Source organism: Pholcus phalangioides, unplaced genomic scaffold (assembly GCF_987345545.1).
Source record: "Pholcus phalangioides strain wild (caught in Gottingen) unplaced genomic scaffold, Ppha-v1.0 ptg000009l_1, whole genome shotgun sequence".
In the NCBI taxonomy this organism is placed as follows: domain Eukaryota; kingdom Metazoa; phylum Arthropoda; class Arachnida; order Araneae; family Pholcidae; genus Pholcus; species Pholcus phalangioides.
The window spans coordinates 21,827,328-21,891,823 of record NW_028301602.1 but is presented as its reverse complement, the minus strand read 5'-3'; the positions used below and the strand labels follow the sequence as shown (position 1 = coordinate 21,891,823).

General features: G+C 34.3%; 3 protein-coding genes across 3 annotated transcripts; 1 reads left to right on the top strand and 2 right to left on the bottom strand.

Moving 5' to 3' along the window:
• Window positions 1–15,409: 15,409 nt before the first annotated feature.
• Rab1 (RAS oncogene family member Rab1) lies at window positions 15,410–42,721 on the bottom strand. Its single transcript, XM_089235777.1, has 7 exons — window positions 42,504–42,721; window positions 35,445–35,517; window positions 34,004–34,051; window positions 28,851–28,898; window positions 28,564–28,659; window positions 22,473–22,604; window positions 15,410–16,671 (listed from the first exon to the last, which is right to left on the bottom strand). The coding sequence occupies exons 1-7, from the start codon at window positions 42,524–42,526 to the stop codon at window positions 16,474–16,476; spliced, it is 618 nt and encodes a 205-aa protein (XP_089091903.1). The 5' UTR covers window positions 42,527–42,721; the 3' UTR covers window positions 15,410–16,473.
• Window positions 42,722–42,980: 259 nt separating this feature from the next.
• On the top strand, window positions 42,981–52,627 carry mRpS10 (mitochondrial ribosomal protein S10). Its single transcript, XM_089235776.1, has 5 exons — window positions 42,981–43,160; window positions 46,588–46,727; window positions 50,919–51,027; window positions 51,237–51,326; window positions 52,477–52,627. The coding sequence occupies exons 1-5, from the start codon at window positions 43,074–43,076 to the stop codon at window positions 52,558–52,560; spliced, it is 510 nt and encodes a 169-aa protein (XP_089091902.1). The 5' UTR covers window positions 42,981–43,073; the 3' UTR covers window positions 52,561–52,627.
• A 1,837-nt stretch (window positions 52,628–54,464) lies between these two features.
• Window positions 54,465–63,481, bottom strand: LOC149082526 (uridine diphosphate glucose pyrophosphatase NUDT22-like). Its single transcript, XM_089235775.1, has 3 exons — window positions 62,726–63,481; window positions 58,103–58,293; window positions 54,465–54,813 (listed from the first exon to the last, which is right to left on the bottom strand). Exons 1-3 carry the CDS (start codon window positions 63,239–63,241, stop codon window positions 54,615–54,617), a joined length of 906 nt encoding a protein of 301 aa, XP_089091901.1. The 5' UTR covers window positions 63,242–63,481; the 3' UTR covers window positions 54,465–54,614.
• Window positions 63,482–64,496: the final 1,015 nt, after the last annotated feature.

Genomic DNA, 64,496 nt, shown 5'->3' with positions numbered 1-64,496 from the left:
ATTGATGAAAACGCAGTAATCTCGGATATAACGACGCCTTTTTTTTATAGCTTCTGCTTCCGTTTTTACAATGTTTTCCAAAGAACTTCCCAGAATTTGAGCTGATATTCAGGGAATGTTCGTCTGTTACTCTATCGATGCTTGGCAATGCAAAAGAAATTTATGATATGATTGACGCCTCAACACTCACTGATATATACCATATACGGGACATGCCCGTAATTCTGCCCTTTCCGACTTTTTGTTTCTTATAAAAATGTCCCGTTTTATGTTTTTTCATTGAAACTTATCTTAGAAATTATATTATTGTGCATATGACTTTGTATAATATATATATATATTATATCAATTCATCCTTTTATATATATATATATCCATACATAATATATACAGTCGAATCCCGTTATAACGAACGCCAAGAGACCGGAGGAATCACTTCGTTAAAACGAAATTTCGTTATAAAGGAATTTCAGGTTACCCAGCGTTGTTCCTATGTAAACTTATATGGGGGATTAGAAAAGCGTTCGTTAAAACGAGATTTTCGCTATAACGGTACTCGTTAACACGGGATTCGACTGTATATATAAGGATGAATTATAATATAATGGTCATATAATATATATATATATATTGTTAGTTTCACTGTTATGAAAAACTGAAAACAAATTAATTATGCGAATAGGAAATTGAAAATTTTAAAACTTTAAATTTAAAAAAACGAAAAAAAAGTCGTAGCCAAATTTCTAACGCTATCATCAGGGGGGGACCAGCTTTGGTTTAATTAAGATTTGGCTTAATTATATTTTTTATTATTTATAAATTATTAATTATTTATATTATATATTTTTATATTTAATAATTATAAATTATTAAATAATAAAAAAATTAATAATAATAAATATATTAATTAATAATTAATAAAAAAAATTAATAAATTAAGACATTGGCTTAACACAGAACCTGATGAGAACCCTAGACATTGGCTACGACTTTTTTTCATTTTTGAATTCTTTGATTTGAAAAAATTCTAAAAAAAGTTTTAAAATTTTCAATTTCCAATTCACATAATTAATTTGTTTCTGTTCTTCATAACCATGAAACTTTAACAAACTTTTTCAACTACACTGCATATTACAGTTGCCTATAGCGCTGGTATTGGTGAGTTTCGACAAAAATAAATTTTTCGTAATGTACATATATACATATACTTTTCCATTGATATCATATAAAAAATTCACCACATAAATATTGCAAAAAAAAAAGTCGTCAAAAGCAATTAAAAACCATCTTTTTGATGTGATCTGCCTGATAAAAAAAATTCCCACTTTGAATATTTCATTTTTATATATATAAAAAGACATATTATGACGAGAATTCCTATTCCAGATCAAAAAGAAGACCATGACTTTCATCGCAAAAAAAATCTAATAAAGAATTTTCTCACCAAAATTTCAATTATAACTCTGTTTGTAAAGAAAGAAAGAATAGAGGGGTGAAAAAATAAATAAATATATAAAAGGAAAAAAAAAATCAAGCCAAAAAACGCACTTATGAAGTCAGTATGGGTGGAACCCAGATTAATAACACGATACTTAATTTCCGCGCATACCTTGACAAGTGACTGTCAAATGAAAGATGCATGAATGTTACAAAAAAAAGTGCTAAATTAAAAGAAAAAAATAAAGAATTCATAAAAGAATGAGAAAATAAGAACAAAATAAAGAGAAAGAATGTTTTTCATAACCTTTCCAAAACTTTCCTCTTTTCCTTATCGACATCGCACTCGTTTTCGTGATGAGCAAAATGTAATTAAAAAACTTTCACACACACAAAAAAAATCTCACCTCATGAAATTTTAATCAAGTCTTTTCTGCTCCCATTCTTGTGTGCTTAGTGTTTTACTACGTGACTCAGAAAATGATAACCTAACGTGAAAGTTTAAAAATCAAAAAAATTTCCTTTTTTACGTATCTATCTACATTTATAGGACATGGGCACTGATTATATTTTGAGCTCGTTCATAATAAAGTCTCGAAAATTTTGTGGTGTGTATATGTGTACCTTTATTTCTTTTTTGAGAGAAACATTTATGTAAGTTAATTACAGATATATCTTTTGTGTGAATTTCTATGTTTACATTTGTTTTACCGAGACCTAAATTGTTGAAATATTTTTTTCATAAAATATAATGAAACTTATTATTTGATGGAGCATGCCGTACATCAGGAGTCTTCAACGCAAGGCCATCGGACACATTTGGTCTTTGGAGTTTTTTGTCGTGAACCGCCGATCATTTTCAGAAAATATTTGAAAACATTGAAAAACGATTGATTTTAGAATTAATGAAAAAGAACTATTCCGGAATTGATGAAAAAAGAAATATTTCGGAATTGATGAAAGAAATAATTCCGGAATTGGTAAGGAAATAATTCTAGAATAAATGAAAGAAATAGTTCCGCAACAAATGGATGAAATTCAGAATAAATAAAATAAATAATTCCAGAATCGATGAAAACACAGAATTAATGGAAGAACTGATTCCAGAATCGATGAAAACACAGAATTAATGGAAGAACTGATTCCAGAATTGATGAAAGAAATAATTTCGAAATTGATGAAAGAAATAATTTCGAAATTGATGAAAGAAATAATTTCGAAATTGATGAAAGAAATAATTTCGAAATTTTAAAATAATACAGAATCAGTGAAAGAAATTATTACAGAACCAATAAAAATGTATAATTAATAAACTCCGGAATAAATAAAAGACTTCAATTATTTTTCGGCCTGATTGCCCCCCTTCCCCTTCTATTAAAATGTCACTAAGTTACATGAGCTGGGGGGCCCGCAAGCTTCGTGGGAAGTTTCGATTTGGCCAGCCGCGTCTGAAAGGTTGAAGACCCCAGCCGTAGAACATGGATGCACTCACAACCTTTCTATTCCGAGGGCCCAATATACGATATTTCTGACGCTCGCTAGCCAGAAATTTGTATATAAAGGATATGGGTTTCCAACGGGTTCCGTAACAGCTTTTTGGAGATTCCTCGTGATCAAATACCACGAACCTAAAAAAATCCCGAAACCCGCAGAGCTTTCAAAAAAGAATAGAACTTTCTAGTTACTAATACTCGCAAAGCTGTCCTTTATCTTGACTTCTAATGAGATAATGTCCTTTCATAAGTAATTAGACCACTTGGATGCTTTAACAACTTAGAAACGGTAACTGCATTTTTTCCACTTCGAATTTTCGAACCAGAAGTTCATGAATGCCATTTTCAGTTTCATCAGGAGATTGTATAAGCAAGCATTTTTTTTTGGTAATTTTTCCTCCATTAAACTGATATTCTTGAGAGTGAGAATTCTCGAATTGCAGAATTTACGTGTACTTTACGAGACACCCAGAACTATCTTAACGCTTGAGTCCCACCCAGGAAAGGCATGGGGGGAACCTCATTTGTATAGGGGCTTCTACGATAAGATCAGGTACAATGATTTATGACAATAAATATGTAAATTTAGAGTGGTGTGCTCTTTTATTTATCCCTGTAGCTATGAGACGGCAGTAGAGACGCATTTTTTTTCTTTCTTTGGATAAATATTCAAAAATTTCTTTGAATTCCGTGGGAACTGCCCCATTATCATCATTGTTTCCGCGAGAACTTTTCAGTTGGAAACACCTTTCCTAGAGGGTGTACAAGCATGTAAGTGACCGAAATATTATGCTAGTATGTGACTAATCAAAAGAATGAGTTGATGAGCGAGGGACGAAAAAAGTGACCTAGAGGACGTGAAAGCATGTGAATGACCAAAAGAACATATCGGTTGCATTTGATCGAATGTATCCAATAGGATTATTGGTCATTGTTTTTTTTTCTTCAAGTTTTTAAAAGATCTTTGATCAGTTTTATAGTGCAATCCCGGCTAGACACAGAGGCATATTTTAGGGTGTGGGGGGGGGGGCTAAGCGATCTATAGTTCAGGGCAACTAATTTGGAGGAATGAGTGGGATCAAGAGAACTAGAATGGGTGAAGGGTGAAAAAATTTGCATAGCTCACAGGCTTCAAAACCATAAATCTGCCTTCAGTAAAACCCAAACCGGGAGGGGAAAGGGGGGGCTAAAATTATGTGGCCCTTGCCAACTGCTCTAATTTACACGTGGAAAAATGAAGCATTTGCCCAAGAAATTTTCAAGTTTACTTCCAAATTTTAACAGTTGATATTTGTGTATGGTAAATTAAGATTCGCAAGATATAATCCTTGTCTTTTTGTAACTGAAATCGAATGGGTATTTCGAAAAGCCAAGGAGCATAGGTGGCGATAGACTTGAAAGTCTGGGGGGGGGGCACGATAATGATGATGTCAATTCATGTATACATATATACATTAGGTCAGTCAACTCCACCTTTGACTCTGGGGGGGGGGAGGGAGGGCAATGCCCCCACGGCCCCCCCCCCGTATCTCCACCCATGCTAAGGAGAATGTCCTGGACTATGTGTCTCGCGCATCTTACTAACCTTAATTTACAGTACGCAAACAACTGTTAAAATATTGAAGCAAACTTGACAATTTAACTTTTTTTGTTGATCATAAAATATTCACTAATATTCATTTTATACTGTTTTTTTTAATGTGATATATAAGTCAAAAACTGGTCATCAATTTCGATCGAAGAATCACACTAGTTGTATTTGTCATTTGATAGGTGACAGCAGTAGTTCCAGTTTCAATGATGTTTCTTACATATATTATACGTAGTGCATAGATAAGAGCTTGCACCACAATTTACTGGCGAACTGTTAATCCTAAAGGTATACTTCTAATTAAAAACTACCCAAGTAGCGTGTGAACCTCAGATTCATTCATATTGCAGGAGGTTTTATAGTTACCAAAATTTAAAAAAAAAATTTTATACAAACACCCTGTGCTCGAAAAATCAATTAGGAAGTTGTTTTGGTATTTCTCTCCTGATGTCAACAAAAAAAATACCACGTTTCTAAGCGCAATATTCACTGTGAGATATTGGAATTCAAAAACCGGAAAAAAGTTGGGAAAAAAACAGCATAAATGAGAGTAACAATGACATTCAGTTAGTTTTTGCTGTTTTTTTTTTTCTCAGTTTCACTCCATTCATTTGAATTTAAATATCTAAATGAATATTCCACTTAGAAACGTGGAATCTACTACTGAGAAATTTTTTCAAAAAATAATTTATTTTTATTTCTTTTAGAATGAAGACTTAATTTCAAACTTGAAGTAAACACGTGTGCTTCAAGCGAATGATCAAATATCAAAACAAGATCCATTCCCCGAATTGTTCTCGTGAAAAGGGCAGTCGAATTGACTCAAAAGCGATTCGTCTTTCCTACGAATTTAACTACGCACCTGAATTACAATATTTTCCCAATTTCATATTAGGAAAAACTAACGTATAAATTTCGATTTATATGCGGAAAAAATTGTAATATAAATTTTTCTTCCTGTTATACGTAAAAAAACTTTCTAAAGAAAGAGTAGTATATCCACTATATGATGAAAGGTCAAATACAGTATGTTGAAGAACGTTAAACACAAGCTATTCCTTGAGATCTTGAGAAATATTCCTTTTACTGTAATGAGATGTAAATCAAGAACTCTTTCGTAATGTTCAAATTTTTTATGCAATTTATAAAATATTTTTCCAAGGTAGGTGGAACTTCTGAACGGCTCTTTAATTCGATCGTATTGCTTAAATAACCATCTAGATTCCAGGAAATTTTCATACCGGGAGCGAAACTGCATATTCGGAATTGGTTTCAGACAAATATACACAAAATGTAAACAATTGCCAAGTCATCTTCTCTCTCGTGAGGGACAGACATTCTAAGAATGTCCCGTTATTATTCAAACGGGAAAAACCAATTCAATCCTTCATCAGCTCCGTTATCACGATAGCACAAAACCCAATCCGTCTTTGGCCGTTTCACAATATTTCACTCGCTTGAAATATATTGAATTGGATGTTGTTATAATGTTGAGAAATCACGAGCAAAGCGGGAGCTGAAATAGAAGACAAGGGTCTTATCTTCTCTATGGGTGTATAAATTCATTTTTTTTTTCTCTCTCGAAAGAGAGGAACCAACCGTTACAGACCAATAAAGGTAAACTCATACTTGGATAAAGGTGGGAATTCTTATCGTTTTGGCAGCTTCAACCGGCCTCATTTTTTAAGTTTATCGCGTCTTATATATATAAAGTGAACTTCAACGCGTCAAAGTATAATAATGTAAAAAAAAAAAAGTAATAATAATATAAATAAAAAAAGTGAAATACTGCTTTCGGCAGTTTTCGATATTGAGCACATCCTTGATACAAACAATAACCCCCTTAAAGCCATTTTACGTTTTTGTTTTACTTTTGCTGTCATTTACTTCGTCTTTTTTTTACACGTCAAGTCTTATAATATATATTTTTTTCCTACAGAGCGTGGAAAAGTGCAGCTCAACGTTTGCTGAAATTGTCACTGAAAAGAAAAAAAAGCGACATATTTGAGATCGGTCATCTACGCACATATAAATATTATTGTTTTCGTAGTATGATTGACTACTTCTCGAGCCGAGATATGTTGAAAATGGCTTCAGGAACTCTGTTGTTGCCTAACGACAAGTCATTTTATGAATGGATGTTTCATGAAATGAGATTCGAAAAGCAAATGAATTGATACTTCCGAATTTTTCGGATGATTTCACTTCATATAATGCGTATAGTGAGTTAAACAAATAAAATGCCTGTCATATTTATCATACATTGCAATATGTGCCATGAAGTTTCATATTTTGTGCATACACGTAAAAAATTTTCAGTTTGTGTTTTTGCACTATCATTACATCAACGCACTGTTATTCGAATTTCTTTAGCTATTAGTGAAGGAAATATATAAAATTCACGTTGGAATTTCGTGTTTCAGATGCAATACCGTTCATGAAGCAAATTTTCGCTGAATAATTTGACTCCTACAGTCAAGACCATAGAAAAAGAATTCCGAAAGTTTTTTAACATTAGTTTTCGATAACACAGAAGTTGAAAATATGTATTTGCTAAATTTTTTCAACTCTTATGTCATCACTAATTGAAGAGTAAAAGGGGTAAACAATATAAGTCCCCAAAAAATTTCAAACGCATTTTTTCACATTAAGTGTCAAATAAGCAATGTTTTACGTCAGTAGATTTTTAGCCATTTTTGACCTCCTCCCCCCCTCCTTTTCAGCAAAAGTCAGCAAACCCTGAGCCCCGTCCACCCCCTTGCCACCAAAATTTCGTCAGCTCGCCCCCAACGCATATTGGTATCAGAGACGTACGCGGATGGAAGTGGTGCTATGCCACCCCTAGACGATGGAGAAAAATTTTTAATACAAAAAATGTTTTTGAAAAAATTAAAATTTTGGAAGAAAATACTTTTATATGTTATTATAATCAATTTCTGTTAATTTCAATGCTATTTGAAAGCTAAGAACTCAAAATTTATCTTTGAGAAATTCATTATGACCCACTTTTTAAGCCATATATGCTCTACTCATGGCACAAATGTAGCCCTCGGGGTTGTCCACCTCAAGCCTGATTTTGTAAAAATGAACTAAGCGGCAAATTTACAGATCACTTTAAGTGGCCCGTGGCACAATTCCAGAGCATTTAACCAGCCCGCTGCACATTTTCAAATCATTCAAGTGATCCGCGGCACAGTTCCAGAACACTTAAGCGGTCCGTGGTGCATTTAGAGATTCCTTAAGTGACATGTGGCATAGTTTTAGAGCACTTTAGTGGCCCGCAGGGCAGTTCTACAACACTCAAGTAAACCGCGGCACATTCCCAGATTACTTAAGTGATCCGCAGCATAATTATGGATCACTTGAGCAACGCATGACATACTTCCAGAGCATTAAAGTAGGTAGAAAGCCGGTAAAAAGAGTGGTGATAAATTTATCAAACTTTTACGAAGATGATTGGTAAGTGTGTATAATAACAGATTTATTTCATTTACAGTAACATATATAAAAAAATTATTTTCTCTTTTATTTTTATAATTTGCATTGCTTTTAGACTTGTTGTGTGTTCATGAATTCTATTGTCTAAGTAAAATCAATTATTGTGCAAACAATATACGCTATTGTCTATATAAATCCGGTCCGTACTCACATTCCTTTCGGAATTATATACCAGGAACAGATATTTCTGTTGGTGGCACAATCAACATGGAGGCAGTGCGTTTTATTTTTCTGGCAGCATGCACTTATTTCCTTAAATATGAAAAAGTGTTGAAGTAGATGATTCAGTAATCTCAATGGTTTGACACAAATACAAATACAACGCCGCAACAGGCAAAATGCCCAACGAGGTGGCTGAGAAAAAGATGCCCATAAAAATTTCAAAACCCTGTAGTAACTTCTTACCTTGATCCATCAAGCGCCCCAGAAGAATTCATCTTGGCGTGGACGTCCTACACGAGGAGCGGCAAGGATACCATAACCTCATGTCATCCGCCAGTTCCACCTCCCAATGACGCTGGGTTACACGAATCAGCCACGACTCGCAGCCAATTCAGGTAATAACTCTAGAAAACCCCGTTATTCCCACGCACGTTCGCAACCTTTATGAAAAACACCATAAGCGGGATACACTGAGTATTACGCTGGCTGTCGTGTCAAAAAATAGTCAATTCAACCCTCAAGAATAAGATCACCAACCAGCGTTCGAAACCAACGTGCGTTTGAAACTATTACGGTTCCTGTGCAGTGCTAAAGTAAAATTAACCAGGGCCGACGGTAGGGGAGCCTGGAGAGAGCGCTATCCAAAGCTGTGACACTTATAGTCGTCGAATTTCTTATGGATGAAATTACACGAACTCGAACTTGGAGAGTTCTAGTGTTCGTGCATTCAGTGCAGAATGAACAATTTGGTAAAATTCTCACATTTTCAGGAAATGAGAGGTTTTTCCAGAGAAGGGATTCCAGAAGAAAACTAGTCGAAAAATGGAGAAAAATGAAGTCAGAATAACATGTTTTAAGACGTATGCTGTATTACTATTACTTGTTACTATTACACTGCAAGGTGTCCTGTAAGTGTTAACGCGGCCTTTATCTCATCAGCCGTTCGTCGTAGAGGTATTTTTCAATTTAAAACGGGCTCAAAATGTCGTTTGAGTGAATTTTGAGCCCGTTTTAAAGTATTCTGCTGCATCAGTTTTGAGAGTGCAAATACACCGCGTGACAAAATAAAATATCTAAATTTTTATACCGTGCCCTCTCTTCCAACTTCCATTGAGAAAGTTGCTGCCCCGTCTCTTCCGAGTCCACAACAACAAAAATATTTTAACATATAGTATTTCAGTTTTCTAAAATAATTTGAAGATCAGTGTTTTTAGATTTAGCTTGTAGACTTGGTAATCACTAGAGCCTGGAAGTTCAGGCAAAATGTCATCTCAATGCCTTTTTTTGTCTATTTTCAAACTTTTTGGTAAAAATGACTTTTTTTGAAATTTTTGTAACATAAATACCTATTTTAACATAGTTTTAAGTTAATTAGTAAATTTAAGAGGTCGCTGTGGTGGTCGAGTGGTCATAGTGACGGGCGAGGATCCGGGTTCAAACCCCATCGTCGCCGCAGTGGTGGTCGGCTGAAGTTGGTTTTCTGCGGTTCCCAACTTCGAGGCGCGAATGCGAGCCGATTTCCCGCAGAGGGCCTATAACAATATAATTATTCATTACGCTATGAGTTGAGAAAAACGCATAGTTTAAAAAATTGATGGCAGCAGTACACATAACAAGCATTACACAGAAACAAACTTCACGGAGCGATTCACCATACGTACACACACATTCCAACATGCACCAATTCGTTAGAAGTTCCGCAAATATATTTTTTTTTCCACCATAATTTCACTGCAAAAAAAAACCATCCATGGCTATTTGTTTTACATACATATTTTTTGGGTCGCCCTCAGGGTGTGTGCGTGTGACAGATGGGGCCACGCGCTTGGAGTCCCTCATACGTGGTAATATATTAAAAAAAGTTTTTTCCACAAGTATAGAATAAGATAGCCATATCTATAGAAACGATTATTCCAAATAGTACAACAAATAAACGAGAATTGTTCGCAACTCCAAGTAGCCCCACACATCATTTCCTCTACCTGCTTTGCGTCTGATAATGGTGGCTCTCGAATTGGCCTGATCCTGAGGGTCTAATAACATTTTATTTCGGTCTTGAAATCAATTCAACGTAGATAAAAACGAAGTTATTATAAACTGTAATTAAAACAAGTCGGATTAAGTGCAGCCAATTTTTCAGCTAATTATGGGACCCTTAATACCTTAGACGTTGGTTATTTCTTCCTGCCAAAAATTATAAATGCCGTTTTTAGTGCTTTTCTGCTTGCCTATTTCGACCATTAGTGCCTAAACTTCCGGGCTCTAGTAATCACTTATTAAAAAAAAAACCCACTCATTAGAGAATTATTTTTATTGTTTTTGCCAGTGATGCAAGTCTAGGTTGTGTTTTCGTACTCTTCAGTTTCAAGCATTTTCGAACGTTTGATCTTGCTTCTTTTATCAGAATTTACCCATTTCATATTTAAAATGACGCTTCTTTTTGAGTTCGCTCGTGATCATTATCTCAGTTTGATTCAACATACTTTGAGATAACTTCTTTTGCTGTTTCACATTCTTAGAATATTTATTAGAAATTCTGATAAATTTAATATAGGGCGATTAAGAACTAGACTTTAATTCTATAAAGTCTAGTTCTTCTATAAATTTAAAAGTCTTCTATAAATTTAAGTTAAAAATAATTTAATTATTTTTAATTTAAACTATAGAAATAAAACAAGAATAACGATTAAACTATTAGAAATTTAATAGAACGATTCTATTTTGACAAAAAATTCAATCCGAGTACACATCTGTTACCTCCCCACGCTCTATTTTTCACTTCATTACTTTTCCGGAATTTTGTCACTTTTGCATGATTATACACAAACTGAATTTACCGACGGCTTTTGCATCGCAAATCCTGATGGTAAACACGGAATCATCATTGCTGTTTTTACCCCAGTGCGATAATACCTTCTTTCGAGAACTTTTCCATTCTGTTAAAGGATACACGAATGTCTCGTCAATTACAGCCTGTCAGGGAAAATCGACGTAATTTCAAAAACAATTATCGTAAGGAATGCTAAATCAAAGGAGTCAACTTTTTTTCTTAGAAAAATAGCTAGAAACAGCGATTGTTTTCATTGTTCTGCGGATGAACGGCAATTCGCAAGGTTTGACCACAGTTTTATACGTTGTCGGAAGCCTGGGAGCCGAATCCTGGGGAAGGGGGCCTCAAGCAATAAACTTGCAGGGAGGAGAAATGTTGTCGAAAAGTCAACTTCTATTATGACGCAACTTGAAAGTTTCTTAAGGGAAAATTTTGTTTTTGGCACACAATGGCGCAAAATTGAAGAATTTTGGCGTTTTTGTAGCAAAATATAGCAGACATCGGAAATTGTAGATTTTCTACCCCTGTATTAAAGCATGAATGAATGAACGCCAGGGTCTCTGCCACCGGACTTATCCCGTTGCCGAGATCTCTTCCAGCCCAGCTTCGTTGCAGAGTCTGGAACAAAGTGAGTGTGCACACCTAACAGTCTGAGTGTGTAGCTAGTGTTGTGTATGAAATTTCAGTGCTGCCATCTTCAAATTGTGAGTGAAGTGTAATGATTGAATATTTGTAACGTTGTAGGCCTGTTGCTCTCTGTGGCGAGACTGTATTAAAGCAACCAGATTAGTCTTATTTCAGTCTTGCACAGTCCAATCTGCCGGGGCTCGGTCGATTGCACCGAGTCTGGAAATTGGGTTGTTTGGAAATCGGGGTGAGCGCAATCGACCTATAAACGGTTATCTTCGGCGCAATCGACCTACACCCAATCTGCCAACTCTTCGACGATGCACAGTAAATTATGAAGACACGTAAGTTTCTTAAGAATAGACATTCTTTGGAGACCGCTTTCAAAAGCAGTGAAAAATGTGTAAATTAAAAGGTCCTATGTAAGTCAAGTGAACTGAATGGTTTTTCCATCCAACAAAGGGATTTGTTTACATTTTACTGTTCAATATGCGAGTCGGGGTTTAAGCAACGGTCACAAGGAAAGTGAAAAGAAAATCTTAGAATGCGCCAAAGTACTCTAGCCTACTTTCGCAAACAGTTTTATTTTCACTTTTTTGCTCATGGAATTTTATCTAGCTTAAACCCTGATGCCAGTGTAATCATTTTTAACAAATGAAGCACTCATTCTAGCTCATTGCAGAGCTTTGTATACATTAATTAACCAAATGGTCTACATACAAGCCCCAAATTACCTTAAAAATTGAACAATTTGTTAGACAGGAATTGCATTATAAAAGTTATTTTATAAAACTTTAAAAACACAACCCATAAGATCAGTTGAGTTTTCTCGGATGTAACCGATATGCTTATTGTGGTTCAATTTTTCAAGTTTTACAGAATTTTTGTAAAACTTTTATACTGTAATTCTGGCCTTATGGCAGAATCATTAATTACAATCTAGGCCTACTACATTTGTATTGACATATCAAATGATTCCCTCCTAGAAATCAAGGACAAGTGAGAGCCCTGCTTCTAGAATCAACAAGTGGTGAAAAAATGTCAAATTTTTCGAAATTTAACTAGTTCCAATTTTAATTTTAAAAAACATATTTCCATTTTCTTTCAAAACAGAACTGAGAACATACCCAAAATTTAAATGCAGGTAACTCCCTTGAATATTGATCAAGAAACTATATTTAGGCGGACTTACTACACTCCCAACAAGTAGCATATATGGGCTCACTACCTATTTTCTACTTTGAATGCCTCGTATAGAAATTTCTCATAAATCCGAGGGAAAAAAAATTGATACATATAAGTTATACATAACCACCCCCCCCCCTAACATTTTAATTCGATTTGGATGCACGAGCCTCTTGTAAAAAATCACACCGAGATCCAAATTTTCATGCCAATCAAAATGAGTCATGAGTAACTCAGATTAATTTATTTCTACCTGAGAATCATTTTCCAGATATACCAGTTTCAGGAAGATCGCCATTCTATATGAAATGAATTAAGCTACGACAAATGCATTTAAAAAAAAATTGTTTCCGGGGCATATGATCAGATTTTTAACACCAAACTAAAGTATGCACATTCTTTGAATTTATTTTTTCAATCTGAGTGAAACAGCTGACTACCACATAGCACACCACTTCACATACTTAACTCCCTGCTATAGCTCAAAAACAGAACTGCATAGCATTACATAGAAAAATTAAAGATCTTCAATTTTTCACCTTCCTTTATATTCTCAATCCAACTGTGAAGTTATCCCAGTTTGCAGTCAGTTCCCCAAGTTTTGGGCAGTTCCTAGAACAAAACCCATTTCCATAGAAACATGTGACAAATCACTTTCGGCTAATTCTAGAACTAACTGTCTTTGTTGGCGAGGTTATCACTTTATATAAAGATAATATGCTAATACCTGGCGCTGCCTTCAATTACTGGGATGACTAAAAAGTAACAAACCATTATAAAGGAATAAACTGTTATACATGGGCCTATACTGGCAGCATTGAAGGGACAAACCATTATAAAGACATACACGTATGAAATTTACTGGTTGGGAACAACGGTAACTAAAGTAAACATTCCAAAATTCATTGTTAAGGCCCAAAAACCATTGTTGCCTGACAGTTTTTGCCTGTTTTGGGTACATACTTTCCCTGCTCTAACAAACTTTTAATGCAGCCTATCATTTGAGTCTGTTTCTGCTTCGTACATATACAAAATTTGGCGACGATCGATCTAAGCTTGTAGATTTGTATGGAGAACATATACACAAAGAAAATCAATTTTATATATAAATAGATTTTCCTATGTTCTCAATTCAATTTATAAATTGTGTATACATAGTGAATCCAAATTAAAATTACAGCATTTTTCAAAAAACCACCAGGGAAAAAAAAAGCAAAAATGCTTTAAAAAGGAAATCTTGAAAATTAGAGTTCAGACCTTGAAATAAGTTGTATTAAGTGGGAAAACATAAGAGTGAATGTTGTAAGCGGGATTGACTGTATGCGAATGGCAAATAATTGATAAGGTCAAAAATCTATCTGGCAACAATGACTTTTAGAAAATTTACTGTGGTTTCAGTGGCTCTCAAAAATGTATTTTAAAAGTTTGTCCCTTTACAATAGTTTGTCACTTTAAGGGGTCTCACCATTCAACGTGGTGAAAAACTGTTCTAATAGAAAAAAAATGTATCAGAAATATTATTTAGTCATTGCTTTATTTCAAATTTTTTACACGTTCTTGACTATACGGGCATAGATAGAGAGAAACATGTGTAAACAGTTTTACACATCTGATAATTTTTTTTAAATTGAAAAAAAAATTAAAAACAGTTTGTGTGCATGATGAAATACCATATAATCAATGTAGTTGAATAAAAATTGATTTAATGATTTGAAATAAAGGAAACTTCAGTTCATGACATAAAGCAAAAGTTTAAGAATTCTCATGGACTAAATCTTTTAAAATTAAAAATTTTCTAAATTTAAATACAATTGAGTCAATGAAATCACAACCTTTTGCTTCATTTCATGAAACGAAGTTACTTGATATTTATTCAATTACATTGATGTCATGGCGTGCAAGCTATTCTTAATGGATTTTTTTGAAAATTTTATACTGGCATAGGTAAAGCACACACTGCATGCAGATATGCCATAGATAGCACATACAATCAAGAACATGTGTAAGAATTTTGGAATAAACCAATGCTTAAATAGTACTTTTAATGATGTTTCTATTAGAGTATAATTTGCGTAAAAAAGATGAGACCCCCCCCCCAATGCTTCTAGTATATGGAGGAAACACGGGCAACAGTAGGTAGCATGTACTGTTTAATTAATAATTGGATTAAACAGTTCAAGACAAATACCAAACTTATATTAGGTGTTATTCATTTTACCATTTCAGAGAAACTTTGAAGCTGAACACAGACAAGTATGGAATGTTTCCAAATTGCTTGCTATTTTTGAGCAATGGGGTAGGACATTGTCTCAATACAAAACAGCATCATTATTCAGAAAATAAGGTCCTGGTAAATGAGATAAGCCTAAACGATCAGCTACGATGCAGACATACCTTGAGCCATTTTAGATCATTCTCATTTGTTCCAAATATTTTTTATCATTCTGACACTCTCGTTACAACACGTGCAGAGAACAAAGTTGACAAAACATTCTAATGTAATTACTGCGACCAATTTCAATCCTGGAACAATTTGAAAACATCAATCCAAAAGCTGATTAGAAAAATAAACCATCATAGATGAAGCAAATTTTAGCTACAGATTTATTTTGCATTTAACGTGGTCTTACAGAACACTTAAAAAACATACTGAATTAAAAAAAAAATATGAAGAGCCAGCTTGCTTGTAAAATTTGGGAGCCTGATATATATACTTTTTAAATACATACTGCTACATATTTACAAGAACAGGGGGGAATACAAATAAGAATTTTTTTCGCACCATAATTTAAAAAATCACCCGAATCTTCAAGTCACCAGTTACACAAGGGGAGAAAAGTCCAACCCAACTTTCCACACATTTTTGAATTCTTTTGAAAGGAAAAGAGAGCTCTGTTCTAGTTCGCACTGCTGCACATACATGACAAAGTAGGCAAACATTTGCACACAACACACCTGCAGACAATACATTGGCTAAGATTGGAATGATGTATTGCCTAATAAAGGGAGAAAAAATTGACGGAAAATGTGCAATATGGGATTTTTTTTCCATGCAAACACTCGACTCCCCTCTAAATCAACAAATTTTTCATTAAAATTTTTTTAGTGCTATACAATTCAAACATAAAAGGGAAAAAAATGCCTGCCAACTCCAACAGAATACTGACTGCAGTGCCGTAATGAAAACTGGACATTTGCGAAGCTACTCGATTATTACCAATAATTTTTTTTTTCAATTAACACAAACTGCTTTTCTAAAACTACAAAAATAATGTGACTTGTCAACTCACAATGATTTTCCATAATTTTTTTTTCTTCACAGTCAAAAGGATAGTTACAATTAAATATGCTTTCATAATGTATATATTACTCATCTTTTTTTAGAAACTAATATTAGGCAAAAAAAAAAAAAGCCAGAAAAAAAAATAAAACTACAAAAAATCCAGCTGAAAGGTCCTCTATTCGTGTATATCAAATGGCCATTCATGTTTCTCTGTACACTTTTTTCTCTTAGCAATCAAAGAGCACAAGAGATCGAATCATTGCTGAATATTCTTCCATTATTTTGTGTTTTTTTTACTTGAAAATAAACCAGACTTGGACTTTGAAAACGAAGACTCGTCACTGTCCCAACTGTCACTATATTCTTCTTAGCAGCAGCCTGAACTACTTGTTTTGACTGGTGAACTAGGATTGATTCTCTCTCCTTTGGATGTATCAGTGGCAGAAGTCAGAGGACCCATACGCTTCTTAATTTCTGCAGCCATGGTCATGAATGCTTGCTCAACATTCGTGGAATTCTTTGCACTGGTCTCCAGGAAGGGTATGCCGAGCTGGTCAGCGAATTCCTGTGAACATTGAAATTCATAAGCAATCAATTCTTTAAAAAAATATAATGAACTGAAACTTAAGTTTGTTTCTCCCCTAACATCGCATACACATACAGTGAATCCTAGATTTAGGTCCATTAAATCAGCGGTTCTCAACTTTTTTGACTCGCGGAGCCCTATCCAGTATATAATTTTTATGGCAGAGCTCTGTTTGACTCAAGGAGCCCTCTTTTGTACTTAATATTCACAGCAGAACCTGTAGGCCTATTTTATGTATTTATCAAATCTACTGATTTATATTATTTTTCTCGAGTCGCAGCGGAGCCCCTGGGAGGTGCACACGGAACACTTGGGACTCTGCGGAGCACTAGTTGAGAACCCCTGCATTAAATCAATTTATTTGTACCCAGCTCAAGTTTATTATTATAGTTCATTGTACATCACATAGGTGGCGATTCCTAGATTTGAAGAAAAAAAAACTATATCAAGAAATATTTGATATATTAATGAAATATTCGGCATAGAAAAAAAAAGACCATGCAAGTAAAAGGAAAAACTGGAGATTTTCTGGGATTGCATAAGATGACTAGGGTCAAGTGGGGTAAAGTGGTCAGGTGGGGTAAAATGGTCATACTGAACATAAAATGGCATAACTTAAGAATTTCAACTGATATTACTACCAAATTTCTGTTTTAACTTTCATTTGCTAGTAGCAAAGTTTTTCACCTATAATATAATGCCAAGCAACATTTTAATGGAAATAAATTTTTTTGTTGTTGAAGCTCGGATTCCATTTTTTGAGTGCCTGAATAACTTCTCTCTACCATTTTAGTTGCTAAAACTTTTTATAGATTGGCTGTACAGGACACTCCAGAAGTATCTCAAGAACACTATTCCATGCACTGGTAAGTTGTAATCATATTTCATATTTTATAGTAATTTAAACAATGTGGGGTAAAGTGGTCATAGCATTAGGCTTAACTAACACTTAGTTGCTAGGAGCTATTTTGCCTAACATATAATTGAACTTGTAAGAGTTTTTTTACTTAATTTACTTTTTACTTAATGTAGTTCAATTTTTTTTCTTTTCCAGAGCAAACATGCACTTGGAAAGTAAGTGTTTGAACCTATATGTGAAAAGAATATACAAGAGTACTCTGACATTCTTCCATTAGTATTGTTAGCTGTTGGAAAGAGCATTAGAGTATCATGTGAGCTGCAAGAACATGAGTTAAAGATTCCATACGACTTAAGGAAGATGGATCATTAACAAGTCAAGACAAAAGGATTCTAGAAGAAAATCACTGTTACCATGCAAAGGAAACTAGTATTGAAGGCTTGAAATCTCTTGCTCAATGTGAACAACCCTCCCCCCCCCCCACCCCTTTTGTAGATGTTGAACTTTCACAATTCACAACCAAGGAAAGTAAAGATACAGAATCAACTTCATGAGTGGCTGACTTGAACTTAGAAAGTGTCAAAATTAGCTAATATCAGTGTTGTGTCTGATGAGAGACTTGAAACGAGAAATATACTGACTACCTTGCCCTCGTTAATCTCAGCTGCAAACGAAAGGGCAATACAGAACTCAAGGGCAAAATGAAAACATGTTCAGGATAGAATAGGAGAAACCTTAATTAAGGAAATAGTTGAACTTTGACTGCCACAAAATAAATATGCAAAAATTACATTAAACTCTCATAGCCAAAGAAAAAATTTCTTGAAGATCTGAGGCAAATCTATAACTATTCAAACTTTATGAAAGATGTCAGAAGGCTGTGTGCGTGGGGTGCTGGTTTATTATGAAGAGAACAAAAACCTGATAAATAATGCAAATTATCACACAAGTGATTAATAAGGATTTATTATCTGTTGAATATCTTGAAAGAGCCTAACTAATGAATTTTTCTGCCTTTCCAGAAAATAAGGCCATAGATGAAATAAGAGATCAGTTGTATTTGAAGATCCTAATGAAGCCAAGATTTATAACCATAGAGTACATTAAAAGTTATAAATTTAAAAGTAGAAAATGATTGTTTGATAAATGTGTTGAATAAAATTTCAATGCCCACTGATTATTTTCTTAAAATTTCATTATTATTTGGTATGACCATTTTACCCCATGCACTACTCACTTTACCCCACCCCATGGGGTAAAGTGGTCATAAAAGTGAGGTCTAAAAAGTTGCAGAAAAAAAACTGTTACACTCAAAAAATATTTTTGAAAAATGTGCTAATATACTCTCTAAGAATGTAATGTAAAATATCAGCCAAAATATAGCCTATTTTTGAAAAAGTCATATGGTTATACCTCTTCAAAGATGAAAACACCTCTTTTTATGACCATTTTACCCCACCTGACCCTATATAACCAGTTTTCCTGTGATGCTCATTTTGTTTTCCTTTTTCTGCATTTTCAATATGAAAGCTACTTGAATTTTTTTATATCCTTCATTGACATTGATTATTAAAATCATTGTCATCTTATAAGTTAAAATAAGAATATAAATGTGAATATTGTATCCGACATATTTATACCAATGAAGGGTCTTCCCTTAGAAAAAAGCTCATTTCAATCCACTGTGATTTGCAGTACTGCTTAATTTCCAGCCATTGGCCATTTCTCTGCAATTTTAACAATAACTAGGAAACTTTGCATGCTTATTTTAACATCATATTTGGCAACAATTGGGTCCTTGATTGGGGGCCCTGGAATTTATTTGTTGGTAAATTGAAAATAAAAGTGAAAATTTTTCATGGCCCTCACAGAGAGGATGTCAGACAAGCTTATAAGTCAGTGGCCCCATGCGGTAGTTAATAGGTTTCATTTTGGCGGCCCTGGATAAATCACGTTTTTTTGTTTTTTTTTACACTAAAATTTGCAACAGTGGAACCCTAAGATAAATCCAGTCTGGGCTCCACTAAAATTCTGTGAATTGGGGGCCCTGGGATTTATTTGTTGGTGAAAATAATACAAGTGAACATTTTCCGTGGTTTAATGGGGCTCCAGTCTTCCCCTCCCCCCCAATGGAGAAGTTTTCTGGGGATACTTGATGAATCAAATTTGCTTCCCCCCCCTTATTATTGTAAAATTCGACAGTAAGTTGGTGCTTTGACATGTCACTTTTCATAGCACTCTGATTAAGTGGGACAAAATAAGCAAGATATGTTGTGAAAAGAAAAGGAGGGAATCGGCCGCCACAGGCGGCAGGGAAGCAGAGCCTTCCATAGAATATAAAATCAAAAGAAAACTTAAGCTGCCTAAACCATAAATTTGATTTATTGAGTTCACAACACAATTGAAAATAAAATAATTCAAAATGACATGCGGCACCATGACTGAGAATCTTATTCAAATGTAATTTTATTCCCTCCTCCCAAACCTTTGACCTATATCACACAAATTGTGCCCAATGAATAATACAGTATTCAGCACTTCACCATCTCTTCTATCTCCATGACCACACAGAAATCAGATAGCGAAACTTCTACAATTCAAGTTATCAAGTTAAAGAATTCCTTTTCATATACTGTTCTGACTTTTTTTTGTCTATTGCTAAACCAATTACTTGCATGCTGCTGAAAAATTTGAGATGGTAATTTTAATGCTGTATCCATGCAAATTCCACCCCAAAGTAAAATGTTTGGCATTGTTCTGCAGCAAGCCTTCAGCTGACTGGAAATGTGTTCAATAATAAAGAATTTTGCATAATATTTTGTTTTCTACACTTTTGTTAAAATCCTTCCAGATTGTTCTGCAGCAGCAATTGTTGCTGCTGTGGTGGTAGAGTGGTCATAGTGACAGACTCATACCTGGGAGGACCCAGGTTCGAACCCCACTGCCATCACAATGGTGGTGAGCTAAAGTTGGTTTTCTGGGGTTTTGAACTTTGAGGCATAAATTCGCGAGAGCCAATCTCCCCATTAGAAAGTCTCACCACAGAGCAACAGCCTAAAACGATACAATTACACTTTGCTCATGGTTGGAAAAATTAATGGCAGATGTCGGCACTGCACATAAATACACATTCCAACATGTACCAATTAGTTGAAAGTTCCACAGAGGAATGTGGACAAGGTGCATATATGGTTCATTAGTAACAGTTATTGTTCTGTGATGTAAGTCATAGTTTTTGGCACATTTTTCTTCAAGGGAATTCCAGAACACCCAATCTCCAGAATTATTCTAGTGTTAATTATTCAATCTTTATTTACTCTTCAAAACTTCAAAAATTATTCCACCATAAAACTGAACTAATTATATTATGAATTAGATTGCAGTCATGTAAGTGCAATAATAAACCTAAAGAAATGCATTTCTGATTTCATTTGAAAGAACAATATTTTCTTTGGTCCTGGTGCAATTCCTATTCAATAGGAAATAGTGTAAATACTCAAACTGCCAGCAATGATAATCTAAAACATTTTTCTAGGTTCTTACAGTATTGCTATAGACAGGTTTCACTGTATAAGGAAATTTCAAACAAGCAAATTGTAAAATTCTTAATTCTTTAGCAATGCAAAAGAAATAACTATTGTTTATGAGGGAAAGATATCTAAGATCTGATGGTGCTATACTAAAGAGAAGTGGTCAACCATTCTTCCATACTGCACAACTAGTGCTATTTGATTTTACTTTTTGCAACCCCCCTCCCCCGGGATGATTTCTTGTCTATATAATTGAAAATAAATAATTGAAAAAATTTAGTTTTCTGTAATTTATTTTGTTAATTGCCCAATAATTGTTATAAAAATTCTAAATTGTTATTAAAAAAAAATCTTATACCTTGGGACCGGTGGTCAGTAAAATTATGAAAAATTTTTAGAAATTATTTTTCAAATTTAAAATTGTGTAGTGGCTACATAGATTGAGCACAATATGAGAGAATTCCCACGGACGAGCAGTTGAAGAACACTGCTGCTCAAAGTCTCTTCTATCTTCTAACTGGGAAAATGTAAAAATTCCACATGATACACTTCTGCGAGTGAAGCTAAAAAAACACACATTTTTTAGCTTTGTGTGTAAATGTGGAATTAATTTTTTTCTCATCTCACAAACACCCCCCCCCCAAAAAAAAATGTTTTCCAGCACCCTATTAAGAACCAGTTCTTATATAAGAAAAACATGCTTCTATTGGGAATAAAATTTAATTTTTTCAAAGTATAGGACTGAATACAAGGGTTTTTGTGTGATAGCCAAAACTTTCTATCCTAATTGCTCTGTACAGGCTCAGGCCTCTTGACAACAAATATTGAGATTTGACTGTTTCATGTATTATTTAACTTTGGAAACAAATAAATATTTGGAAATAAAAAAAAATAAAAAAAAATAATAATGTTACCAAAAAGAAATTTGGGGGTGGGGATACAGAAATGATTATTTTTTATATTAGTTATTAAGCGCCCGTATAACAACCCTGAGTGCCCGAGTAGAGCAGTGGTAAGATGCTCGTCATCCACCATGAAAGTTACCGTCAAGGTCCAAGGGTTCAAATATGGAGAACATCAAAACCAAGTTTTTTACCCAATGAGCCTAGGGTGACCACTGATAGAAGGTGCCTTCATTTCTTCCCCCCCCCCCCCCCCACTGGTTGGAAATTGTCAAATGGTGATATGACCACAGTTGGTGTGTGGTAGACCAACTGTGGAATTTATATACCTTTTGAATGCACTTTCTGAAACAACCGATACATAATCATCCACTCATTGCAATTCACTTTCTCAGAAGTTGAAAATAAAAATATTTAATGCTATTGATGAAAACCAAATCCAATAATTCATTTTACATCAATGTCAAATAAATTTAGAAAAATACCTACTTTTGCCGTGACGTAATCTACAACCTTCTTCGGTGTTAGATCACATTTGTTCCCAACTAGCAACTTATTGACATTTTCTGTGGCATACCGATCAATTTCCAGAAGCCACTGTTTCACATTGTTGAAGGATTCCTATGAATGATGCGAATAGTTTAGCTGCACACAGGTAAGATTAACACAAAACTTTCAAGGTAACAGAAGTTCTTGATTCGTACAAATTTGATGCTACCATGTTACGCCTGGATTAAAAGATCTAAAAAAAATTCTACTATAGACAAATAGAACTGTGCTGTGCTTAATTTCATTTCCCATGTAATTAAATCTTTATCTTTACTATCACAACCAGAAAAACACAACAAAGAATGAGATAAAGTTGTCAAAAAACCGTATTATATAAACTATTTTTATGTATACTATTTATTTTTATTTGTTATGTATAGGGAGGGCAAAAAGTCCATAAAAACTTTAAGAATTCATAAAAACTGGAAAAATCAAAATAAATAGTTTGCAGGGTTAACACTGCTAAATCACCGGAATTTTTTTACGACAAAAAAAAATGTGCCGCTCACGTAGACAAGTCAAAGAAAAGATACGCAAATAACAAACAGAATGTATACAAATAATTTATTACAGCAGTACGTGTTCCACATGACCACCACCACACTGCTGCTGCACCCTGCCATTGCTGGATTTGTGACTCGCCTGAATGTTATCTCCTGTGGTGGTGGAACACATACTGCTGTAATAAATGATTTGGAGGCATTCTGTTCATCATTTGCGTATCTTTTCTTTGACTTGTGTACTTTAGGCTGTTTGAGTTATTTTTGCCCCTTCGTAAAAAAAAGTTCTGTGACAAGCATAAAATAACGTGCAAGATAATCAAAATTAAATACCTGAAGATAACAATGGATTTTTGTCCATATATTTCTTTTTTTCCAAAGAGTTATTAAAAAATATTTCAAGTTTCACTCCTCCAACTGCCATGTTATTAAGGTACAATTACAAAATTCCTAATGTATGATTAATTTTTTTATCTGTAATCCTTCACGGTTGAGTAAGAGAAGCGAAGTAAGAGTAAGAGAAGTAAGAGTATTTAGTTCAGAAAAAACTAATTCAATCCTTTGTTGGGCCAGTCACTTTATGCACACAATAGACTAGGATGTGCAATTCTAACACTGGTCCAAAAAAAAAGGCTGTACTTCCATGACTTTCCACAAAATTAAACAGATGTTGTTGGGCTTACTGCTTCTCTTCAGGCAGCACAGCTAAAGTAGTTAAAATTGATTTTGATGCTCAAGTAAAGTCAAACCTTATCAGTATGTAAAACTGATTTACGTAGAAAATATAATTGGTAAACCAGCAAAATTTTTTCCCCTCATTTCATCATATAAACTTGGTAAATATATGGCTCTCAATGATCTTTTATGAATCAAATACGGTAGAACCAGTATTTCTCGAATGTTCATCATTCACGGCTGCTTTGCCTGGGTCATAGTTTATCCCCAGTTCCCTAAATACAGTACTTTCTCGTCAATCCAGCACATATTAAACCAGCATGTACAGGATTACCAAAATTACTGGATTACTGAAAGGGAATTAAAAAAGAACATTTAAATATAAATGTTGTGCAGCAACATTTTCCTTTCCTATGCTAAAAGAATGCCTAAAAACACTGGATTACTGGATGGGCCGAACTAGCACATGGTAGAATTATTGAGTCTACTGTAGCCTATTATAGCTATTTCAATGCACTGAGTAAGAGCACATCAATATCAGCAGCTCAGCACGACGCCCCTGATAGTTTGGCAACACTCCTAGGAGCTAGGAAGCAAGCTTTGGGAACCACTGGTCTAAGATACAGCAACACCCTGAAATTTCGTAAGTGGGGCCGCTTAACAGCATAAATCATATTCGTATAATGTGGGTATTATTTTGCACACAAGTAAATAGAAACACTTGTCAATTAGGACCAAAAAATTTAATTTTAAAAAACTTTCTTTTCTTGCAATAGGTTTACCACTATGGTACTTTCCTCAGACTTCACAAAACAACCTTTTTTTAAATTTAATGGCAATTTGGTTTCTAAAAAAAAAAAATCTGTATTTGTCCCATGTTAAATGTTTTGAATGTGTTGATAACACAATTTGGTCAATCGAAAGAAATGTTTGTTTGGAGGCACGAAAACAAGTTTCACTCTGGGTTGAATCAATTGAGGGTTGCAGACCAGATGCATTGTCAGAACACAGAAAACAAGTTCTTTACCTACAGAGCCTGAGGTGACCATCTATAGATGGTGCCTTTATTTCCCTCAAACTCTATCGGTTGTAAATTACGGTATGGCAAGAGTTTGTGTGCAGTAAAGTAGTAGGTACATTGCCAAAACTGAACATCACATTTGTAGGGTAGACACCCTACCCTTAGTTGGATGTGGGCAGCCTGTGAGTTGGTAGTGAATTCTCCCTGTAAGAAGTTGACCTAGACGGGACCAGACGTGGTCGACGACTCTTGTGTCATAGACAGTCATGTATTTATCTTTTGTTTTTGTCTCTTATATTTACCCTAGCTTATCAGATTGAATATTATTATCATTGATGGTTTTGCTCCTACTCCCATACATTGAATGAATTCCTTTGACTATAATGATTTCATGAATGCAAAATTATCAATAATATTAGATTCTCAGCAACAATGCCATATATGCACAAGCCTTAGGATTCTATTTGTGTAATCATGGCAAAGTTATATTGTAGCCTGCCCAAAATCAGTTTAACTTCATCTCATATGGTGTTATCAAATTCTTACTTGTGATTATCAATAGATAATCTATTCTAAGCTATAATTTAATGATTGTACTTGAATTTTCAGAAACACATACATTTTTCACATAAAATCAATTATGTAGAAACATGCATGGAATTCTAAGTTGTATAACATTTTCTTGCTGGGGTGCATTGGTTGTTTACGTAAAATTTTAAATTACAGCATGCATTCTAAAGAAAGCAAGCCAATGCTGTCAATATATTGAACTCATGAACGAGTTACAAAAAAATTATTTTATGATCCAATTTTTTTTTTTTTTTAACTTGTCACCAATATCAATTTTCAACAGTTTCCTTAACATTTTCCAACAATAATCAAATTAGCCCTGACAATTTCAGGTTCTCTTTCACCTATATCAGGAGTCTTCAATCTTTCTTGAGTATCTATACCCATCATCAAACTAAGAGCACCCATTACGACACCTATGAAATACTCATGCATGAAATGTGCATAATTGTACTCTGTGAATGAAATTTTAAAGGGCGTTCAATTGAAGTGCCGATCAAGTACTCGATAGCACTTGATCGGACACAAGCATTAAGCACCCTTGATGCTTCAAGGAGCACCATGGTGCTTGCAAGCAACAGGTTGAAGATGGCTGACCTATATGAATACAGACTTACAGGGTCGAATTTCATACAATCAAAATGCAGTGAACATTTTTACTGTATTTCTCTCTATTGCTAGGAGAAAAGAAATGAAAATACTACAGGGTGATCCAAAAGTCACGTAACCCATTATGGAAAAACATTAATTTCTCAAATTCTGATTTTAAATTAAAAGTTTTTTTTCATAGACAGCAGCACTACATTGTTTAACATGTAAAGCTTTATTTTTTTATATTTCCATGTTCACTGATACTCTCAGTAACTCTTTGTTTGTCATATGATCAAGATATTTTTTTGGCAGAAACAACAAATTTTTATGATTAAACAATATTTTGCAACTCATTCGTTTGAAGCCATTATTGAGGCAATCAAAAAGGAATTCCCAAATGTTTCTGTACCCAACAAAACAATCTTCCTATTGGTGTACCATTTGAGAAACTGGAAATGTTGAAGACTTCGGGCAAAGTGGAAGTCTATCTGTACTGAGCCAACATGGAATATGTGAACTAAAGGACAAAAAGTTGAAATTTCGCACTGTTCACAGAGCCCTAAAAAAAATAGTTTTTGGGTTGTTTCAGAGTTGAAAGCTCCAGATTAGATCAAATGTCAATTTCAGGATGGGAAACAACTGTACAAGGATATATTATCTTGTAATTCATTGCACTGTTGGATGAAAGGAATGTTTTTGCTTTTTGCAACAGAATGGAGCACCCTGCCATATGTCTAGATGAGACAATGGATTACTCCACACACTTATGGATGACCAGCTTATTACAAAAGAATTGCGGCCACCAAGATCACTGCACCAGTCATCCTCTGATTTTTTCTTGTGGGGACACCTGAAGACAAATGCACAAGATCAGTTTAACTTCAACTCAAATACACACCCATTTCATTGATTAACTAAGAAAAAAATTCAGTCAAAGATTGAAAAGACGAGTGTGCTGAGAAAATCGGCCAGAAACCTGGCAAAAAGAATCTGTGCCTGCATTCAGGCAAAAGTCTCACAATTTAAATACATGTTGAAACAAACTGTTTTTGTATCCACAAATGATTGACTTATTTGAACTATAGTTTTTTTTTTCTTTTTTTTAATTTCTTGATAGCATTTTAAATAAAATATTTCTAGAACAGGTTGCATGACTTTTGGATCACCTTGTACAACCAATTTTACAAAGACTTGTATTGAAAATCTTTCCTTGCTTATTATTGAATGCAGGCCATATCATTGGTTATGACATGTCAAGTTTCCAGGTGGCAGTGTACCTGGTGATGAATAAAAATCAGCCAGAATATTAAAGACAACCTTCCCTGAACTATTATACAGAAAATGCACTCATTAATACATAGTTCTTATATGCTCTAGACATGTTTTTCAATAACCAAGATCACTGCACCAGTCATCCTCTGATTTTTTCTTGTGGGGACACCTGAAGACAAATGCACAAGATCAGTTTAACTTCAACTCAAATACACACCCATTTCATTGATTAACTAAGAAAAAAATTCAGTCAAAGATTGAAAAGACGAGTGTGCTGAGAAAATCGGCCAGAAACCTGGCAAAAAGAATCTGTGCCTGCATTCAGGCAAAAGTCTCACAATTTAAATACATGTTGAAACAAACTGTTTTTGTATCCACAAATGATTGACTTATTTGAACTATAGTTTTTTTTTTCTTTTTTTTAATTTCTTGATAGCATTTTAAATAAAATATTTCTAGAACAGGTTGCATGACTTTTGGATTTCAATAGCACTTGCCCAAGAACAGAGGGTCAATCACAGATACAATGCGCTATGTGCACTCACTTCATTGCCATTCTAATTTTTTGTTATGAATGCATCCCACAAAAGCCCTTGGCACCTCACAGACCACCTTATGAAAGCCACTGCTGTCTATTTTTGGTAACAAAACAAACTGAATATGATTGTCAGGCATAATTTTTTCAAAATAGAGTTGGAAGTATGATCAAGTTTTCTGATAGCCAATAATTGTAGTTATTGGCAACTTGTAGGTAGTATAGCCAATAATTACAATTATTGGCTATACTACTTACAAGTTGCATCAATACAGGTGAGAATTCAAAATATTTGAAATACATTAAAACCTCTTTTGTGGATACCTGCAGGACATAAAAATTTGTTCATAAAAGAAGGGTGACAGTTAATCAGGTTTGAAAAATGTGTAGTTTTGTTATAAAAGGGGAAATTATTTGGCAGTAAAAGAGAGGTGATCGAACCTGAGGGGTGTCCGTTAAGATGGGATTCACTGTATATTATTGTTGCATTAAATTTCCTTTATCTATAAATTAATATGTACAGCAGAACCTTGATTATCTGAACACACCAGGACCGGAGGGTGTTCAGAAAAGTGACCCGAATCCACACACCCCTGCTTACACCTATAGCTCGCAGGTATAGTATGTACTGTTGTTTGGAAATGGATTATTGCGCAATAGAAGGAAGCTATCGAGTTCGGGGATAAGAGGATTCAAGTTCCCAGAAAATACCAACTGTTGAGCATTATTAACTACAGAAAACTGAAAGAGTTAGATTGACAAAGTTTTTCGGAAAATTGATGTTTGGATAAATGTGTTTTTGTTCTAAATACAGTAGAACCTCAAAACAAAGTCTTTATTTTACAACTCATGTGCACATGAACTCACCTGATCAGTCACATCATAGACAACTATAATGCCATGAGCACCCCTGTAATAACTAGAAGTAATGGTGCGGAACCTTTCTTGTCCAGCAGTATCCCACTGAAAAAAAATAAAAATTTTCACAATGATCCCTAAGAATGACAATTGATTTGTAAATATTGTAATTAATGATCAGAAATCATGAATGAATTTGGTTTATACACATTGAGCAACAAATAAAAGTATTGAAGCAACTCAGAAAACTATACACAAAATATGAAGAACTTCAAGAAAAATTTCAAACTACTCACAATCTGAAGCTTGATGGTTTTGCCTTCCAGTTCTATTGTTCGAATTTTCTTTAAAAAGAAATATATATTACTGTCATTCCAAATAAATATCTCTAAAATAATTAAATCAATTGGCAAAGTATATTAAATCACACTATGTAACATGATTTTTGCTCTTGGTTAACTAGCCTCATTTCCCAATGTCTTACAACTAAAAAGGACAGAAAATACCAATTTTATGTTTTAAACTGTGCTATTGAACTTGAGAAAATTTGTTAATTCAGAGGTCAAAATATCTAAAAACCCAAATTTAATAGTTTTAAGGAAGTGTCAAAGATATACTGGATGTCATTTTTTTCTGGAGTTGCTAGTTATTAATCCCACAAATCAGATATCTAAAGAGTGACCATATTTCATTGAAACTAAAACAGGACATACAGCCAATCAAATAGATCAAACTGCATCCCATTACCTAAACTAAATTCACACAGCACAAACAAAAAGAAGCCAATTTGAAATCAAAAACTGCAGATATACAAAAACAGCATGCACTGTGTTTTACTGGCAAACCGTTGTTTCTAGAGGAATACTTTCAATTAGCAAAAATTATCAAATAACATATAGGACTCAGATACTGTTACAAGGGGTTATATGAATTGACATCATCACCATTATATAGTTATTAAAACAAAAAAGTAAATTTTTATATGGACACCCTATGTTTAAAACCAAATTAGAAGGTTGTTGGCCCATCTTTCCTGGTGCTTAAAAAAATACACGTTTCTTAGTGCAATACTCACTGAAATGTTCAAATTCGAAAATCGGGAAAAACTTGGGGGAAACATTCAATGCTGTTACAGCTATTCAGTTTTTGATTATTATCATCATTAAATGATTATCTTTCTCTGTGTGAAACTTTTTTCAATTTAGATATTCCAATCAGCCAATGGTAAATGACCAATTCACAAACATCCTCTTGCCACAAAAGCAAAGATGAGGAGGAATAATTTTCATAATTATTCAGACTAAATGAACAAAGAAATTGTGTCGGAAGTAAGATGAAGTGATGCATATAATTGGATTGGGGTGTAAGGCCAAGGAGCCCAGTAAAGATAGGTTGTTGACTGTTCAAGGAGAGAGCATTTCGAAAGCTCTGGTTTAGGCATCTATGTAAATAAATACTATAAATTATTCCCACTGGCCCTAATACACGAGTCATTTCCAAAAAACGTACAAACTGTTTCTAAGATTATCATTTTTTCTTTTTCACAAAATTTCAGAGCACTCTGGTGGTAATTTTTTTTTTTTTTTCAGGTACTTCATTGAATTCTCTACCGATGGCATTTCTTAATGTTTCAGGTAGTATCTAATTTTTTTTAAATCATTTGTTTGTAGCAAAACCTCAAAATCTGGCTGTCCAGCTTCAGAAAAGCGTTAAACAAAGAGACGGTGTAAATCTGAATTTTTTTTTTCTCAAAAAACTTCAAATCACATTTCATATATGTGCCATAGATGAATAAAACTGACACAAAATTTTGAAAAAAAAAAATTTTATGAAAAATGTTGTGTCCTGAACTTTTCCCATTTTAAAATGTCTACTCTGTTGTGGTCATTAGGGAAATATATTTTTATTCCAGATAAAATCTAATAACACTTTTGAGCTCATTGAAAGGTTTACTTTTAATGCTTAGCCACCTATTTTGGATTTGACTTCTGCAAAATGAAAATATTCACATTATATCTTTAGTACCAGATTTTTCTGTCAGATATCAACTTTGTTTCATCATTTATCATAAATAATCAAGACCTTTCCCCCCCCCCCCCCATGTAGGCCTATATTAACATCAAGTGATAGTACATGGAGATATGCTTCGAAATATAAAGTTTTCATCAATCATTTAAATTTATAATGAAAAAATAATTTAAGCTAATTTGTCCACTCTGTAATGTCTTTCAAAAACTCAAGCAATGCAACAGAATGGAAACGGATTTAAAGTAAATGTTTCTTAGCTAAAGTTTTGAAGGTTTAAATTCAATTTAATTAAAAGTTTATTCAATTTAAACCCTGTACCACATTCTACAGTGTTATTTTTTCAGTAAAATACGAAAGTAAAGAAAAGTAGTACAGATCATTAAAATCAATGCCAGGCACAGTTCCAGGGAGATATGTCATAAGGGGCATTTCAGTACGAGTAAAGGTCGTTATGTAACGATACATTTTGTATTTTATGGCACAGAACCATTATGTTTCTATATTTTTGTTTCCAGGCCCAACTCCACTCTGGATCACTAATGTGAGACACAAACGTTGGATTTATACAAACATCTAATTACTATTCAATTTCAAAAAAAAAACCCTTTGAAATAAAAGAAAAATCTATATATACAGCTGAGCAAGTCCAGATACAGAACTGTTTTCTTTGACCAGATTTTAATAATTTTAACTGACCAAAATTCCAACTACGAGGGATGGGATGCATGTTTCTAGAATTTGGTCATGGGGTAGATGCAAGATGAGAATATTCATTTTTCTTTAAAGTAATTAAATTTTTTTACTAATTTTGTTTACATTATGAAATATTAATCAGTTTTTATTGTCTGAAACATTTAAAACAAAGAAATTTTTGGCATAATCACCCCCCAATGACAACTTTTAGTTCGAGATTATTCTCTGGGTCATGATGAGAGGTTTTAAAAGTTTGGTTATGAAGGTTTCAGAAACCTTAAGATTGAAACCTTAAAAAATATATTTTAAAATTAGATAAATTTTCAGAAATAAGTTCAAACAAAAAATTAAACCAAAGTTGATTGATAAAGGAAGCTATTCTTATATAATCACCTTCATTCTAAGAAGATACAGAACTGTTTTTTTTCAATGTACATACTATTCTGTATCACTCATACTTCTTAAAAAGTTATGCAATTCAGCCATGATGGTTAAATTTTTCTTGCTTTCAAACTTCAGTATTCCCATCTCCTTGACAGGAAGAGAGACGAGGAAGGAGAATATTCTCTTGAACTATCTTAATTTACTACAGAATATTTTTATTGAAAATAATAAGTATTCTTTTCTAAAATATTAGTTATTTATAGAGATAATTTATTACATGCTATCACATATTCTTGAGAATACCCTTTGGAAGGACTTCTATAACTGGAAAATATTTGAGAATAATCTGAAGGACTTAACTTAAGAATAATTCTTACTATTTTCGATAATATTCTCCAGTAATGTATAGTCCTATTAGAGCAGTGATTCCCAACCTGTGTGTTATGCCCCCCCAAGGACGATGGAATGTTCCGGGAGGGGGGGGGGGGGGGTAGAGCGGTAAAAGCTATAGGTATAACATATAGGATCCTATTAGATTGCATTGGGGAGAAAATTTCTGAAGGGGCAATGGGACAAACAATGTACTAGAGAATATTCTAGATATTACATATAACATTATAAATAGGATATTCTCATTAAGAACTTATAAGAATATTCTCAAGTTATTTGTAATACAAATTCAAGATTATTCTCGAGAATTTTACATCCCTACAATATTTTTTAAAGGTTATAAAGAGTTTCCGGGTCACCTACCACATTTTGTATAATTTTTGGGAAAATAAATATTCTAAATAGGTCATGCAAATACTTTTGAGATATCTTTCTCTCAGTTAAACATTTCTGTGCATTCTGTTACAATACTGTCCACTCTGCAACGGGAAGCACTTTTGCAGTTCACAGACAGAAATCTTTAAGAACACTTCAAACTAAGATGTTACGTTATAAATTACCAACCCATTGCGTCAGAAATAAATTTTGATTTGTAATACCTAAATATATGTAAAAAATACATTTTTCCATGTGCTATTTTGAAAAAATCAAAAAACCATTGAAACGATAGAAAAAAAAATCAAAAAACTTACTGCTTATTTTTAATATACATGTAAAAAATAAGCTGATTTCATTATTTTGAGAGATAAAAACAGCAGAAATAGCAATATTTATTTTTTTATAGTCATATTTGTTTTCATAACAGAGTGGACAAAATCCATGATTTTCAGTCATAAAACCCAAAAAATATTACAAAATAAGTGAAAAATATTTATGAAATATTGAACTTCAAGTCAAAGGCAAAGTAACAAAACTAATTTGAGATCAATTTTATTTTGAAAATTAAATTTTGAATTTTTCATTTCAAAAGTGTGGAATGTACACTTTTTTACGGAATGACCCATATATGTATAATGTGATATGTCAGGAGGCTAAGCTAAGCAGAAATAGCTTCTAACCAGGGACAATGAAAAATGGTGGTTTTTTTTCGTTAGTGTTATTTAATGAAAACATTCTCAATGCAGAGTCCTGTTTTTCTGTTTTTGTGGAAATTTTTAATTATTTTTATGAAAAGGGTCATTGATTTTACAAAAATAAGAAATTTTATAGGAAGCAAAATAATGAGTTAAATCACAAAAGAATGAAATGCCAAATTTATGGTTCCATTCATTTAAATTTTACAAAAAGGTACATTTTTCAGAATTTTGTGAAGGGTCTAAGAAACGGATCAAAATTTTGGCTCAACAGACCTATGCCAGGTGTTGTTTTATTGAACAAGGAATTTTTTCTTAAACCTCATAAACAAACTTCCATTTTGCTGTGAAAATTATATAAATATAGAAATCTTAATTTTATTAATATAATCTATTATTCCAATATTAAAGCTAGGATCTCCCATATCTGTTTATCTGAGATGAACATTTGCACATATTAGGCTATTTTAAAGACTATTGCATAACTCAATTAACTTATATTGATCCACTGGAAGGACTATCAGTTTGTTGGGTCGCAGTATCTCATCATAATGTTACCTTTTGTGGAGTTTGTTTTGTGTTTTTCTCAGTTTGATTTATGTTTTATGTGATGTGTTGTGTTCAGTCCAATAATAATATAAGAAAATGCAATGCAGTGAATTCAACAAAGGGTAAAAAAATTTCCTCTATCCCTGTTTCATGAATTACAAGGAAGAGTTGACCCATTTTCCTTAAGGAAAAATCTTTCAAATTTCACATAATTTACAGTCTCCAAAGAGATACATAGGCCTATACAAAAAACCAGTTTATCAAACAAGCTGCAGAAGAGCACTATGGAAAATCTTATTTCTTTACAGATTGTGGACAAATATTTCACTTACAAAGTCTACTCCGATAGTACTGATGTAGCTCTCTGTGTAGGTGTCATCCTGCAGGGAAAATAGACCAATTTCAGTATCAAAGTAACATTTTACATATGCAAGCTTATTTAAAAAAAAAAACAGATGCGAGCTTGAATATAAAGGTTAATAAATTTCAATGAAATTTTCAATGTTATCGCTCTTAAAATATTGTTAAAACAATCTACAAAAACTAGAATACCTTTACATCACATAACTCATTTTTATAGCTTGATGCTTGAAACAAACTTTCAAGGATAATATTTCCCATGTATACCATGTTATATTATCCAGCAGACTAGTTGTGATTAGAACTTTATTTCATAAAACCAATACTTTTTCCCCCTCTTCAAGTGATGCACAATCACACAGAGGCAAATTCATCAGATATCCACTTTCTAATATTTTCCACGTAAAAATCATACAGGTTTTTAATCATCACAGAAAGATTCACATTTGAAATTGCCACACACACACACACAAAAACTGCATTGCATTTATAAAACTAACATTGATGAAACAATTTTACATTTTATCAAATAAATTTTTATTCGAGACCAGAAATCAAGCTTGATAAACTATCAACAATAATTAAATTTTACCATTTACCATATCTACCAGACCTGGACAGGGCCACAACTAGGATTTTCATGGGGTTGAGTAGTAAAGTTGATTTGGCTGCTTCCCACCACTGAAATTCTATGCTTTTATAAGTGTTTTTGTTCAGTCTAAAACTGGGTGACTAGGGCAGTTTCCCACCACCCTCTGGTTCAAGCCCTGCCTTGGAGAATGAGAATTAAGATTTTCACGTGGAAAAACACTGAATTTTTTTTTCAAATTAAACTTACGATTTTTCAGTAAAATGTCAATCAGAAGGGTGAATTACCTGTTGCCACTACACTCAATTCAACATAACACAGACACAAAAATATCCAAGACACAGTTCATTTCGCCAATTCAACACTGCACAGGCCATACAAGCTGTTTGATACATATACTTTAGCTTTTGCTAGAAATATTCCATTTCACTAAAACTGGAAAATTTTTTTAGGAGTTGGCACAAAGGCAATGTCATTTTGGAAAACAAAACACAAGCAACAGACTTTTTCCAGGGAGCATCCATTGTGATTATTTCCCTCCTAAAAGTAAGTTTTTTTATCACTGTCAAAATGCAAGAGAAGAATTTTTCAGGAGTCTGGGAGGAATGGAGCAAAAATTCAGAGGACTCTGTATTCTATGGTCAATATTACATAGATGCTAATTAAAAAAAGCAGATAAAAAACTATGTTAACTGCCGATACTTCTACATCTGAGACATAAGAATTTGTATTTTAGGGTTAAGCAGACACTGAACATATCTTGTTTTCACCTGAACTCCTGATCTATTCATAGACAACTGTTTTAAAAAGAAAAAAAAACGTACAGCAAACCGAAGCAGCAGGCAAGACTTGCCTACACCGGAATCGCCAATCAAAAGCAGCTTGAACAGGTAATCACTGGAAAGAAATTAATTATAATTCATTAAAAGTATTCAAAAATGGTACTATATCAATGATTTCGTAATTATTTCAGAAAAAAAAAAGTAAGTACAGACGGCCCTGTATTCAGTTTTTTGTATTTGCAGTCTCTTTCCCATTTTTCTGGAAAACACTGTTGCAGTAATAATTTTCACATCAGAAAAATATTAATTGTGAACGACAGAAGAGACACTGAAAACCCTTTTTCTAGATTGGTTTAAACATTGTTTTTCTCTAGAAGTAAGAAGGTGCTTCACAGCAAAGGTATGCTATTTGAAGTTCTTTGGATTCTGGGACATTCAGCTGCTTGATCAGTTGTTATATGAGCATTTATGGCTTGCCATATTATATACAGTACTAAATGGTGATTGTGCAGATGATCGAAATACAAAAAATATCGTAAAAGTCATGGATGAATTTTACTGATGCTATCAGTATCATTGCTAGTGCAAGCTGTAAAGATGGAAACAGTTATCTTGTGTTCGAAAAACTTGGCTACAATATGTGCCCAAGGACATTTTTATGGAGCCAACCAAAAGGGTTATGAAAGATAGTCACAGTCAGCAAAGCAGGAGTAGTGGAGAAGGTTTCAAAGATGTGGGTATAGAGGAAATTTGAGAATTAGCAGCAATTTGGAAATCCACACGGGAGAAAGTAATTGAATGATTCAATATTTATTGACATATTTGCAATACTGGTGTTTCTAAAATGATATTAGACATAACTGTGAGAAATATCAATTTGTTTAATGCTTGACAAAAAGCATTTTCCTTTGAAAAAAACAACTTTTTTTTTGTTAACTTTTAAAAAACTTGGTTTTTTAAAAGTTTCTCCAGCTATAGCAAAAACTTAACTCTAAAAATTATTGATTATTAAACAAAAAATTTGAGTTTAAAACCATGTCATTTATATAATAAATAGAAAAATACATAGCAATGCATGCAAGGCATTGATTAGAAAAAGATCTATTTTTGCTGGGACAGCCGTGGTTTTTCTCCACGCCTATGGCAAAAACTTACCAACCCTGACAGTGAAATCTTGGTATAAGCCCTAACGATACTCTGTAGATCAACAAAAAATATTTTTGATTTATTATATAGAATATCATTGTAGCGAGGTTGCACTGTAGGTAATTGTATTCCATTTACAAAAAAATATTCCCTCATATACACTTACTGCATGTGCAAATAACTCAATAACTTCTACATATTTTTAATTTTCAGGCATTTTTTTAATTTTCAGTTGTTGTAGCTGTTCAATAATGAAATTACCAGCAAGAAAAGAATTTCGACACTTTCTAAAAAAAATTTAACACTGACATATCTTTAGAAATAGCCTTATAATTAGGTTAGCCTTAGGTTAGAAATAGCCTGGTTAATATTTGTAAAATACTTTATAAATACGTATTAATTCTTTAAATTTCACCTCCGGGAGAAAAACTGATGTTATGAACATTTTATGAATAATGTTTGTTTGAAAAATTATTTAAAAAATTGAGCTTAAATAAATCTTAAAAAATACGCACTTATACTAAAAATTTGATTTTATGCATTTATTAATGATAAAAAAGGCCAAAATATGCAAATGCATTTACATATAATCCGGGTTTCATTAATCACAAACACAATTGTGTGAACATTAAGGTATTCAATGTTTTAAACACTTTTGTAGAACAATTTATGCTCATTCTTTGATAAAATTAAGCATATATTATATCATGTTAATATAATCTTAAACCAGAGTGTTTTTCAAACAATATTTTTGTATTACATTTTTTCTGAAATGCTAAATATAAATGTATCAATTTTGGATGCTTTGCAAAAACCCATTATTTTCAGGACTTTTTTTCAGCAGTGGGGAAAACTCCTAACTCTAAAATTTGTTGATTGCTGCGATCTCAGAAGAAAGGAAATTCAAGGAAATGAAAGAAAGGGATTTTTTTTTTTTTTTTAAACTGATGCCAGAAACTTTTGTGGGAGTGTATTCAACAACTTCCCAAAGTTTCATAGTGATCTGATGAATGGTGTAATAATGCATAAAGGACAGACATACATTCGTTTTATGCTAGGGTTTGTGTTCAAAACTACCCTCATTTGTATTCAGAAAAATAATAAAATGCACAATAATGATTCACATGCATAAATGGGGGGATCAATTTCTGCCACTTGGCAAAAAAACAAAAACTTATTTTTGCCAGGACAGTTTCTACTGGTTTTTTCCACCTAAAGAAAAAATTTGCCAACCCTGCTTCACAGAGACTTCAAAGTCAATTTAAAATGGTGTTGGACTAACTTTAGCACTTAAAAATTATGTTTAAAAACTAACTTCAAAGAAAAACATTAAAAAATTAAATTTCATGTATCGCACTAGTGTAGGCACAATCAAATTTTCATAAATATCAATATGCCACTTCAGATTGATGCTACAAAGGAGGTGTCTCTCATTGTTGCTACATGAACCATGAATGTTTTGAGTCAAGCACCACGACAAAATCCACTAACAAGGAAGTATTGCGAATATGGGTAACAAGGTCTTAAGGTGAATCTTTCTCATATTTTCATTGAATTAAATTTATTTAAACAAAGCACCTGTATAATGGGAGTACATGGTGAGCATTATAAACCAAAATCTAGAAGATCTCGACTGACCAGTTAAAAAGCCGAATAGACACAATATATTTCTTATACAAATAATGGAATTCCACAATTTTAAATCTGGTATAATTCAAATTTTTACAGCACAACTTTTTGAAATACTTGTGTCTAATGTCTATTTCATAACATTTATTAACATAATACACAGTTTGAAAAATGACGGCAAAATATAAAAATTTAATCCATATGGCTGCTTGCAAGGATGCCTCTTGGAGCTCAATATGATTATGTGTTCATGTCTCGTCCTTTCTATGTGCGGTTTTTGTTGTCTGAAATATATTGTGTTTATTTTTAAAAAAATTTACATATATTATATATAGCACCAAAGGTAGAATATATAGCGTGCTAAATAAAAAGCAACAAAGATGAATTTTAAAAGCAAATAATTTAGTGCAAAAACAAAATCGGAATGTAATTTAAAATATTGCCATACATATACAAAAAAGAATTATTAAAGAAAAATTGAATTTTATGAGTGAAAAAAATTTTTTTCTTTAATAATTCTTTTTATATATATATATTTTTTTGAAAGAACAAGTCAGCAGCACTAGAACTTTTGTCATTCAAAAGATAGGCCCATTTTTTCACTACCTCTTCGTTTCTCTTGTATTCTATTTATCCTACTATATATATATATATATAAGGATTCTCCACAATCATAACACTGTTATTGAAACAAAGCTGAATATTTCAAGAGAAACTGTTTGTTGATAAATTCATAAAGTCTGCTATTTTCGAAAGCAAAATGGTTCATGCACCCTGCTTAAACATCTATATAAGCAAGCACGATTGGACTGGACCCCCAGACCACATGTCGCATTCAGGCTAATCGCTGCGCATAGTCTTCAGTGATGAAAAGTGGAATTTATAGACAGCCATGATAGTTATTCTTATTATTGACATGATCTAAGAAATATTCCAGTCAGAATTCATAAATGTTCCAAGAAACACTTGCAAGTCATTTATCTCCCATTTGGTGAAATATATTAGGTTGTTGAAGTTAAGATTTTTCAGGAAGATAATGATTCCATTCACACAAAGTCAATGAAGAAGTGATTTAGAACAAGTATGTCTCTGTTCTCGATTGGCCAGCCTTCAGAACCTCAATCCCATAGAAAACTTATGCGATTTCGTTACACGTTATACAGTTTAGAGAAATACTTTTCAGTTACAGCACTCTAAAATTCTATTGAGAAAACATGGTTTGATTTACCCAGAATTAATATAAACCCTTACAGTTTATACAAAAAAAAAACATGTATTTGATATTATAAAAAACAATGGCAATCATGTGTTATTAAAATTATGTACATAATTTCTATAAAAAATATTTATTGTTTATGCTATGTAATAGCTCACGATTTCTGTTTCGTCTTTGTTATTCATTTGTTACAGGATTTCTGCACAAAATGTGTTAATTTATATTAACCTAAAATTAGTGCTATGCTCAAACTTTTGTGACACTGTATTACATTATACACTAGATATGTATATAGTGTTGGACATTTATTCTGTATATGGCAGAACAAAAAGTGATGTAATTTCTGAGTCTTCATTCTGAGAGAGCTTAAGTGTTAAGAGACAAGCGGATGTTTACAAGTTGATAGTTTTTTTTTCTTCTCCAGGTAACATCCAGTAATAGACCAGTCGATAGAGCACGAGACTGGAAATCCATAGTTTATCAGCTCGTATCTCTTTCTAAGAATTTTTTCTCAACATTACAGATTTCTAAGTTGCTTTCAAGATTTTTTTCCCTCTTTAACATTTTCAATTTATTGGATGATTAGATTGTGTTTTTCACTGTATTCTAAGCCGATACAGTGAAACCTGTACAAAATGGAACATTACTTATATTCTGTGACAAGTGTCAAGTCTGTTACATGGGGTGACGGATATGTAAGGTGCAGCTCACCAGTCTCGCATGACCACCACGACAAAATGAAAACGGAATTGCACAATAAGTGAGATGAGATAATTAGTTTCGTTATTTTCAAAAGATACAGCAAGATGGTGACATTGCTCAATCAAATCTGCCGTACATTGGATAAATGTACACACTCTAAAAGACTGCGGATGGAATGCGACATCACTTCCAACAAGTTTCTGCTGTACACGGAATAACCATTGGGCACTATATATGTATCCTTTGACCCCTGAAGCAGAATGTTTCACATTGTTCTGCAACACACCCTCGGCTGACCAGAAATGTTCTGCAGAAAAAATTCCTATATAAGCATCTTCTACATTTTTTAAATTCCTTCCAATTGTTCTGCAACATACGTCCGATTTTTGGCATATATGTCAAAAATCTGATGTATGATATGCCCAAAGCAAGATATATCCGGCTTTGGGACATCTGCCTATATTACTGTTCTTTCAAATATTTCGTGTTTTTTATATTTGATAGCTTTTCTTTTAACACACATTATTTCTATTCTTTCTTATAGTTTACATATTTGGGGTAGTGATTATTTGACTAACTTAAAACCTACTATATCACTACAAAAGAAAATTATAAGGCTAATTTTTAATGACTATTATACTCCTTCCATCACTCTTCAAAATTATAGAAATCCTACCAATTAGATACTTATATTTTTATAAATGCCTGTTACTTCTCTTTAAATGTCAGTACTCCCTATACCATTAGTTTACACTCGATCATCTGCTAGGCATAACACCACACATTCTTTGCCAATTATTCACAAAAATATTTAAAAAATTCATTTTTCACCTAATACCTAAGTTTTATAACTCTTCCCATAGAAATTAAGAATGCTTCCTTTCTTTACAACTACAAAGAGTACCTCAAAAGATATCTATTGATAATATTTGTGCACTTCTAATATTTTTTTTAAAGCACTTGTCCCCATACTAATTAAAGTTATTTTTTTCCATTATATTTATCGTGATCTTAAATATTTTGTCTTTCCACCAGTAGCTCAATTATTCAAATCATACCTATTGTCTCTAATTGATATTTCAAGTGCACTCAAACGTTGCCACAATGACCACAATAACTAATTTTGTTTTTCCCCCTTCACCCATCTATTACTTGATGCTTAACTATCAATCCCCCCCCCATTTATATACAAGTGTATATATAGGTATTTCCCCCCCCCCCGCCCATCACACATTACTTTCTTTTTAAATAACTCATCGTCCAGTATGTGACAGTCATGTTCACCTTGGATGAAAAGTTGTACAAGCATACATATACAAACAGACATCTCTTTTGCTAAATAAAAAAAACTGTTCCAGACTTCTGGACCACCTTGTACACGTGTGAATTTTGTAAAAAATCAAACTATCCCCACTCAATAACATCGTCCATAGAGAGTTCTCCCTCCCGTTGAATATCCCACTAAGAGAGGGGGGGGGGGTAAACAGCTGTGATAATACTTCCATGTTCTTGCTAGTGCTGCCATTCGTGCTCCATATTTTGAAATGAAGATGGTAAATGCTTGAATTTTCATGTATCATGTTGAAGGGCTGCCTGCTCTCTGCTGAGAGTTTCTCGAATGGGAGATCGGCTTGCTCATAACCAACACCAGCTAGTTTTTTTGAAACCAATGTTGGCTTCTCTATGACATGAACTTAATGTAATAGCAGCACAACGAGGACTTCAGCATCACAAGTTCTCCCTTACATTAAATAAAATCCCAGTCCGGGAAAAACCAGCTGTAATGATACTTTCCCATTGTTTGCATAAAAGATAATTGTGATACTGTTTGCATTACATTATAATTCAATATTAAAGAGCGTCATTACACAAGTAGCCAATCTTCTACAGCAATTTAAGCTGAAACAATCACTTCCTGCGTTGTGTAATAACGAGCATTAACGAATTGTAATTTTCAATAGGCCTATGCACTAAAAGCATTTCTACTACACATCAACTGCAAAACCAAACAAAATATTTAACGATAAAATTTCGGTCAAAAACTAATTTTGTCTTTCCCACCAACGTACAGAAATTGAAACTTTATCAGTGTAATTTGCGTAACGCTAGATAAAATCGGCAACATCGCAACATACCTGTGCACGAAAAGGCATAGTTAAAGGGGCAATTAAACATTTAAATCGCGATAATAACTAGATAATTTAGCGCTTAATTGAACACAATAACGACTTCAAATCGAACACGAAGCGTAACAATTAAACATTTCTCATAAACGCTTCCCGAGCGTGGAAGGAAAACAAATACGCCCTACGCTCAGGGAGGAGGAAAAAAAACACTTTCATAATAAAATGACCCCCCATATTGAAATGGGTTTAAAAGCCCCGGAGATAAACTGTATATATACTCACTATTCGGGATTCATTGTTGACATTACTATACTAATTTCACGATGTTTTTTGTTAAATAGTTTCGGCCGCGAAACGAACCAAGTGACACCTTCAAATGGAATAAATAATTGACAACGTCAAACAATTTTTCACAAACAAAATGGCTGACCCAGCTCCAAGAGGCAATGTCGAAATACAAAGAGGAGGGAGTCAGCAACTCGATTGCTGATTCTGCTGACGTCACGACAATGACGTGTCACGAGAGTTTCTTTTTTTTATACATAGGGACAGTCAACAAGATATTTCATGATGGAATAGAATGTTTAGAATCGATAATTAATAATTTTTGGACTAACTTAGTGATAATTATGTAGATAATTATCTCAATAAACTACCTTAATTTTATCAAAATGCTAGAAGAAGTGATATGACCATAAGTCCCGTATTTCTGGAAAATTAATCCGTTCCGAAGCTAAGAAGTAAACAACTCAGCTCACTATAATGTACCAAGTGGATGTTGTTTATTTACAATCCTTTGGTTGGTGACCGAATTTCATTGCATTTAAAGAGATTGAATTTCCTTGAACAGACATGCTTCGGAATATTTTTAATGGCTTTCGTCGCTGTATTCCCGTTCAAGCAACGAGGCAGTCTCTTGCTTCATCATCTTTAGCTAGTGTTGGTGACTTCTCTAATATACATCATTATTCAAAACTCAACGTACAAACTGTTAAGCCGGGTTTTCCTAGGAATAGGTGTTTTGCTCCGCGTGAACCGAACTGTATAATTTCGCGTCGGCAGCAACGCGTTTGTGTTTTTCTAACGTGGCGCATCAGATCAGGGTGGCTATATTATAGTATATGCTACTCTGTCGTCTGCATGCTAAGGTTTGGAGGGGAAAGAAAACACACAAGAGTGAGGAGAACATCGGCGAAAAGCGCGCGGCGCACGACGCATTTGACTCCTCCAGAGACAGTCGTCCAATCACGCCCGACGTAAAGCGCTGTCGTGAGGCGTATTGCGCTCTGTAGGAAAACAGTCATGCTGCTTTTCTTATTGGTGAGAGGACGGAGTGTCGCGCTGGGCGATTCACTTTGCACGCGGCACAGAAAACCTGCTCCTAGGAAAACCCGGCTTTAGGGGAGGTAGAAAACACACAACAACAAGACGGAATCACATAGGAATATAAACCCCAACCTGATCAGCTGGAGGATAAACAAAAATGCAGAAATAACAAGCCAATGATGGGTGGAAAAACTCTTTATTCATCGATACTCTAAACGAGGACAGTACAAATAAACATCAGCCTAAGTTTCACAACAAGTGCTCAAAGTTTTTACCATCCATAGTTATTCACGCTTGAGGGCGCTGTATCTGGAATGCCACATTAGCCATTAAAAGTTTTGATTGCGTACAGAGAACATGAGGGGTAAACTTTTGATTCTGGTCTAGAGAGCATGTAACAATTTACGAACACTGAAATGGTGGACATGCACCTTGTGTATGGTATAGCTGTCCTTGTGTAAAGCATTGCAAAATAACGGGTTTTTCCACCCATTATTGGCTTGTCATTTCTGCATCTTTGTTTATCCTCCAGCTGATCAGGTTGCGGTTTTCGGTCATACATTCCTATGTGATTATGTTTTGTTTTTGTTTTCTACTTCCCCTAAAAGTTTGTACGTTGAGTTTTGAATCACTCTGTTTCTTTTTTTTTGCCACAAAAGACAATGCTCATATATTACATATGAGCATTGTCTTTCAGATTCTTGAAACGGTTAATTCTCAATATACGGTATAACTTTTTGTTGCCAAGTTTCAGACTACACCAAAATAGCTAAATGTTGCCAACACCATCTGCTTTGGCGCATTTTTGAAATGTTATTTATTATGCCTTTTGTTTCAATGGTAATTGTAGCAATTAGTGCCAAATCAAGTATGGCAGCAAAAAAAATAGTCGCCAAGCAGCAAAATGGAATTGATGAATTGGAATTTACACTTAAGAACTTTATATTTTTTCTGTGCTCTTGTCATAATTTTTTATAAAACCTATGGAAATTGTGGCCATAGCTTTTTCTTAAAACCATAAGGTTTTAGGAACAGATGCTGTATAATCCAGATATTTTACAATTCTTTTTTCAGTGCCAAACATGTCCGGCAGCCCAGATGGTAGTTGCCACAGCCAAACACATACTACGGTCACCTGAAGAAAAATCACCACCATAGAAAACATAAAAGCGGAAACCAACAATAATATTATAAAGGAACAGATTATGTATAATTCAGACATTTGCCGACTATTTGATTATTATTTTTTTTTTGGTGCCAAACAAGTTTTACGCTGCTAATGTAATTTTGTTAAACAATGTAAAAACATCTATTGTGTGATCCTTTTTGGGCGATGTGTTGACCAGTTTTTTCTTTGGTGAGAAGAACATCTGAAAGCAGGACAAGAAGTCATTAAGTGTGCAAACAGTGGCATGCATTTGGACGTCTTTCTTGCTAATGAAAAAAATCAACACATCACAAAAAAAGATGATAATATGGCTTTCAAAACAAGAAAAACTAACAACGGCTAAAACAAACAAAACAACATACTTGGATAAATAGGCCTAAGGAATCACGATTTAAAATAAAGTACAACCTGGCAAAAAAGTCATCTATAAGAAACCACTGAGGTAACATGAAATTTCTATAACAAAAAATACTGCCGTGCCGGCAACCAAAAGAAAACAAGGTAAAAAAATATATCTGAAGAAAATGGTAAACCTAAATACCAAAGAAAATATAATAGCAGATGGCAAAAAAAAAGAAAAAAAAGCAGCAAGCAGAAGAAAATGGGGGGCCGGGAAGAAAAGCTAAAACATGATGCGAAAAAAGTCGCCAAAGAAAAAATGGATTATATTAGAGCTGTTTCGTCTGTGGTTCCTAAGTTTGATGCACAAATGAAAGCCTATCTTCCCATTAAAAAGTCTCACCACAGGCCTATAAATGATACAAATTTCCATCATTACACTTCATTTCTGAAATATAGATGACCAATCAGACACAAAACTAGATAAGCACTCAGACTGTTAGGTACACACACTTACACTCTGACACAACTTACTTGGTAGTAAATTACCCATGGTGATGTGTCAGTTAATATGTAGCATAGTGAAATGCATTAAGGCCCTGTTTCACTGTCTTGAAAAGTTTCCATTAAAGAGAGGTTCTACTATATATATTCATGTGAAGTACAAAAGAGACTGTATGCTCTTTTGTACAATACAATGCTTTTGTATGATACAATGCTCTATAACAAAGATGAAGTTCGGAAAGAATATTCCCATGCCTCTGTGGGAAATCCAACCACCAACCCCTTGCAGTCTCTGTGAGTGCTTCACCATTAAGCTACAGAGGACTGACATTTCCCGTCAATTAGGGTACTTGTTGGGATCACACATAACCAGTCTCTTAACTCAGCTAATAACTTATGGTTCTGCAGTATCTAACGAAAACACATACTTCTGGGGAAAGTGAAATCAATCATTCGGTCCACACTCAACGATTGGCTTTGATCCAGGTCTGGAGCCTGTCAACAAAATGAAAAATATTACACATCTACTACGCCCAAGACTTGACAAATCAGAAAAAAAATTTAGGCTGCAGCAATATTTCATAGTTGCCAGATATTTTTTTATCAACAAAATTTATCCAAAATAGTGTGTTCCTTAACTTGTTTGGAACCTCTTTCTATGCTAGCAGACTTGCTGACATAACTTCTGATAACTTGTGCTTCCCAAGATTTAAATTCAGTTGTAAGACATAAAAAAATTAGGTGGCGATACCTATTTTTTTGTTGTCATGGCAACCTGGCGCTTGTCCAGGCCTGGCTGAGACATTCATTGCCTGCGTCTGAAAAACTATGAGTAAAAATCATCATTGGCAGGGGTATCACTGTATTGAAGTTAAGTCTATAGCCCAAATTTATCTTTGTCTTCAAATCAAACAAAATTTCTCAACAAATTTTGCAACTTTTGTAATATTTTTGTCTTATGATGTTTTAATTTCATCTTTTAACTGAAAATGCATTGTTTCAGACATCTCTCTTATTTTTGTTGAACAGAATGTGCAAATCCAGGAGCTGGACAAATTATATAAAACTGTATTTGTTGAGGTTCGAGGACATGATCGAGCTGTTCTGGACAGTTATGAGAAGTTCACAAAAATGGCTGCTCATGGACTCGATGTAAAGATTGCCAGCATGTGAGCCTTACAGATTTATTCATTGCCAACAGATTTTCTAAAGAAAATATCCAAGTGTAAATTTCCAAATATCCAAATAAATTCCAGAATTTGACAAATATGTTCAGCACATTAAATTGCTTCATGCGGGCGGCCTAAATTTCTCAATCCATTCTTATATTTGTTCATATCTGGTGAATAGGTGCATGCAATGAATGAAATATATGTTTATACCACCCTCAATTAATATTATATAGATACAAAAAGTGTTCAATTAACCATTTAAAGGCCAATGTTCCAGAAATGGAACATAATTTTTATCTGATATGTAAATAAAAACTGACTCAAACATTTCTGGTTTTTTATCGTATATAGAGGAGAGTTCAAAGTATTTTTTGAAATAAATTTGAAAACTTCGGGTTGATATAAACATTTTTGACAAATTTTGAAATTTGACATTTCTTGGGCCTTTTCTTACCCATTTTGATTAAAATTTGCCAAAATTTCAATTTTGAAGTAAATTGAAAATTATTTTGTGTGCTTCTACCACTTAATGCATCAATAAAACTAAATCACATTAACAAGCTACGCACGTTCAAATATGCATGTTCCATTTTTGGAACATTGGTAATGTGGCACAGAGGAATGTGCTTTCTGCGGTAGATTGTTTATATTGAGTGAGTGCTTTTTATTCTTGCATTCTTAGAAATGCATGTTTTTGCGAACTGCAGACTAATCAAACCGAGTTCGACAATCATAGATAGTCTTGGTATGTTCAACTGTGTGTAACCATATCAAAAAGATATCTCATATTAGAAGAAGCTGTAGGATATTTAGAAACGCTTTCAGATTCTGAATTAGAGGACGTAGGCCAATTACCTGCTAATGAAAATGGGAACATCACAGATGAAGATGATATTCTTGAAATTGATCTAGTAACAACAGTTCCAACTGATGTATGTGAAATGCTAGATAATTTTGTAGAAATGAGGATGAGGTGTCAGAAAACGGCAGAAACATGTTCTTCAAAAGAAGTTGAGCAGAAAAAAAGAGTGAAACGTAAGCGTAACACTCATGTGAAAGTTTAAAAAAAATTCAAGACAGTTTTGAGCAATCCGAAAACAAATATTGCATGTGATAAAAAAAAATTCTTTCTAGAATCCGATTAAAACCTCAGCTCTGGATTCCGTTGAAAAAGATTTGCCAATATGATCATTATAGCACATTGGATAATTAATTCAGAGTTGCGAGAAGCGGATTGTATTTCACATTTGGAATTTCGAAGAGAAGTGACAATGAACCTTCTACGAATGAAGGAGGAGTTAATTATTCATCCAGGTCCTCAACTGAAAAAAGATGTCAGGACATCTGATGGCCATTATATTGTATCTGCGACGTAAGGACAGTATGTGGTTTGCCAAAAAAATCAGTATGTACAAATGTGACCAATGTAACAAACGGGTCCATCAAATATATATGTTTTTCCTTTTTTCGCGGACATTAGAAAAAAATTTGAATTTTCTACTTACATTTTTATGTTAAAAAAACTGGTATGTGTTGCGAATTTGAATTTGTAGTAGAAAATAGAAAATTTCATGTGATAACTGTACTCCAGAAATAAATAATCATGAGAATATGGGTGATACCAATTTCCACTTTCACCTCTCCCCCACTGCCAGTATCCTATTTGTGGAACATTGTAAAAAACAAAGAAAAAAACTTTTTTCTACAAATTTCAAAGTTGATCTATGTATAAGCATGTAAAAAGACCTCGAATTCCAAAACAATAAGTAACTTTGTTCATAGTTCGGCCTTCAAACAGTTAAAATTTGATTGATCAGTCGTATAATTAATTGAAATTTTTTTGATCGAGTTAAAAATTTTAATAAATTCTATGCCCTATCATAAATGAAAATACTGAATAAGTGTGAGAAGACCAAAAAAATAACTAGATGGTCACATGAAAAAAGGTGAATCTGTCATTTAATGCTCTTTTATTATTGCTTGAGCAAATTTGCTACAATTACGGTTTTATACTGCCAAGCCTTCCTAATATGAAACACCACACTTTGTGCAAAAAAATGTGGTTCCTTCCTATAATGTAGAAAATTTTTGAATTTTATATGGAGCAAAAATTAGTTGAGATAGCCTACGTCCCTCAGGTTTCACATTAATGAGATTCAGCTCTATGCGTTTTTTACCTAGCCAACAGGAACAAAAGAAAGTTATGATTGGCCAGAGTTGCCAACTGCTGCGGATTGTCCGTAGTTTTTACAAATGGCTGCAATAAACTACAGAGCTTCGGGAGACACTGAATACTACGGAATTCAGTTTTAAAAAAACAGTATTTTGAGTTTCTTGTGGTGTTTTCTTTATTTTCATAAAATTGCATCAATCTGTACAGTAACGATTAATTCATATACACATGTGAGAGAGAGTCCATGAAAAGACAGACTCGGAGCCAATCTCTTTTGTCTGTGTTTGGAAGGCAATCTCTAAAGCTGTGTCTAAACCTGCCTCTCTACTTGATGCCCAAACTCACAAAACCTATTTTCCGTCAAAACTGCCCCACACTGTGGGCTAAAAACAGGTTTTTGAATAGATCAGTGCGAGGGAGGGTGGGGGGGGGGGGCCCAGACCCTGCTCATTTACATAGTGCATGGTCAAGCTCGCAGAACTTGTGTAGGAAAGAATGTTTTGTCATAGAAAACAAGGATGGGGGTTCTAGGGTTGCTAGACGTTCGTATATATGACCCACAAGGGCCTATGCAGGTTCGGATTGCATTGATTATTCATAAATTATTAAGGGACTTGGCGAACTCAGAACATTGCTTCGGGAGGTGGCCTGAGTCCTCTAGGTTCCAGTGCCACTGGGTTGCTGTATTTCATACAAATACAATGCCCAACGAGGTAGTGTTAATGGACTTTAAATTAAATTCTTTTTTAATTGAATTTTTTAGTTATTTTTTTTATTTTACTATGATTATGTTGTCCTATGGGATACACCCCCCCCCCCCCACTTTCCATTGTAAAGCTTTACATTCTTCACTACTGACAAGCTTTAAGTCAATGTTGGCATGTCTGAGATTGGCCATTTATCAATGATGGTTTTTTTATTTTTCTTGTAAATCAAAAAGAAATGAAAAATATTTAAAATTTATTGCCCATATTAACTGAATTTTTTGTTGGAATGGCCTTGAAATTTATATTTCAGTTAAATAGCAAATGAGGCGTGTTTTTAGAAATGGTCGTATTAACCGTGTTTGTATTAACCACAGCTCGGCTGCCATGTTGACACAATTTACAGTACAGTGATACCTCAGTCAAAGAAAGTAATTTATTCTGGAATCTCATTCATTAACCGTAACATGACTTTCCATAGGTTTCTATGGAAAATAATTGCTTAATTCGTCAAGGAACTGCTCAAAATTTCATGAAGTAACTTTCATAAAACACTAAGAAACACTATAAAAAAAAAGTAATCAAAAGTGGAGATGAACAACTTCACAATTGGATGGAGAATTTGGAGAATTGGGCATATTTCTATTTTACACTATATATGTTATGCAGCTGGGTTCACGAACCATAGTAAAAGGAAAGTGTGTGAGATGGTGTAATGAGCTCATTTCTCCTTCACACACAAACAGATGAAAAAGATAGGCTCTCTCAGAATGTCCAGACTGAACGGTTTAATATTAAGAGTCTCGCTATATGCAATGGAAAAATTCAAATCTAAGCTCATTTTTGTTTTTCCTTCTTTTTTTCACTCACTCTTAGCTTAATCCCTCATTTAACATGAAATGCGTCCAAATCTTTTTGAAAGAAGAAAATAAGTGTATCTGAAAAAAGAGCAATTCTGTGGTGGGCACAAATTAATATGGCTGGTGTGACAGTAACTCATTATGATTAGCATGAAATTTAAGCTCATAACACAGCCATGTTAAGTTAGCTTATAAATCTACATCAGCAAAAAAAAAAACCGTTGACCAAGGCAGTAAAACCTAAAAAATATTCATCAGCCAAAAAATTTGTAAGCTGAGGCTTTTGTTAGCCTGTAGTTCGTATCACTGTAGTTGGGTCTTGATCATTGAATTTGGCTGAACATCAGAAAAATTTATTTCAGAGAGTAGAATTTATTCTATGCTTTCATTATAATTTTAGTTGATGCAATAGATGAAAATAAAGATCTCAAAATATTTTCTTTTTGCATAGAACTGAACCAAAGAAACATCATGAAAGAAAGACATTGCTCAAGTCCGCTTTCATTTATAAGAAACACAGGGTTCAATATGAAATGAGAACATATTTCAGGATTTTTGAGGTAAATTCATTTATTTTCAATTGCTTTAGTCTGCTTTTGTATGGTGTATGAGATTGTTTTGCATAAGGATAAACATTACTTTTTCGAAAAAATTTCATCATTAACTATCATTTTGTAAACTGACAAAAATATTTTGGGTAATTTTAAATGTTCAGATATTGAAAAATGTAAATGAATGATAATATTTGGGGTTTTCTTTCTCTTTTCAGCTAAAACACTTAACAGGATCAACAGCAGACACATTCTTAGAATACATCCAGAGGAATCTACCAGAAGGAGTCTCAATGAAAGTTACTATGGTAAGTAGGTTTTCATAGAAGGAGTTATAAGTTCGAAAATAAGGGATGAAAATATGTTCCAGTGACAAGGTTCTTGGTAAAAGAAAAAGCATTGCATCTTGTATGTTTATTAGGCAAAACATTTGATCCTTTGCAATCCAGATGGTTGGTGTTTTTTTGGTTCTTTGTTGATACAGTTCGTATTTCATAATATAGCCTCCTCTGAAGTGAGGAAAAATGAGGAAGGTCCATGGATGCTGTCAATTTTTTTTATAGCTTACAAGTTTTGCTAAAAAGCCTAATTCGTAAGGGGCCTTCTTGTGATCATAAGAGGTTGTTATAACAATGAATACCAGTTTTACGTGATGCTGATTCCGCCTCAGCATAACACTACAGAAGGTTAACGTTCACAATGATACTATAAAGGAAAAAAAAAATTTCATTTAAATGTACATAATCATCAATTACGTAAGATTTTGATTACAATTTAACAATTTAAACCCCTTTTGATCAGTTTAATCTGTATTTTAAGAAAGCTCACACTATTGAAAAATGTGTATCAAATTTTAATTGTTTCATTTCGCTCAGGTGTATAAATTTTTTGTGTCAGTACAGATACAACAAAGTTTGTGTACAATACTTTCACTGTTTTTTCTGACTTTGTTATAAGCTGGTCTGACTGTTTAAGTTAGTTTTCCAATACCACCCAACACACGTATTTTCAATATAATTTCAATTGTTGCCTATTGCAGAAGAATTTTTCGTTCCATATGTGTATGATACTATGCATAATAATATGTAGGTTTTAACAACTGGATGTTGCGAAGATATATTTTGGAAAGAGAGAAAATTCAACTGCCCCTGCAGGGAATCGAACCCACATCCTAGACTACAGAGGCACCGAATCTCTCAATCTTTTCTTGGAGCTCGTGTACACTGAAAGGGGCCGTACATGGACGGCCGGACCAGACTCAGGCCAAGCTCACAACTGCTGACGCTGCCACCAGATGGCAGTGAAAGGACGTGGGTTCGATTCCCCGCAGGGGCAGTTGAATTTTCTCTCTTTCCAAAATATATCTTTATATCTTCGCAACATCTAGTTAAAACCTTCATATGATAGCGGAAAGTGACGTCATCCTTGTATAATAATATGTGTCATTTATTTTTGCAGCATCGAATCGAAAAGATACCTGAATCCATATTGGCAATGAAGCCAGAAAACGAGATTAAACAAATAGAACAAACTGCAACCTGAAATATGTGTACTTTTGTTAACACCTTTAGATTTTATTAAAATGTGAACCAATAAATTATTTCTTTTTTCTGCTGTTCATTTTATACCCAAAAATATGCTGCACAAAGATTCCAGCTTTGCTGGTATAAAACAAAAAAAGTTTTATTTTAAGGTCAAAGTAACGCATAGAACTTACTGTTTGTATCAATTTGTCTGGAAAGTGATAAAGTTGGCACTGATCGACTATTGCGCAAAACTTGCAAGAATCTTTATATGTGTGTTACATTTGATCTGAACAAGCATAACAATTTTTGTATTCAAGAAAATGTGTTTTATTATTTACTTTCCTGTTGGTATTTTTTCCCTCCTTCCTTTGTCTCTACCAAAGTAAACTATTTTTATGAGTATACTCACTTTCTGTAACTTTATGCGAGTGTTAGCTAAACTGCCATTTTAAGTGTACATATGTATAGGGTGTCTGAGAAACATCTTTATTATTATAAAAATTAATGAAAATACAAAAAGGTGAAATGAAATGCAGTTTGCGACAAAAGAATGAAAAAAATCTAAGTTTTTTTAGTATTAATTGCCTGAGGTAGACGCGCTAGTTGCTCAGCAGCTGCAATAAGAAATGAAAATGGCGAGTACACGGGAGAATGTGCAATGTGTATGAAAACACAATCACCCGAAACTGTGCAAAGAGCATTTTGCCTGATGTGCCATAGAAATTCACCAAGTATGCCTTCAATTTATGCATGGATGCAGAAGTTTAAAGACACAGGCAATGTTGAGCATGTGAAGTGAATTTCTCGATTTCTCACCAAGTATCAATTACAGCGTAGTGTAAAAGACCACACCAAACATTGAAGTTTGGGGCCGTCTCATTCATGTTGAACTGAAATGCGTCTCTGATGTCGATGGTGGGCCGTAATTTTTCACATGCTCATCATATCCTGTCTTTAAACTTCTGCATCCATGCATAAATTGAAGGCATACTTGTGGATTTTTATTATGTTCCAAGCTATTGATATCTCTCTGCATTTGGAAAAATACAGCAATCCTTACTTGAATGGGATAGTTTCATTAGAATATTGATGAAGAATAAGGGGTCGTTCAAGTATTACGTAAGCAAATTTTTTGCCATTTTTTTACCCCCCCCCCCCCCCCGCCTTGTCAGAAAAATTTCGTCATCAGCTACGTTCCTCTGAATCCTAATGCATATTGGTGGGATCAGAGGCATAACGGGGAGGGGGCATAGGGGGGCTCGTGCCCCCTCCCACGATCAAAACTTTATTTTTTTAATGCAAAAAAATATTTTTTGAATTTGAAATTTCGGAAGAACATACCTTTATATGTTATTATAATCAATTTCTGTTAATTTCGATGTTATTTGAAGGCTATGTGAATGCAAAATTTGTCTTTAATAAATTCATTGCGACCCACCCTCTAAGCCATACAATGATAAATAGCATAAAGGCCCTTGGCCTTTATAGCTATATATAAGACCAAATATGGCCCCGAGGAGGGGGGGTGTTATCTGATTCGGCCTGCCCTCCTCAAACCTAATTTTGTAAAAAAAATTAACTAAGTGGCACACCTACAGATTGCTTCAGTGTCCCGTGGTACAATTCCAGAACATTTAAGCGGCCAGTGGCACATTTTCAAGGAGCAAGAATGTATGCCACTTTCGAGCATATGCAACCAATAATCTCATTGATTGTATTTGAGCAAATGTTACCAATAAACTCATTCGTTGCATATGCTTAGTGGTATGCTTTTATGACACTCTGTAGCATGTGTAAGCTTAAAGTATTCTTGAGTGCTCTTTAATAAGCACTATGTTGAAAATGTGTGTTGTGTGTTTCATGATCATTTCTATAAAACAAAGAATAAGAAGCATGATTTTGATTCTACTTTTTTTTCTTCCCACCAAATAACTTCTATTAAATACAAAATATATATAGAATTTGTCTTCACTAGGAGAAAAACAGTGAAAAAAAATGTATGGATTGCACATCACAAAGTTTGAAATTCCATACATTTTAATTTTTGTCTCGTAATTTCAATGAGTTCAATTATGGTGAATAAGCTGAAAAGAGTTCAACTGCTCCTTTTACAGAAGGTGTGAATCTGTCCAACATGGCAATGTTTCTTTCTTTCTTCATCTCTTTAAAAGTTGTTGCATCTATAAATACCAGATGAGTAGATTCCTCTTTTTCAGCATGTGTTTGCTCGTTGTATTTTGAGAGTACTTCAGAGCTTGTAAGTGAACACCTGTCAAAATTTATAACATTTTTGTTAACTGTCATGTTGAAAAATATTCCAATCTACCTGGGCGAAATTTTTGATATTGTCTATGAAAGTATAAATCAGTGATCTCCTGACACAATTGAAACTTTTCATAAAAGAAGTAGAGGCAAATGTATCAAAATTTATTTTCAGAACACAGCCAGGAAAACAAAAACCACCACTAAAATCAATTATCAAATGAATTTTTGATACTTTTTGTTTACCCCCAACCTGGCTTCAAATACTTCATCATAGACACTTATTGAAAGTTCTACTTTCAAAGGGTAATACAGTGCATGTCACTTAATGTGATCACATTGGGACTTGTGAGGTATCTGATAGCACAATAACAATTGATAATTATATCCGGAAAATGCAGATGCCAATATGCTAACCATACATCCTATTTGGTCGAACAGGAAAACTCCATTTTTCTTTTTCACATAACTATATGAAAATGCTAAATATATATAGGCTACTATATATATATATTTTTTTTTTACTGCAAAATATTCAAGCAAGATTTTTTTTTCATTGTGTGTTTTATTCCGTTTTTTTCATTGAGCTAAAATCCTGCATTATTATTTTTTTTTGTTTAGCCACTGTGAGAAGTTAGAATGTAACTGCCCAATGTTTTCATAAATTATGATAGGTACTTTTTTCATGTGCAGTTAATTTATTAGGAAAAAGTCTTCCAGAAGAAAACTGAATCTGGACAACTGAAAAAAAGTTACCAAGAAGCAGGGTTGGGTTTTTGACATGACATGCATCAAAAACAGATTTAAACTGTCAAACACCTAAATGAATGCTTTTTTGATAATGTTTTGAACAAAATAGGTATATAACATGATGAAAAACTTACTTTTTTGTACATTACAATATGTTTTATTTTTAAGCATTAATTTATTACAGGGCGCGGTAGCCTGGTTGATAAGATACTCACCTAAAGTATCAAAGGATGTTTAGAGATGTCGCGAGTTCGATACCCGGTTCGTCCTTGTCAGAAAACTTTCCTGACAGAAGTACAACAAAAACAGCAACTTGGCTGCAGCAAAAAATTGCTACCGCAGGAAGTCCCCCATTGAGGGGATAGCACATCAACCTCTCGATGAGTATAAAAAATGAGCCTGCCATTCAGAATCGACAATAAATTGTAGTTCCCGGTCTAATTAGCCCTCGTGTTCAGAAAATGACAGTGGTGCGACAAAAATGATCAATGATCAATTTATTACAATTAAAACAAAATATTATTATTTGCAATTTTGAATTTTTCAACATAAGAGTCTAGAACACATAAAACATAGTTTTGAGGTTCATTTTATCTAAGCTATTGATTACCTGTGTTCAATTTGCTGAGTGGAATTTTCTTATTCAAAATATGTATGATAGGGGCATCACAGAGTTAAGTTATAAACTTCAGAAACTAAATAAATCAGTATTAAAACAGTAAAAAACTTAATGTCAATGTTGTCAAATAGTTTTTTTTTTAACCTGATAAATATGCTAAATAAAAAAAATACTTACTTTTATGTAGATTAAAGGGTTTTATATTCTGAATTATAAATACTGAGAATCTATTTTGATATGTTAAATTTTCTGATCCGCCCAAAATTTTATTCCATGTAAAAATTCTCACACAGAATCTGTTAATACACTAATTAAACTCATTTATTTTTATCTAAAAATTTCTTAGAGCTTGGGGTGTATAAATTCAGAGTATTAAAGAGTATTTTCAACCAAAGCCGAACCGCCAGGACTTGTACCCAAAGTATTTGTTTTGCACATTTAAAATTAAATACAGCTTCAATTGGAAAACCATTGCATTATAAATGCTAGTAAATATACCATTGACAAGTTTGACTAATAGGAGTTTCTTAAGCTTCATATACAAGCTAGCATTGCCAAATTAAATGACTTTAAATTTTAGTTCTACAATTTAGTATTTTGATCGCTAGATATATTTCAATGTTATACACAATAAGAGTATTGTTTTAAGTATCAGTGATTATATATATAATTTAATAATAACATAGAAATCAACATTGCATACATGATGTAATAAACTTTTTTAAACACTTATCTGTTGTAAAAAAAGTACAGCAGATAGTGCATATCAAAGCACACATATATAAGCAGTTGAAAAAATTTTCAAAGGTCAAGAATCATCTTGAATAAGATAATGTCAAATCATTCCATAGTTTTCCTTCCAGTGTTTATGCTATGCTTTATTCAAATTGTATATTTTATATATATAAGAAAAAAAAACCATATATATTTTATCCAAAATAATTCTGTAGAGAGTGTAAAATTATTTTAGAATCATTAAATATTTATTCTTTGTATAACACATAGTCACTTTAAACATTACATGCAATTAAAGTGTGCATTTCCAATAGGAATTTTTATATTGAAAAGCAATATTTGAGATTTTTGACAGGTTTGTGATGGAGGGTTTTTGATATGACAGTTTAAACCAGCGGTTCTCAGCCGGTGCTCCTTGTGCACTCTCCAGGGGCTCCGCAGCCGCTCGAGGAAAATAAAAACAGTAAAATTTAAAAACATTATAAATATTTTTAAATATTAAAATTAAATCAGGAACTTTGATGAATAATTGAAAAAATGGTCTACGGGGCTCCGCCATAGAATTTTTTTACTATAAAGGGCTCCGCGAGTCAAAAAAGGTTGACAACCGCTGGTTTAAACCATCAAAAACTGTCATGTGTCAAAAACCTGCCAACCCTGCAAAGAAGTGAAGGGTTTTTTTTTACATCTTGCACATATTTGCCTTCACTGTAAAAACTTCATTGTATAAAAGCAGCTCAATGCATGCATGGATCATACCAGCAACTGTGATCCAATTAGAACATTGCAAATTGAGTATGGGGATGTGTGTCAACACAGGAGGGTTCCTTTACCTTCTCACTTAGTCTTGCAGCCCAATAATGATAACTAACAGAGAAAATAAAATAAATCTGGTTAAACCTTCGGTTCAAATTGCCAAGAACGTTTTGATGGAAAAAGTAAAATTGATAATATAATCCAAAGTCGTGATAACAAAAACTTTATCCCATGTTATGATATTGGTCTCTTCCATACTTTGCAAAAGTGATAACAATACTCGAATGATTATCTGTGATTCCGATAAGGGGTTTCTACTGTAATATCAAAGTGCCAGAGAAAGGATTTGTTAAACTCCAAGCAACACCAATGATTTCTTTTAAAGCATTCATTCAAAAAGAGCAGCATAATAAATAGAGCAAGGAAAAATACTAACTTGATGAAAAATTCAGCGGATGGTCTATAAAGTGTCAGTTCATTAAAGCAAATTCCTAAAAGTATTGGTTCACTCAGATTTTCTTCTGGAATGTTAACCTCGTCTCTTACTTCCCGGAGGATGGAATGGAAGATTTCATGGACGATGGCTTTGGTGTCACTAGCATCAAGTTCCCCACTGGACTTCACTTCCTATGAATAAAAAATATAACTTTCTTAATCTAAATTCAATAAAATTATATTTTTTATAGATTGACCCTTTATGCAGTTTTTTTAATTTCTCTGATCCACGTTATAACTGCCACCTGAGGCACATTTATGGTTTTCCTACTTCTTGTGCGCTACATAATTTTTCCACCCTTCTCTCATTCTAGTCCAATTTTCTTGACTACTCTTTGCCCGAATTCGTCACCCTGTGCTATATAATCCATTTGGTCTTTCCCCACTGCTGTAAATACACCAGTCTCTCCTTTGATCACTCCTATGCTCATACACTCTCCAAGTCACTTTTTTTAGTCATTCATGTGCCTTACATATGCTTGCACATGTTCTAGGTCGCGCTCTTTTGGTCGTTCACTAACATGGTTCCTTACTTTATAGAACACTCTTTTGATTGTTTGCACATGCTTTAGATCAATCTCTTGGTCATCCATATACTTGCTCATGTTCTAGGTCACTCACTGACTGGTCGCCTGCTCTGTATGTCACTCTTTCTGTCATTCTTGCTCATGCTTTATGTCCCTCGTTTGCTCACTCATGTGATTGCGAACTCTCCAAGTCACTCTTTTGGCCACTTACTAACCTAGTCTCTTGTTATCTGGGCACAAGCAGATTTATTGAGGTTTATACAAATTTTGCTGTCCTCCTCCCATTCTAATTTCTTTTGACACTCATTCACTCATTCCTCAAATTCGCTGCCCCGGGCTGGAGCCCACTAAGGGCCCCCCCCCACACTGTAAATACGCTACTGACTGCCATAGTGGAAAATCATTAAACCATCTGCAAAATGCCACATCTTTTTTCAAGAAGACATTATTCTGAATTCATGCAAGGAATAGTGCTTCCCCCCCTCCTCCCCAACTCTGAGAATAAAAAACCCAAGGAACAGAGACACTCTTTTTCTATGTGTTTATATTGTAAGCATCACCCAAAGGGGGGAAAATTATATACTTCAAATACTTTTTTTTCTTTTACTATTATCAAGATTAGAGCAAAGGCTGGCTCCTCCAACTGCCAGTTGATCTGACATGTTGTTGTTGGTGAACATGATTGAAAAAGTAAAAAAAACAACAACATAATATTTGAGCTTGTTGTTTCTGAAATTTTAAAGAGGCGAGAGATATTTTTCTTAGTTTCCCAAAATATGAAGCATCAAGTTAGGGGAGATATTGCATTTCCCCTGTGATAGGGTTGGAAATATAATTTTCTTTTATTTCAGTATTATATGAAATTGAATGTGATTAATATTTTGAAAAAAAAATTTAATCACCGGATCATTATTATATGATCTAAGATTTTCCAATTTTGATGCTTCACATTTTAATATGTTTAACGACTTTATCCACAACCAATTACTTTCAATTTTTGTTCTAGCACAACTGCAATTCCACTGGGGCTATGTAGGATTATGGGGTTCCCAGCAAAATATGCTTTATCACTTCCTTCGGGGCAGCTTAAGCAAAGGTGTAGTGCACCTGGGCAGCATCATAGGCCTTAGTAGGACTCTACTAACTATTGGTTTATACCTACCCCCTCCCTCACAATTTATCCCAACAATTCCTGACAAAAAAAATTCACCTTCTCGCCTTGGATTTAACACCCCCTAAAAAGTGAAGCCCATGACTGCCCTGTAGTCTATCACAAGGGGCAAGTGTGAATTTTGGTGCCTTCAGCTTGTGCTTTATCTAGAATGGTCAAATAAAAGCAAAAAATCTGTTGTGCATCTCACTTGTCCAGTGTCTGGAGAACCAGAAGCGCCTTTAAAATAAATTTCTTAATGAAAGTCAACCTAGTTATATGTACGTCATTCTTTAGATATATAAGAGATGATGGCTCACCAATAACTACTGTTTTGAAGATTGGGTTATTTGATATAATTAGGTCGGTAAAGTGTTCTCAACCAAAAAGCAAAAAAGCTGCTTTGAAACCGGGAAGGTTTCTTAAAAAGTGAGCCATATGGTCACACCTAAGATTGTGCTCAGCAAATGGCTTTGTTCTACAGAAAACAAGAAAAAAAAAATTAAGATGGTCCCTGTCAGTCTCCCACCAGAGTCATATTTAGAGGCGGCACATGAGCCTTTGCACCAGGATGGCAGGTAAGCTAGAGCCACCCCTGATTTCCAAAACTTCAGGAGTTTTTGTCTTTTTTTAGGAGTATGCAAGTAAATTTGCCTGGTAGAACCTCAGAAAAATCACTTGGCCCATGGGCCCCACAATGGCCTTAAGACAGCCATGACTGTAGTACAGGGTTTGTTAACTTTTTTCAATCATGACTTAAAATCAACAAGATCAGTTTTGCGACCCATTTGACTGTTTGTTCTACTGAATCAGTGAATCCAGTGACGCAACAAAAGCATTTATAACAGGATTGTAAGTGCATTCGTATAACTCATCTAGGAAGATTCTGTGAATCGCTTTTGAGCAGTGATCGTAGTTAAGAAACCCTTGGCTGTGAGTAGATTCATATGATACATCTCAGTTCCATTTCGAAATTCTGCATAGGGATATGTACGAGGTGCATGTATAGCTAAGTGGTAATAGTAGTAACTTGAAACCCTTAGCTGTAAGATTTGTACAAGCCTTCCTGGAAGCCCTGCCAATCAAGTTTGGGTTGTGATCCATGGCTCAAGAGCCTGTGGCTATTAGTGGATTTGAACAACCCATATAGGAAGCCCCTTACGAATTAGGTTTGGGTTCTGACTCATAGTTATAGAATCCCTGGCTGAAAGTGAATTTGTACGATGCATCTCGGAAGCCCTTGCGAATTAAGTAGTGACCTACAGCTCAAGAGTCTCTGGTTATTATCAGATATGAAGAATCCAGCTTGGAAGCTCCTGCAATCCAAGTTTGGGTAGTGACCAATAAGTTAAGAACCCCTGCTGTAGATACATACATAGCCACTACGGCGATAAAGTAGTCATAGTGACAGGACTCGCATCGAAGGTCACAGGTTCAAACCCCACTGGTACTACAGCTGATGTTTGCTTTCTGTGGTTCCTAACTTTGAGGCACAAATCCAAGCCGATCTCGCCACAAAGAGCAACAGGCTTACAAGCAGTACAAATATTCAATCATTACACTTGACTTCTGAAATATAGATGGCAGCACTTAAAAATTTTACACAACTCTTCTAGATACATACTCAGACTGTTAGATACACACACTTACACTTCAGACACAACAATTCCCTAAAATAGCAAATTGCCCACGGCTATAGACCTGAGTTGTGGTTGGTTTGAAAGAAAGATGCACACATGCTCATTTTGGTTAGGCCTAAGAACAGAGTTTACAAAATATGTGAGTGTGTCACAGCTATGTGAAAAGAAAGCATAGTTTAAGGTCCATCAGGCGCAGATTCAGGACTTAGTGACAAAGTTTGTAAATTTATTTGATAATTCCCATATTTTACAGGACAGAAAAAATTTTTCCTATTCTAATTAGCTCTTGGGAGGGATGGTCATTCTTCCCTATGGATATGCACCTGAGTAAAGGTGGATACCTTTAGCTATGGTTAGAGCTGAGGCAGACATCTTCAGCTGCGAATTAAGCAGAGGCAGGCTTCTTCAGCTGCGAATAGATATTGGTTGAGTTTGTACCCAGTTTTTTAGTGTGTAGGACTATCGGACTATCCCATATTTTATGGACAGACAAATGTTTCCCCATATATCTTGGAAGGGGTGATTGCCCTCCTCTCTTTGGATCCCTGTATGAAGCCCACTGTTCCATCATATTTCACCATAAGTGAACACATGGCATATCATATGAAGTAAAGAAGACTGGATACAAAGCAAAGATCCTACCTTCGCTCTGTATTCAGTTTTCTGTACTTCATATTAGGAGAGAGAGGTTCATAGTTTCATTTACATGACATATCATCTACCTTTTTTTCTTTCAAACCAAGCACAAATTTGGTCTATTGCCACAGGCAATTTACTATCGATTGAGTTATGCCAAAAGCGTGGGTGGGTGTACCTAACTATCGGAGTTCATATATAGTGCCGTGTGTTAATTTAAAGCGCTGCCATCTGCAGTGGATCCCAGTTATAATGCTTTTCAAAAAACGGCAGGGGGAAAAAAAAACATTGTAAGCTGGAAAACTCTTCAAATAGGAAATTATAATGACACCACAAAAATAAAACCACTAAGAGGGAAACACTCTAAGTGAGAGCGTTATAAGCGGGATCGCCTGTATATTATAAACCCTGAGTGAAGTGTAGGGACAAAATATTTGTACCATCTTAGGCCTGTTGCTCGCTCTGTAGCAAGACTTTTTAACTGGGAGATCAGCTCACATTCGCAAACATCAACATATCATCTAGGAAGAGAATTACTTATTTTAACATTGTATGGGCATTCGTCATCTCATCGAAATCATCACCAATCAGCGTCAATAAATTTAACATACATCTGGCTCTGGGTGACCCCCAGGCAGGTCCATCAACCCAGGCGATTCGGCGCACAGTTCACTCCTCATCAAGAGCACGATCTTCGAATCAGCTGTCTCCAGCACAGCTCCAACACCGAGAGGATTGGCCAAGAAGTCGGAGCTACGAGGAGGCAGTTCGTCACCGGATCCCCCTAGCAGCTCTTTCCCATATGGCGAACAGTTCGTCCCGATAAAGTCTTTGTAACTCGTTAGGCCGAGTTCCAGAGTCACAGCGTTGCTGCCATCGCCATCGTGTCGAGCTTTGTGGAGCCGGAACTTGGACTTGTCGTACAGGATGACGCCCTGCTTCATTTTTTCGAGCCACGTATTTTCGATGCTGCGTTCGTCGAATCCGTCGTTGATCTTACGGCGACCGTAAGCGACTGTGTCGTAGATGGCGCGCACGTCGTTCTCGTGGATGCCGACTCCGGGGGAACAAAACACTTGAGGACTGATCGCTGCTGGAGTTTCTGCATGTGAACCACACTTGGCCATCGATCAACACTTCTCTCACCGAGAAACGGCGATCCGCGAAAAGCTTTCCTTAGCTCCCACAAGTGGCAGTCCTAGGTGACACTAACTGCTAATGTTGCAGTTACGTTAGTATAGTATTTAATATGCTTAATTTGCACATACATGAAGAAGTCAGTCGATTTAAACGGGTTGACCTGCTTTGCGACGTAGCGTCCAGTATCGAAAACAACTGTGTGGTTTTGTTTACCTTAGATACATCACAAAACATTTTGTAAGACGAAACAGCAGTTGGCTTTTCACCACGAACTTCCCAGATGTGACATTTTTTTTCCCTGTCATGATGACGTCATAACAACAGAATGTGATGATGAGGAAACGGCGTGACCATACATCCGTATTTCTCCGAACATTCCCGTTTATTTACGAGATTTTGGTCGTTCGCCTCCTCCTGACAACATCTGTTTTATCTCGATGAACAGATTTTAGCAGATGGTCTGGGCCGACCTGGGCCATGCTGAAAAATGTATATGTTGTGGACCTAAGGTGACGTTTATTTCTGTGTAAGGCTTGTTATCGTGCTGCCATCTGTAATCGATTTCTCAAAGTATGAGTGAAGTGAAATGATTTAATAGTTCTACCGTAGTGTAGGCCTGTTACTCTCTGTGGAGAGACTTTTGTGCAAAAAAATGTTGCGTTATTTCACGTATTTTCACCGAAACCAACTCGCAGTTGCATATTATTGAAATCAAGGATAAATAATCACTTTCCGAACCTCGTAAATTATAACAATTCCCGCTATATGTCATACTTAGAGGTTTTACTTTGTGGAATCCATTTTATTCCACTGGAATTCGCAGAACTCTCCTTGGTCGGCTGAAGTTGGTTTTCTGTGGTTCCCAACTTCAAGGCGCGAATGCGAGCCGATCTCCCCGTTAAAAAGTCTCGCCACAGAGAGCAGCAGGCCTACAACGTTACAAATATTCAATCATTACACTTCACTCACAATTTGAAGTGTAGATGGCAGCACTGAAATATCATACACAACACTAGCTACACACTCAGACTGTTAGGTGTACACACTCACTTTGTTCCAGACTCTGCCACGAAGCTGGGCTGGAAGAGATCTCGGCAACGGGATAAGTCCGGTGGCAGAGACCCTGGCGTTCATTCATTCATGCAGAACTCTCCTTCATTACCCATGGTCTGCAATTTTTAGTGATTTTAGCAGTAATTGGTCACTTTTCTCACCTCTGGCATCATTTTTGGTGATAATTGG

What these genes read in the sequence shown, in the direction of transcription:
- Rab1 (XM_089235777.1), bottom strand. Translation starts at nt 42,526, where the DNA reads ATGTCAACAATGAATCCCGAATA. An exon ending in TCAACAATGAATCCCGAATA is followed by an intron (nt 35,518 to 42,503) that starts GTGAGTATATAT and finishes ATTTCTTTCCAG; the next exon opens with TGATTACCTGTTCAAGCTGC. An exon ending in GTACTATCGGAGTAGACTTT is followed by an intron (nt 28,899 to 34,003) that starts GTAAGTGAAATA and finishes TTCTTTTTAAAG; the next exon opens with AAAATTCGAACAATAGAACT.
- mRpS10 (XM_089235776.1), top strand. Translation starts at nt 43,074, where the DNA reads ATGCTTCGGAATATTTTTAATGGCTTTCGTCGCTGTATTCCCGTTCAA. An exon ending in CTTCATCATCTTTAGCTAGT is followed by an intron (nt 43,161 to 46,587) that starts GTTGGTGACTTC and finishes TTTGTTGAACAG; the next exon opens with AATGTGCAAATCCAGGAGCT. An exon ending in TCTCAATGAAAGTTACTATG is followed by an intron (nt 51,327 to 52,476) that starts GTAAGTAGGTTT and finishes TTATTTTTGCAG; the next exon opens with CATCGAATCGAAAAGATACC.
- LOC149082526 (XM_089235775.1), bottom strand. Translation starts at nt 63,241, where the DNA reads ATGGCCAAGTGTGGTTCACATGCAGAAACTCCAGCAGCGATCAGTCCT. An exon ending in GGGGTCACCCAGAGCCAGAT is followed by an intron (nt 58,294 to 62,725) that starts GTATGTTAAATT and finishes TTTTATTCATAG; the next exon opens with GAAGTGAAGTCCAGTGGGGA. An exon ending in TCCGCTGAATTTTTCATCAA is followed by an intron (nt 54,814 to 58,102) that starts GTTAGTATTTTT and finishes AAATTTTGACAG; the next exon opens with GTGTTCACTTACAAGCTCTG.